Source organism: Chiloscyllium plagiosum, unplaced genomic scaffold, assembly GCF_037043375.1.
Source record: "Chiloscyllium plagiosum isolate Xiang-an unplaced genomic scaffold, Cpla_swu_hap1 HiC_scaffold_3, whole genome shotgun sequence".
Taxonomy (NCBI): Eukaryota; Metazoa; Chordata; class Chondrichthyes; order Orectolobiformes; family Hemiscylliidae; genus Chiloscyllium; species Chiloscyllium plagiosum.
Window position 1 is genome coordinate 125,332,959 of NW_028270141.1, and position 72,089 is coordinate 125,405,047.

Here is a 72,089-nt window from a genome sequence, read left to right on the forward strand (position 1 = left end):
GGGGCTGAGAGATAAATGGGAGGGGGATGAGATGGGGGGGAAGATAGCTGGGATTGTGATAGGTAGGTGAAGGTGGGGGTGAAGGGGATAGGGCAGGGAAGAGGGTGGAGCAGATAGGTAGGAAGGAAGATGGACAGGGAGGACAGTTCAAGAGGGTGGTGCTGAGTTGGAAGGTTGGATCTGGGGTAAGGTGTCGAGAGGGTTGGAGGGTTCCAAGGTGAAAGATGAGGCGTTCTTTCTCCAGGAGTCGGGTGACCAGGGTTTGGCGGTGGAGCATTGTAAATGCCTGCGACTGCTCAGGTGAAATAAAAACCATTCAGAAGGGAGGGCAGAAATACATCAACAGCAACTGAAATAAACAGGGCACAAAAATTGGCCAAAAAGCAAAGTATGCTGGGAGTCCTGAGCCAAGACAGACACACAAGAGACAATTCTGCCCAGGGACATGTCCTTGCTAGATTTACGCCCGGATAATTGAAAACTGAAGAGGCACCAGAGCACATTACAAAGTGTGTCAAACAAACATCACAAGATGCATGGGACATGCCTCAGTCAGGCAGAAGACCAGGTGTGTATTCGAGGATGAAACCAGACTTCCAGGCCCAAGGCAGACACATCGAACGGGTCACTGTTAGCTAGCCATCGAGAACCATTAGCAGCATTTCAATGTGATAAGACCAATTAGTTTGATTCCCCTGATTAGCCAAGTCCTTGGAAGGTTCCAGAATGTCGCCAGGAGGGTATAAGAACCCAGGCCTGGCAGGACTTGACTGGACCCCACTCTCCAGCTGACCTCCAGGCAGGTCAGGATACAGCAGTGAGCAGAGCAGCTCACCCTCTGACCAGAGAGAGAATCAACTCATGAAGAGAGGTACAGATGGAACAATTCAACAGAGTAGCAAAAGGTCTGGGAAGTGTTTTAATATTCAAAAGAATCGGATCGTTAGAAATAGAGTTGGTAAAATTGTCGAGTGTAGTTTTTCCCTTTGTTGTCTCCAATAAAGTTGGGACTTGGCTGACTGACTGCAGTCTCATGCTGTGTTGTCCTTTCCTGATACACGCTAAGGATCCTGGGTAAATAAATATTGTGTACACTGGTCGAAGAGTCTGCAGGCTCTTAGAAACACACATTACTAGGTAAAAGACATGGACTGTCGCAACTCAAAAACAGGGCTCAGCACCATCTTCGGGCAAGAAGGAATGTGCAATAAAAACCCACCTTGTCAGAATCTCCTGCACACCGGGAGGCAACAGGAAATACTGTGTGTCTGCAAAGTGAAATGACTGAACTGGAGTACTGTTGCGGGTTCAGGTTTTATTTTACATTTTTCATTTCTTCAATGTGAATGAAGAGCACTTGAACCACTCATATAAAGATAAATGTCAGCTCCACCCATTGCTCTGAAATACAGACCCTGTAAATGTACAGATGGACAATTGAAACTTAGCCTCAGGTCTGCCGTCTGGGTCTGTCTTTCTTTCAGTGAATATTGTGTGGTCCAGATTTGACCAACATTTACACCATTGCTGATCATGAGTGAGATACTGAGTTAATGTGACTACTTTGCATAAAGAGACACGCAAGTCACCATTTGGCCCATTTCACAATAATGTCTCCATGGCGATACAAAATTTTAATGTTGAACCATGAGACATGCAAAGAAACATTGTTACGAGGCATAAAGTGACTTCACCCACACCAGGACCATCCAAATCCCTGAATTTGACTAACTGCAAATTTTACAACATGAGACACAAAATGTACCTGTAATTCTCGCAGGCTCTTTACTCCCTGGAACAGTGACACATCTTGTGGTAAAACCTGAACCAAGCAGGAACGAGGAGGTGGGTGGTGGGTGGGAGAGTGATACCACACGGCATGGAGACACCACCTGAGATCCCTGGCATTGGGAAAGTGGTCCAGGAAAAGGTCTAGGAGAGATTACAACTGGGGAAGGGGAAGAGAAGCCTGGAGCAGGGAGTGGGGAAGAGATGGGAGTGGGAGCAGGAGTGACACTTGGACAGTCCAGAGGGTGGGAATGGAGGGACAGTCTCGATGGGTTGAATATCCTATTCTGTCATCTTTACTCAGGAAATAAATTTCAAAACATTAAATCCTAACCTTTAGCTAGGCTTCCCCAACTAAAACGTGAAAATACATCAGGTTTGAGCTGACAGATCTCACAGTCTCACTGCCTGTGTCAGTGGCTATAATCACATCTGTCGGGAGGAAAAACATTTCGTTGGAGGAGATTGAAAAATGCAGTCAGGGAGGGGAATGGGGAAAAGGCTGTAAACTTTGATTGAATGTCAGAGGGCTCCGTCACCGGGTTTACAGCAGAAAAACAGTCAAAATTGATGAAGGGAATGCTGAGAGATGGGTTCAACCCATCGGGCCACCCCCACCCCAGGGGAAAATGTTCATGGATGGTTCTGAAGAATGATAAAGATCAGAAAGGGGGAGTGATCATCACCACTTTATATTTACAGTTGTGTCGATGAGTTAATACTAAAACAAGAAGAAACGGTGAGTCAGTGGCTGCAGCAGGTGTCGATGAGGATAAGGTAGAAACAGCTGAAAAATGGGCAGTAGACAGGGACACCCCGTATACTGAATCACAGCTGTGTACCTCACTACACTGCACGGAGGTGGGAACTCACCCCATAGTTAAAGAGTGCTCACTGAAAATTAGGCTGTTGTTCATGCACAACATCAAAGAGTCAATATTGGATTAATAATGAATTTCAAATCTTTGGGAATAGAGTGAACTGTGTGTTTTTGATTCTAATTAAAAACAAGATTTTGTGCTTTACACCCTCAGGTTATTCTCACAATCTCGATAAACTATCGTTTGGCAAATATCAAACTGAACTCAGCTTTTGAAAAAGTTAATGAACAGCAGATTGCAGCAGTTTTCCTGAACAAAGTATAATTACAACAACATCACTCAGTGAGTTGGCCCCACCCCACTGTCTCAGACCCACAGTGAGTTAACTCTTTCTGCTGGCAGCTTCCTTTCAATTCCCCCAGACACCTTCCATATCTCTAAATGTGTATTAATGGAAATGTACAGACATCCCATTGGGATTTGCCTGTTAGAGACTTGGCCTTGACCAGCCAAGACATGTGTTATCTTCTGAGACCAAGTGTTTGTGAATGGGAGAACCTGAAACTGACTCCAATCTCTTGGGTGTCTGATCTTGAAGAAAACTGTTTCACACCACCAAACCTGGAGAGTTGTTTCTGAAACTGGGATGAGAGTCACCAAGTCATGCAGCACGGAAACAGACCCTTTGGTCAAACCAGTTCATGCTGACCATCATCCCAAACTAAACTCGTCCCACCTGACTGCGCTTGGCCCATATTCCTCCAAACAATTCTTATTCATGTGGTTATCGCAACGTCTTTTAAATGTTGTAACTGTAGCTGCATCCACCACTTCCGTTGGAAGTTCATTCCACACATGAACCACTCTGTGTAAAAAACTTGCATCTCATGTCGTTATTAAATCTTTCTCCTCTCATCCTAAACATATCCCCTCTTGTCTTGAAATCACCCACCCGAAGGAACAGGCACCTGCCATTCATCTTGTCTGTACCCCTCATGATTTTATAAACTTCTATAAGGTCGTCTCTCACCCTCCGACACCCCAGTGAAAACATTCTCAGCCTGTCTAGCATTTCATTATAACCCGAATCCTCCATTCCTGGGAACATCCTGGTAAATCTCTTCTGAAATAAATTGATAAATGCATTGATAATCAGTGCTACTTTATGCACTCAATGGTGAAATTACATGATGTTTAAGAAGCAGTTCAGTGATCTAGTCTGTGAGCAGCGTTCTGATCCCCTCGGGAGCTGTTCAGGAATACAGAGGGCTTTACTGCATATCCTCAAGTTGCTGAAAGCAGCTGGTTTTATTGATATTTGAAAAGTGAAATATTGGAAGAAATTGAGCAAATTCTGTGTCTCCATCACTGAATTTTACAGCTGCATTCACGTGGCTATGACTTCCACCTCATTTGCTTTTCCAACTATCTTTCGGGCCAACAGCCAGTACAGATACAACACATTCTACCTCTCCTTCCAAGGAATTAAATTGTAAGTCCATAATGCATTGGAGGAGAATTTGTCCATTCAGCCCATTGAGTCCACTCTGCTATTCCATCATGGCTGGTAGGTTTCTCAACACCATCCTCCTGCCTTTTCCCTGTAGCCCTTGATTACTTGTAAACAATGATTTACAAACATATGAATCAAGATCATAATTAGGCCATTTGCCAGAATCAGGAAACATTGGAAAGTAAATGCCAAGGCAGTGGTGACCAAGTGACGGTCAGTGCCTGGGAAGTATTGATCCAATCACAGTCAGTGCCAGGACAACAGTGATCCAGTGAGATTCCATGCCAGGGAAATGGCAATCCAGTGCGAGTTAGTGTCAGGGAAATGGTGATCCAGTGTGAGTCAGTGTCAGGGAAATGGTGATCCCATGAGAGCCAGTGCCAGGAAAATGCTGATTCAGTGAGAGACAATGTCAGTGAAAAAGTGACCCCGCCAGAGTCAATGCCATGTGAACACTAATGCAGTGATAAACAGTGTCAGGGGAAGTGTACCCCAGTGACAGGCTGTGTCAGGAGCTGGATATCAATGGGAGTAGTTTTGAAGTTGGGGGGGAAATCATTCAGCCAGTCTCAGTATATCTCAGGGAAGGAGGGAAAGAGACAAACAGGATCTTTATGAGATGCTGCAATCATAGGGCAGTGAACAGCCCACCGGCCTTACCCTGCTACTGTGAGTAAACAGTGGTCTGTCCATGGTCAGGGAGCAGAATAGCCCCCGTGTTCAAACTGACTGCAGGGAAAGCTGCAGGAAACCCAGGAAATGAAGATGTACAAAATTGAACCCCAAAGGTGAAATTGTTTTCTCCTCATCACCAGTGACTGGGAGATCAATCTTCCAATCCAGTGTATTCCCAAACCGGGAAGAGTGACAACCCTGAGTATGTGAGCTGGTATCAATTACAAACACAGCTTTCCCAAGTGTTCAGTGTTCCCAGGAGCCAGCACACAGAGAGTTAATTATTTGTGAATCCATTGTAATGTCAGAGCTAAGAGAAATTTCCATAACTAATCAGCTGGAATGTTTCTCCATCATGACGTTCCTACCTAAGGATAAGCTGTATTCAAAATCATCTTCATCAAAGAGTATATAACGAGTGTAACTCTGTGCTCAAACTGCAGATCCACCTGAAGGTGCTGAGAGTCAGTCAGTGCGTTCACCAGTGATCTGAGAGAACACCAAGATGCTGAGAATCTTCTTCACTGTGTCTGTCCTCTTTGGGCATCAAATTGCTGCACAGGACCCAGAGCAGGAGGTGATCGACCTCTGTAAGGGTGTTGACTGTGTCGGGCCAGATCAAGTCATCCAGGACACGGTCAGTACAGCTGAGAGTTTCCTCTGTTCTGTTGTGTTTGTACCAGTGGAAATTATTCCATGTTGTTTTTAGCCCATAACCTGCAGTGCACCGACAGTGTACATCCCAACCCTGAACCATGGGACTGGACTGAAATTACTCCTCGGGCCTCATTAACACTTTCTACATGAGCTGCCATCGCCTGCCTGGCTCCCACTGCCAGCTTGTGCAGTAAGAAGAATATCAGGGCTTCCATCTCCAGCAGCAGGTGAAGGGAGGGGTCAGTGTGCTCACAGAGAGGGGGATGGTGGGGGACAACACAAGGACTGTAGAGTCAGGGAGCTCTCCTACTGCTCCTGTCTTCACTCAATCTAACCCTGTTTCTGAAAGGCAGCTGATCACAGGCTGAAGGTCTCTGTGTTCAATGTGGAAGAGGCCAAGTCTGGTTGTGAGTGGAATCTCCTCAACCCCAACCCTGGATTGCCCCTTAATTCCACATATTTGTTTCAATGAATTCAAATTCTATCATCTGCCCTGCTGAGGTTCAGTACAGGTCCCCAGAACATGATCTGGGTCTCTGGATTAATACCCTTGTGATAAATCCCATTTGGTGATCATTCCTCATACCTCAAAGAATTTCTCTGTTTAAATAATGTGTTAAAACAGACAGAGAGATGCACAACACCGGGACATGTGGGCATTAACATTGGCTCAATGTAGAAGTATTTCAATAACATTATCTCAATGTTGTTATTGATAACCCAAAGGGACAGAACAGGACAACATGAAAGATGAGAGAGTGAGAGAGAAAGGGAATGAATCAGGAGGTGCTGCTGTCAGGAATCCCATTAAAAACTCCAAACTCTGTTTCAGACTCAGTCCCTCCAGAACATGAAGGCTCTTCCACACCTGGACACTTGGGACAGTTCTCTCAGCATTGATGTACTTTGGTGGGAGTACAGTTTATACCATACAGTGACATTTTTTACTCTCATTTCAGACTTATGATGAGGTGGCATACATAAATGTAAAATATGTTGCGACAGAGGTTCATGGAACGGATTTGGAGCAAGTAGTGGAGCTCGGTCTGGACAATCTGTTCAAGTATTCACGTTTTGGCAATACTGAAGGTATATCAGATATCCCATCAAAGTAACAACAGAATATAGTGACTGTTCACTCTTTCACATTTCTTGCTTAATACTTTCTACATTGACAAACACATTGACAAAACATTCCACAACTGTCAATCCCTGGGGATCCCTTGGTCACATGCTGCTATTTAGTCAAAGTGTCACCCTCTTTTGATACATGGCTTTATGGTCCCAGAATCTGGGAAGGTTTCCCTCTTATGGTGGGAGTGGGATTTCAATCTCACTGTCTGACTTCAGCCATGATCGCTGAATTGTCCTCACACAAATAAAGGCTCCCTGCCAGGCATGAAGCCCACTGTTGGAGTCCTTGTGGAAGGTGACACACTGCACATTCACCATCTGCGATTCCCTCCATCTCTCCCAAAGACCCACAAACAGCGTCACTCACTGACGTCTCTTTAACATTGAATGTTGTAATACAATTAAAATAGCTCTGATGGCTTGGACACTGTCCAAAACTATACTGCTGTCCTGTTGGTACAGTATTTGTCTTGTGAACAGTCTCCTTGTGGTCTCTGGGCTCTCCTTCTAAAGATGACAAAAGTAATCTCAGCATTGTAAACACTGCAAATCGATTATTTCGCCATTTAGGGAAGGTCTAATTCTTTCTTGAAACAGCTGTTGTGAACCAAAGTGTAAAACATAATTTCTTTGTTCTGCCTCTCACAATGTGATCTATTTCACGCTGGGGAAATCGAACAGAGAGATAACCTGTTTACTGTATTGTAAGAGGCCATTCAGCCCATCACGCCTGTGCCAGCTCTCTGAAGGACCACTCACAAAATGCCACTTCTCCACCTTCTCCTCATAGCTCAGCACATTCTCCCCTTTCAGCATCGAATTCAATTTCTGCACAAATGGGATTTTGGTCACATTGGGAAACTTTTATGTGTGAACAGGGGAAACAGATGTGTATTGTGCTCTCGTTTATGAGGTCAAGGATGGATTTTGTTGGTGGGCCAAAACCCCTGTCTTTGGGAAAAAATGGGATTGATTTATGGTCTTATGATTTAGCTTCTATTTGGGGATTTTCTGCAGTGTTCTTCACTGATGGCAGATGTGTCAAACAGTTGCTCAAGACAGAAAGAGAAACTAAAGTTTGCTGAAGCTCTGTAGGGGATGATAGAGAATGTCAAAGGTGTTTTTGGAATTCAAATACTTTTGGGGTATGTTTTGAAATCTGTAAATGTACGCTCTATGAAAATAATCCACTTCAATCTGTTTTATTTTCACTCCTTATAAATATTGCCTGCTTTACGGTTCAAAGCAATCTGCACGTTTGAGTGCTTGTGGTTTTTGTGACTGGTCTCTCTCTGAACTAAGAACAATTCACAATCTGATCGATCCAGCCACAGGCCCATCCGGGATCTGATTTGGGCTGTAATACCATCAGCTGGGATCATAATGTTTGGATTTCTGGACATGATTTTTTTAAATTACTGCATTTAAGAAAGATCTATGTCTTTCTTTTTAAAGTCACAACTTGGCGGTGCCTCGGGACCTAAAACAGCAGCATTGAGGTGATGTTTGTTGCACATTTTAATGTTGCTGACAGCTTTGTGGGAGTTAAAGTAATAACAGTGGGTTATTTGATCAAAATTAAAACTAGGGAATTATCAGATAAATGGAAGGTACAATGCAAAGTAGGATCTCATGCAGATGAGATTGTTCAAGTAATGATCCAACAATGAGAATGTGTTTCATTCATTCCTGGGGTGTTGGCATTGCTGGCTACACCAGCCTTTATTACCCATCCCTCCCTGTCTAGATGGCTGTTAAAAGTCAACCACTTTTCCGCACGTTTGGTGTCACATATAGACCAGTCCAGGCAAGGCCAGCAGTTTCTGTCTCCAAAGGGGTGTTACTGAACCAGAATGGTGTTTTATCCCCAACAATGGTTACATGGCTATCAGCTCCAGATTTTTGTTCACCTTTGAACTCAAATTCTACCCTGACTGGATCCGAACCGGAGTCCCCAGGACATTACCAAGCTCTCTGGATTAATACATGAGCAATAATACCATGAGACCATGACGTCCCCCCAGTTGAAGAAAGGAAAATGAAAGTATGATGTCACAGGTGAAAGTAACACAGTTAGAGATAGAAATGACAGGCCTTCAGTTTGGAGAAGAACAGAAATAAGGGAAAGAGAGTTCAGAGAAAGTTGAAATAGAATGGGAGGAAAAGGTAAGAAAAATTAAAATGGAGGCAAGGTGAAACCAAGGAATCTGAAAGAAAGGTAACTTGAATTCTAAAGAGCCAGGAACTCTGAGAACTGGAGGAGCGAAAGAAAAGCTTCAGTGAGAAAATGAAGAAAGAAGGAGGGAGGAGCTTGGAGGATGATTCTGGTTCCAATCAGGGATTTCCTTAAACCAATAATCTACACAGAATCCTTATATTTACTGACAATGGAGTCAAAAGGTCTTGTGCCTCATCTGAAAAGGTTGTTGAACAGAGGATGTGGCTTCGAGAGGTCTGGACCTGAACAGGACAGTGTGTTTTGGCAGGTACAGCTCTGACTGAGTGTGTCAGATTGTCAGAGGGACAAGCGGAGTAGAACTGCAGAGTACAACACAGTCAAAGACACAGTGCTCAATATTTAGGAGATTGTGCCTGAAGCTTCTCAATTAACAATTAGGATCGCAAGGAAGAAACCTAATTAAAAATTGTCAAATTTGCAAAAGAGAAGGAAATGCTGTGGGATCAGTGGTTCAGGTGTGAGGGGTTGAATGACCTTCTCCTGCTCTCCGTTTGTATGTTTGTGTCCACGTGTGTTCCTGTATGATGTGGAATTCACTGCCTGGAATAGTGCAGGAAGTAACTTCAATCACAGCATTCACAGATGAACATCTAAATAATGAGAGAAAAGATGTGGATGTTTGGAAAGAGAGCAGGTCAGTGTAATGAGCTGGTTACATCAACCAAACAGCCAGCACAGGAGTCCCCTCCCACAGCGCTGTGTCACTCTGTGAGGCTATTATTCAATGTCACATCAGTGTCTGCCCCACTTCAGCAATGTCACCCTGACCCCTCACCTGTAACCTCTGACTCACTGTCAGTGACACCACAAATGATCACCGAATAAAATGTTATAACAGGGTTTTTCTCTATCTGCAGAAACAATAGTTCCTATCACTGCACCTTGGGTCCTCACTGGATACTTGGTAAATGGAACATTTCCACAGAAATTCAATGTATGTGTGACCATCGTTCCTGAAGTTAACAGTCCGCCCACACCTACAGATCAAACAATTAAACAAAGATCGTTCTTTTTGGGTCAGTTCTTTGTGAGGTGAGTTTTGATGTTGCAATATTGTGATTAATGTTTCTTTATGTATATTCCTGTTCGGGTGAAAGGAAAGACTGGTAGGTATAGGGAATGCTGGATGACTGAAGAAATTGAGTGTTGATTAAGAAAAAGAAGGAAGCATATGTCAGGTATAGACAGGATAGATCAAGTGAATCCTTAGAAGAGTATAAAGGAAGTAGGAGTGTACTTAAGAGGGAAATCAGGAGGGCAAAAAGGAGACATGAGAAAGCTTTGGCAAATAGAATTAAGGAGAATCCAAAGAGTTTTTGCAAAAACACACAGGACAAAAGGGCAACTAGGGAGAGAATAAGGCCCCGCAAAGATCAGCAAGGCAGCCTTTGTGTGGAGCTGCTGAAAAAGGGGGAGATACTAAATGAGTATTTCCCATCAGTATTTACTGTGGAAAAGGATATGAACGGTATAGATTGTAGGGAAATAGATGGTGACATCATGCAAATGTCCATGTTGCAGAGGAGGAAGTGCTGGATGTCTTGAAATGGGTAAAGGTGGATAAATCCCCAGGACCTGATCAGGTGTACCTCGAACTCTGTGGGAAGCTAGAGAAGTGATTGCTGGGCCTCTTGCTGAGATATTTGTATCATCGATAGTCACAGGTGAGGTGTCGCAAGGCTGGAGGTTGGCAAACGTGGTGCCACTGTTTAAGAAGGGTGGTAAGAACAAGCCAGGGAACTATAGACCCGTGAGCCTGACGTCGGTGGTGGGCACGTTATTGGAGGGAATCCTGAGGGACAGGATGTACATTTATTTGGAAAGGCAAACACTTATTCGGGATAGTCAACATGGCTTTTTGCATGGGCAATCACGTCTCACAAACCTGATTGAGTTTTTTGAGGAAGTAACAAAGAGGATTGATAAGGGCAGAGCAGTAGGTGTGATCTATATGGACTTCAGTAAGGCGGTCGACAAGGTTCCCCATGGGAGACTGATTAGTAAGGTTAGATCTCACGGAATACAGGGAGAACTAGCCATTTGGATACGGAACTAGCTCAAAGGTAGAAGACAGAGGGTAGTGGCGGAGGGCTGTTTTTCAGGCCTGTGACTAGTGGAGTGCTACAAGGATCGGTGCTGGGTCCTCTACTTTTTGTCATTTACATAAATAATTTGGATGCGAGCATAAGAGGTACAGTTAGTAAGTTTGCAGATGACACCAAAATTGGAGGTGTAGTGGACAGAGAAGAGGGCTACCTCAGATTACAACAGGATCTGGACCAGATGAGCCAACGGGCTGAGAAGTGGCAGATGGAGTTTAATTCAGATAAATGCGAGGTGCTGCATTTTGGGAAAGCAGGACTTATACACTTAATGGTAAGGTCCTGGGGAGTGTTGCTGAACAAAGAAACCTTGGAGTACAGGTTCATAGCTCCTTGAAAGTGCAGTCACAGGTAGATAGGAGAGTGAAGAAGGCATTTGGTATGCTTTCCTTTATTGGTCAGCGTATTGAGTACAGGTGTTGGGAGGTCATATTATGGCTGTACAGGACATTGGTTAGGCCACTGTTGGAATATTGCGTACAATTTGGTCTCCTTCCTATCAGAAAGATGTTGTGAAACTTGAAAGGGTTCAAAAAAGGTTTACATGGATGTTGCCAGGGTTGGAGGATTTAAGACCATAAGACCATAAGACATAGGAGTGGAAGTAAGGCCATTCGGCCCATCGAGTCCACTCCGCCATTCAATCATGGCTGATGCGCATTTCAGCTCCACTTACCAGCGTTCTCCCCGTAGCCCTTAATTCCTCGAGACAACAAGAATCTATCAATCTCGGCCTTGAAGACATTTAGCGACCCGGCTTCCACTGCACTCCGTGGCAATGAATTCCACAGACCCACCACTCTCTGGCTGAAGAAATGTCTCCGCATTTCTGTTCTGAAATGACCCCCTCTAATTCTAAGGCTGTGTCCACGGGTCCTAGTCTCCTCGTTTAACTGAAACAATTTCCTAGCATCCACCTTTTCCAAGCCATGTATTATTTTGTACGTCTCTATTAAGTCTCCCCTTAATCTTCTAAACTCCAACGAATACAATCCCAGTATCCTCAGCCGTTCCTCATATGTTAGACCTGTCATTCCAGGGATCATCCGTGTGAATCTCCGCTGGACACGTTCCAGTGCCAGTATGTCCTTCCTGAGGTGTGGGGACCAAAACTGGACACAGTACTCCAAATGGGGCCTAACCAGAGCTTTATAAAGTCTTAGTAGTACATCTCTGCTTTTATATTCCAACCCTATTGAGATAAGAGACAACATTGCATTCGCTTTCTTAATCATGGACTCAACCTGCATGTTTACCTTTAGAGAATCCTCGACTAGCACTCCCAGATCCCTTTGTGCTTTGGCTTTATTAATTTTCTCACCATTTAGAAAGTAGTCTATGCTTTTATTCTTTTTGCCAAAGTGCAAGACCTCGCACTTGCTCACGTTAAATTCCATCAGCCATTTCCTGGACCACTCTCCCAACCTGTCTAGATCCTTCTGTAGCCTCCCCACTTCCTCAGTACTACCTGCCTCTCCACCTAACTTCGTATCACCGGCAAACTTCGCTAGAATGCCCCCGGTTCCCTCATCCAAATCATTAATATATAATGCGAACAGCTGTGGCCCCAGCACCGAACCCTGCGGGACACCGCTCGTCACCGGCTGCCATTCTGAAAAAGAACCTTTTATCCCAACTCTCTGCCTTCTGTTAGACAGCCAATCCTCAATCCATCCCAGCAGCTCACCTCGAACACCATGGGCCCTCACCTTGCTCAGCAGCCTCCCGTGTGGCACCTTATCAAAGGTCTTTTGAAAGTCTAGATAGACCACATCCACTGGGTTTCCCTGGTCTAACCTACTTGTTACCTCTTCAAAAAATTCCAACAGGTTTGTCAGGCATGACCTCCCTTTACTAAATCCATGTTGACTTGTTCTAATCAGACTCTGCTCTTCCAAGAATTTAGAAACCTCATCCTTAATGATGGATTCTAGAATTTTACCAACAACCGAGGTTAAGCTGATTGGCCTATAATTTTCCATCTTTTGCCTTGATCCTTTCTTGAACAAGGGGGTTACAACAGCCATCTTCCAATCATCCGGGACCTTTCCTGACTCCAGTGACTCTTGAAAGATCTCAACCAATGCCTCTGCTATTTCCTCAGCCACCTCTCTCAGAACTCTAGGGTGTATCCCATCGGGGCCAGGAGATTTATCAATTTTAAGACTTTTTAACTTTTCTAGCACTATCTCTTTCGTAATGGCAACCATACTCAACTCAGCCCCGTGACACCCTTTAATTTTTGGGATATTACTTATGTCTTCCACTGTGAAGACTGACGCAAAGTACTTGTTAAGTTCTCCTGCTATTTCCTTATCTCCCATCACTAGGCTTCCTGCATCAGTTTGAAGTGGCCCAATGTCTACTTTTGCCTGTCGTTTGTTTCTTATGTACTGAAAGAAACTTTTACTATTATTTCTAATATTACTGGCTAGCCTACCTTCATATTTGATCCTCTCCTTTCTTATTACACTCTTTGTTATCCTCTGTTTGCTTTTGTATCCTTCCCAATCTTCTGATTTCCCACTGTTCTTAGCCACTTTATAGGATCTCTCTTTTTCTTTAATACATTTCCTGACTTCCTTTGTCAGCCAAGGTTGTCTAATCCCTCCCCGGTTAATCTTTCTTTTCTTGGGAAAGCTACAGAGAGCTACAGAGAGAGGTTGAACAGGCTGAGGCTGTTTTCCCTGGACCCTCGGAGGCTGAAAGGTGACCTTGTAGAGGTTTACAAAATTATGAGGGGCATGGATAGGGTAAATAGACAAAGTTTTTTCCCTGGGGTCAGGGAGTCCAGAACTAGAGGGCATAGGTTTAGGGTGAGAGGGGAATGATGTAAAAGAGACCTGAGGGGCAACGTTTTGACACAGAGGGTGGTACGTGTATGGAATGAGCTGCCAGAGGATGTGGTGGAGGCTGGTACAATTGCAACATTTATGAGGCATTTGGATGGGTATATGAATAGGAAGGGTTTGGAGGAATATGGGCCGGGTGGTGGCAGGTGGGATTCGATTGGGTTGGGATATCTGGTCGGAATGGACGGGTTGGACTGAAGGGTCTGTTTGCATGCTGTATATCTCTATGACTCTATGACTTTATGTCACCATCATTTCAGTGTGGGGTGTACAATGTTACAAATCACACAACACCAGGTAATAGTCCAACAGGTTTAATTGTAAGCACTAGCTTTCGGAGCGCCGCTCCTTCACCAGGTGAAGACACACAGACACACACACACTCTCACTCTCACACATGCACTCTCTCACAGACTTAACCCACATGCACACATACACATATATGTATGTGGGGTGAATTTGTACTTGCAGAGTTACATTGTACTTTGCTCAAAAACTGCATGAATCCATGTAGATTAGATTACATTACAGTGTGGAAACAGGCCCTTCGGCCCAACAAGTCCACACCGACCCGCCGAAGCGCAACCCACCCATACCCCTACATTTACCCCTTACCTAATACTACGGGCAATTTAGCGAGGCCAATTCACCCTACCTGCACATCTTTGGACTGTGGGAGGAAACCGGAGCACCCGGAGGAAACCCACGCAGACACGGGGAGAACGTGCAAACATGTAAGACTCTGTTAGCTCACATTTTAAGATAGAATCACATGACGACACTGACAGGGACCACAGGGGGCTAACACCTTCAATATCTCAACATCTTATCTGGGCTGACACCAATTGTTACAGTTAACCTGAGAATGTAACTTTTTAAAAAGATTTTGTGATTAACATATGAAAGAAGTGAAACTATCATGGTCATTCTAACAGATGAGAGACTTAACAAAGAATCAAGGTATTTTTCCATATATAATTTCAGTTACATCACACTGTAAACTTTTGCTGTAAATTCTGTGTCTGACAATTGTGTACTCCACAACCACCTGATGAAGGAGCGGTGCTCCGAAAGCTAGTGCTTCCAATTAAACCAGTTGGACTATACCCTGGTGTTGTGTGATTTGTAACTTTGCACACCCCAGTCCAACACCGGCATCTCCAAATCATTCTTGTCAGGGTAAGGCTGAGATTAACAGGTCCATCCAGTTACACTGGGACATTGGTCAATATGAATGGTGTTGTAGAGTGGTTCATATCTCACAATCTGCAGCTCCACCTCCTGAGAACACAGCCAGTCCTCCACATTCACATTACTCCAGTTCACACAGAGCTGGCTCCTGGGTTCTGAAATTCTCATCTGCAGCATGGTTCACATTTTTCACAGAACACTTTCACTTCATTTGAACAAAGGGTCTTTGAAGCAGACCCTTTAGTCAGCTTCACCCTTCTAGGTAATGGCAGATCATCCACTTTAATGAAATATTCCCACAATATTCCCATTCCTATTGATGCTGTTATTGTTGAGTCATAGAGTGACACAGCACGGGAACAGACTGTTCGGTCCAACCAGTCCATGCTGACCATAATCCCACACTAAACTAGTTCCACCTGCTTGGGCTTGGCCCATGTCCCTCCAAACATTTCTTATTCATGTCCTTATCCAAATGTCCCTTAAACATTGTAACTGTACCCATATTCACCACTTTCTTTGGATGTTCATTCCACACACAAATCAGTCTGTGTCGAAAAGTCGCCCCTCATGTCTTTTTTAAATCTGTCTCCTTTCACTTCAATATATTCCCCCTTGTCTTAATTCCCCAATTGAGGGAAGAGACACCTGCCATTCACCATATTTATATCCCTCACGATTTTATAAACCCCTGTAAGGTCACCTTTCAAGCTCCTATGCTCCAATGAAAGATGTCCCAGCCTATCCAGCCTCTCCTTTCGCTCAAATCCTTCATTCCCGGAAACATCCTCGGTAATCTCTTCTGAAACTTCTCTCCAGCTTTAAAAATGCCCATCCTATAACAGAGTGACCAGAACTGGACACATTACTCCAGAAGAGACTTCACCAATCTCCTGTGCAACCTCAACACAGTGTCCCAACTCTGATACTCAAACATCTGAGCAATGAAGGCAAGTGTGCTCAACGCCTTCTTAACCACTCTGTCTACATTTGATGCAAACTTCAAGGAATTATGGATATGAACCATTGTGTCACCCTGTTGTACAACATCACAAAAGACCCTACTTTTAATTGATTAGATTCCCTACAGAGTGAAAACAGGTCCTTCGGCCCAACGAGTCCACACTGCCCCTCCGAAGAGTAACCCACCCAGACCCATTTCCCTCTGACTAAAGCACCTAACACTATGGTGTAATTTAGCATGGTCAATTCACCTGACCTGCATATCTTTGGATTGTGGGGGGAAACCCATGCAGAGAGGGGGAGAATGTGCAAACTCATACAGACAGTCACCCGAGGCTGGAATCGAACCCGGATCCCTGGTGCTGTTAGGCTGCAGTGCTAACCACTGAGCCACCATGCCGCATGTACATTGCATAACTCATATGAGGTCTATCTGGCTGACCTCATTACAATCACTGCATCCTGCCCTCTCTGAATCCGAGACCAGAGACTTGGCCTTTTTCTTTTGTAGCTGCTCCTGGGGTGTTTGAGCATTGGGTCAGGTTCCTTTAACACTGCCCCTGAGAGGGGCAGCTTGTGATTGGCAGTAACTTGCCTCTTACCCCTGGAGCATCTCTGAAGACGTTCATTCAGATCTTCAGGTGACAATGGCATCAAGGTGGTGACACCCGCCATGTCCATCTCAGATTCCGAGGTCTCTTCATCGCTTGATGGACAGGGAGAACCCACGGCTTCTGTCAGCCCTTCTGATGTGTCTGGTTTCTCGGGTCAGTTTGGATTCCGCACTGTTTGCGCGTTTGCAGCTTTCATGTGGACCATGTGCTTGTTCAGGACTGTCGGACCAACATGAACATTATACATCACTGGCCCTGACCTTGCACTGACCATGCCTCTTACCCATTCAGGGCTCATCCTGTGGTTCCTACACTAAACATTGTCCCCTGAAGTAAAGTGTCTTTCGTTGAGCAGTGTCTTGTGTCTGGCATGGACATTCCCAATGCCACTGACACCCCCCCATCCCCACCAACCCCCCAATCTCATCCCACCCCACGCAGGTCTGGGAAGATCAGGTTTAACCTGGTGTGGCATCTTCTCCCCATTAGTAACTCTATTGGATATATCCCTAGAGTTGTAAGCAGGGTGGTCCTGTAGTCAAATAGGAGCCAATACAGTTTGGTAACTAATGAAGCCATTGGCTGTTCGTTAAGCATGTCTTCAAAGCTTGTACTGTTCTTTCTGCCACACTATTGGATGGTGGATGGTGTGGAGCTGTCATTATGTAAAATGCCATTTGACTTGAAGTAATTCTCCAATTCTCTGCTGGTAACTGATGGCCCTTTATCTGTGACCAACAGTACTGGGAGGGCGTGTAGTGCAAAAGATGCAGCTTTTCTATTGTCGTCCCCATGTTTGATGAATGTACTCTATGCACATCCATCCACTTTTTGTAGGCGCCTACAATGAGTAAGAACATTGAGCCTGTGAAAGGAGCCTGCAGAATCAATGTGTAACCGAGTCCAGGATTTACCGGCCATTCCCAAGAATGTGGGGGAGCTGCTGGTTGTAATTGTTGCCCTTTTTGGCACTCTGGGCACTGCCCCACAAGTGTGGTTATGTCTGCATCTAATCCCGGCCATCCGATGTAAGTTCTTGCCAAAATCTTCATTTTGAAAACCCCTGGATGACCCTGATGGAGTTCAGCCAGTATCTGGTGGCGACCTTTGCTCCCCATAACAAATCGCCATTGTCTACTGTGATCTGGTCTGGCCAGGTCCAAAAAGGTTTCAGGTCTGGTTGTGATGGTCCTTTGGTTTCACCCATCACCACCAGCTGTTTTAGATTTTTCTGTGTCTAAAGTCTGATATGTGAAGTGTGTCCATAACATTTCAAACCACGACGGACTCTTCCTGTGGTACTACCACCAGTGGTGTATCTGCCATTAGGAGGCGGCTCAATCCATCTGCATTTGTTACTTGGCCTTCCTGATGGTGTTCCAACTTGTAATTATACACACTTAGTATCATAGCCCACCATCGGAGTGAGTCTGCCTTGTCCTCTTTAAGGAGACCAGAAGGGGTTTGGGGGTCTATTCTTATTACACATTTACATCCAGAAAGGTATTGGTGGAACTTCCTGACTCCAAAATATGACCATCAAACCTCCCTTGTCAATCTGGGCATGTTTACGCCTTACATTAGCCAGTGTCCTGGATGCGTACGCTATTGGGCGTTGCTCTCCATTGTGCCACCTACCAGCCAATGGGAGCCTGATTGCTATATAGGGAGGCATCACATGTTAATAGCAGATCACACTTGGGATGATAGTTGTTTCTTCACTTCCCTGAAAGCTGTGCCTTGGCTACATGCTCATTTCCAAGCTAACCCTTTTCTAAGAATTGATGCAAAGTGCTGAGAAGGAGGCTTGGTTATACACGAGCATTCCGTAATAATTCACCAGCCCAAGCAAGGACCTAAGCTCCCATACAGACATGGGAACCGGGGCACCTTTGATCGCCCTCATTTTATCTTCCAACGGGTTTCACCTTGTCTTGTCAACGCTGTGTCCCAAGTAGGTCACTTGGGGGTGCCTGAACACACTTTTGTTTCCACTCTAAGGTGTATACCCACCTGGGAGAAATGTCTAAAGAAAATGTTAAAGTTCTCGAGGAGTTCTGTATTGGTCTTCCCTGCTATTAGCGTGCCATGGTGGAAAATGTTCTCCATCATCCGCTGAAAAGTTACACAGGCTGACAATACCCAAATGGCAGTCCCATATACTGGTACAATCCCAAATGGGTAATGACTGTAGTATACTTCTGGGAATGGTCATCTAACTCCAATTGCAAGTATAGGTGGCTCATGTCCAGCTTTGTGAAGGACTGGCTCCTGCCAGCTTTGTATATAAACCACCTGCATGAGGGATTGGGTATTTATCCAGCCGCCAGAAGCGATTTACCATTTGTTTAAAATCCCCACAAAGGTGAACCAACCCATCTAGTTTCACAATCTAGTTTCACAATTAGTCCGATTGGTGCTGCCAATTTCCCAAACTGGACCGCTCTGATGATTCCATCACATTCCAGCCTCCTGATTTCTGCCTCGACCTTTGTCCGTAAGGCAGTTGGCTGTGGGCGAGCTTTCCAAGATCGTGGAATTGCTTCCTGGCCAACTATCCCTTGATAGTCCCTAGACCTTCCTGAAAAACGTCTAGGTATTTAATTAGAACTTCACTCAGGTAGCCATTTTCTAATCAAAAAGGTTTGCCCCATCAAGCTTGGGCCCAAGCCTTTTAGCACAATCAGCGGTACCTGAACCAGCTTATAAGAGACACAACCAAAGTTGGATCGGTAATCTGTAAATGTTCTGTGCTGTGGGTCCTCAATCTAGCCGAGGTCTTGAGTAAACAAGTGTTGGAATTCCAAGTCAATTTTGCGATCTGTGATCACTGAAATGGCCAGGCTGGTTTCAACCTCCATTAGAACCAGGTGCCCATTTAACTACATGTTTATTTTAATTCCTTCAAATTTGGAAGTTGTTAAAAAATGTAACTGTTCCAAACCAGATGTGAGTGGACTTCCCAGGGTGTGCACTCGCCTGGATACTGACCTATAATTTTCCGTATTCAATTTAGGTCGAGTGGGATACTTTTGCTGTCACAAGTCCTAATACCGGAAGCAACTACAATTGCTTGCTGGCCCGGATCCTGAAGAAAATTTTAACCCTTTGGTCAAGGCTTGTCTATGTGTTGGGGTTTTGATGTGATCTGACCTGGTGGCTCTCTGTTCAGTATATGTCCTGAGTGAGGCTTTGCAATTGCCTTCACTCAAGTGGTGTTCCCCAAAGTCACTTAGACTGGTGAGGATGTCCACTTCCATCGGAATATCCCGCAACTTATATGCTCCACTCACCACATTTGCCAACGATAAAGCCAGTTGTAGTCCCTGTTTGAAGTCCAATTGGGCTTTAAATAGTAGGTGTTTTTGCATAGTTACATCATCATTAATGAGTGTCTCAGCATCTCATTACGGGTTAAACCAATGTTACCTGCCTCTGCCAGTTGTCTTAACCTAATCAAAAATCCTGATATGGATTCCCCAGTTCTCAAATTGCTGAGTAAAAACGAGAGCAATTCAGAATTAGATGAGGCTTGGCATTGTAATATTCCTTAACTAAATCCATCAACTCGTGAAAGGTTTTAGTATCTGGTCCCTCAGGCCGGGTTAGGCTCCTAATATCTGAAAAAGCGGCAGGTCCAAAAGCTGTCAGGAGAATTAATCATAGCTTTACATCTGTCCCAATGTCATTTGCCCATTTAAAAATAAAACAAGGACACATTCTGTCCACATACTGGGTCCAGTCATTGGCAAGATCGAACAAATCAAACTTTCCAAATAACAGCATGATGCCAGAAATGCTCACCCCAGCTCAAAGGCACCTGTTGCAAGCAAACTTCTTCAGGAGCACACTTTGCTCTCGTCACCACTCAACTCCATACAGGCCAGTATCCCGTCACCAAGTCACCCTTTATTTAATCATGGAAAGTCCTTTGACACTGATCCAGCTTCCTCAGAACCATCCCAGAGGGTGAGAATGTCTGATACTCTTGTCCTTGTCTGTCAGCCAGGGCTCCCTAATTGGAGGATGTTAATCTGGTCCAATCAAGGAACTCCTATTCTCTGAACTCTATCTGGCTGACCTTGTTACAATCCTGATAGATATCCTCCCCTCTGCACTCCTTCCCCAGCACAGCAGCCAGTAAATGGGCTTCCTTGCTAAAGGTAGTTGCCTGATAAAGATTCTGAGAGGTAGTAAATTCTAAAATGTGCAGCTTGTTACGAGTACACAAATATAGCATGTGGTCATTCATTAAGGTGTGTTTTGAGCAGAACAAGTCAGGATTCCACTGAATTCACTGGTAAAGAAAAACAATCAGTGTAAGCAATTTGTTTCAGGAGCTCTGAACTTGGGTTGATTCCCTCACTTTACCAATTTCTTTTACTGTACATTCATAGGTATCTTGTGCCTTTCTCTTTAATATGAAAACTCCTGATTCAGTTTGTAGGAGGTTCAGAAATGCTTGGGGCCAATGCAGAGGTCAGGTACTCTTTAATGATCAGTTCACCATTTTGGTAAATCCTCCAAACCTCACCGTTATTTACATGGCCAGTCAGAAATGTGGTCTACTACCCAGCTGGACAGGTGCAACAAGATTCATGAAGCTCAGTGCTAGCCAGGACTCAGCACTGCATTGGAACAGTGTAGCTGTTACCACCAGTGAAGTCCATCCTCTCGGTCACTGGCACATCAAGACTGCATTAATGTACAACTTATAAGGATATTGTTCGCCAAATTGATTTTGTGCCCGATACCAACACTCCCAATGACCTTTACTACTGAAAGTCACACGAGCAGTGATATCATAAGAGAATTGTACAGCATGGAGACAGGCCTTTCAGTCCAACTCGTCCATGCCAGCCAGGTGTCCTAAACTGAATTAGTCCAATCTGCCTGCGTGTCCCGCTAAACCTTTCCTATCCATGTACCCATGGAAATGTTTTTAAATATTATAATGGTAGTCAGTTCTCCCACTTCCTCTGGCAGGTCATTCCATGCACACACCACCATCTAAGAAAATGTTGCCCCTCAGGTCCCTTTTAAATCTTTCCCCTCTCACCTTTCAACCTATGCCCTCTAGTTTTGGACTCCCCCACTGTGGGGAGAAAACCTTGGCTATTTTCCATATCTATGCCTCTCATGATTTTATAAACAGAACCCACTCACTTCACTTTCACCTCCAAATTCCTCTCCTACTCATGCATCATTCTGACTTGGCCATTTGTCACTGATCACCGAACCATCTCAGAATTCCCTACCTGAACACATTCTGGAGGGGTGTTGATGACATGATCTCTCCAGTCTTGTGAGGACTGAATCCACAGCGCAGCATATGGTCCACACCTCAGATTGAAGAGATACAGAACCTCTGATCCTGACCACCCTGTGTGAAGGATCAGTGAGAAGAGGGTGGCATTTAACCTGGTGGAGCAGCAAAGGTCATTGACCTTTCTCTACACTAACCCAGTGTCTGCCACTGACCAGGCTGGCAAGGTCAGGTGTTGTGCCTTCCTCTGGCAGTGCCATGAGAATATAGAACATAGAAAAATACAGCGTAGTACAGGCTCTTTGGCCCTCGATGTTGCGTCGATCAAAGCCCACCTAACCTACACTCGCCCACTATCCTCCATATGCCTATCCAATGCCCGCTTAAATGCCCATAAAGAGGGAGAGTCCACCACTGCTATTGGCAGGGCATTCCATGAACTCACGACTCGCTGAGTAAAGAATCTGAACCTAACATCTGTCCTATACCTACCACCCCTTAATTTAAAGCTATGCCCCCTCGTAATAGCTGACTCCATACATGGAAAAAGGTTCTCATGGTCAACCTTATCTAAACCTCTATCAAGTCACCCCTAAACCTTCTTTTCTCCAATGAAAACAGCCCCAAGTGCCTCAGCCTTTCCTCATACGATCTTCCTACCATACCAGGCAACATCCTGGTAAACCTCCTCTGCACCCATTCCAGTGCCTCCACATCCTTCCTATAGTATGGCGACCAGAACTGCACACAATACTCCAGATGCGGCCACACCAGAGTCTTATGCAACTGCAACATGACCTCAGGACTCCGGAACTCAATTCCTCTACCAATAAAAGCCAGTACGCCATACGCCTTCTTCACAGCACTATTTACCTGGGTGGCAACTTTCGGAGATCTATGTACATGGACACCAAGATCCCTCTGCTCATCCACACTGCCAAGTATCTGACCATTAGCACAGTACCCCATCTTCTTGTTACTCTTACCAAAGTGAATCACTTCACACTTACCTACATTGAACTCCATTTGCCACCTTTCTGCCCAGCTCTGCAGCTTACTTATATCCCGCTGTAACCTGCCACATCCCTCCGCACTGTCAACAACTCCACCGACTTTCGTATCATCCGCAAACTTGCTCACCCAACCTTCTAGCCCCTCCTCCAGGTCATTTATAAAAATGACAAACAGCAATGGTCCCAAAACAGATCCTTGCGGAACACCGCTAGTAACTGCACTCCAAGATGAACCTTTACCATCAACTACTACCCTCTGTCTTCTTCCAGCCAGCCAATTCTTAATCCAAACCTCCAACTCACCCTCAATGCCATACCTCCGTATTTTATGCAGTAGCCTACCATGGGGAACCTTATCAAACACCTTACTAAAATCCATATACACCACATCTACTGCTTTACCCTCGTCCACCTCCTTAGTCACCTTCTCAAAGAATTCAATAAGGTTTATGAGGCACGACCTGCACTTCACAAAACCATGCTGACTATCCTTGATCACATTATTCCTATCCAGATGTTCATAAATCCTATCCCTTACAATTCTCTCTAAGACTTTGCCCACAACAGAAGTGAGACTCACCGGCCTATAGTTACTAGGGTTATCCCTACTCCCCTTCTTGAACAAGGGAACCACATTTGCTATCCTTCAGTCTTCTGGCACTATTCCTGTAGACAACGAGGACATAAAAATCAAGGCCAGTGGCTCTGCAATCTCCTCCCTTGCTTCCCAGAGAATCCTAGGATAAATGCCATCAGGCCCAGGGGACTTAACTATTTTCACCCTTTCCAGAATTTCCAACACCTCTTCCCTACATACCTCAAAGCCATCCATTCTACTTAATTGTGACTCAGTACTCACATTGATAACAATGTCCTGTTCCTGAGTGAATACTGACGAAAAGTATTCATTCAGTGTCTCCCCAATCTCTTCAGCCTCCACACGAATCTTCCCACTACTATCCTTGACTGGACCTATTCCTACCCTAGTCATTCTTTTATTCCTGACAAACCTATAGAAAGCCTTAGGGTTTTCCCTAATCCTACCAACTAAGGACTTTTCATGCCCCCTCCTTGCTGCTCTTAGCTCTCTCTTCAGATCCTTCCTGGCTACCTTATAACTCTCAATCGCCCCAATTGAACCTTCACGCCTCATCTTTACATAGGCCGCCCTCTTCCGTTTAACAAGGGATTCCAATTCCTTATTAAACCATGGCTCCCTCACACGACCCTTTCCTCCCTGCCTGAAAGGTACGTACTTATCAAGGACACTCAATAGTTGCTCCTTGAACAAGCTCCACATATCAATAGCGCCCTTCCCTTGAAGCCTACTTTTCCAAGCCACGCATCCTAAGTCGTGCCTCACCGCATCATAATTTCCCTGCCCCCAGCTATAACTCTTGCCCTGCAGTGCACACTTATCCGTCTCCATCACTAGAGTAAAAGTCACCGAATTGTGGTCACTGTCCCCAAAGTGCTCACCTACCTCCAATTCTAACACCTGACCTGGTTCGTTACCCAGAACCAAATCCAGTATGGCCTCACCTCTTGTTGGCCTATCTACATATTGTGTCAGGAAACCCTCCTGCACACATTGGACAAACACCAACCCATCTAACGAACTTGAGCTATAGCTTTCCCAGTCAATATCTGGAAAGTTAAAGCCCCCACAACAACCACCCTATTACTTTCACTCTTCTCCTGAATCATCCTCGCAATCCTTTCTTCTACATCTCTAGGACTATTAAGAGGCCTGTAGAAAACTCCTAACAGGGTGACCTCACCTTTCCTATTCCTAACCTCAGCCCAAACTACCTCTGATGGCGAGTCTTCATCCATCGTCCTTTCCACCGCTGTAATACTATCTTTGACAAGCAATTACACCTCCCCCTCTTTCACCCCCACCTCTGACCCTACTAAAACATTTAAACCCTGGAACCTGCAACAGCCAATCCTGTCCCTGTTCTACCCATGTCTCCGTAATAGCCACAACATCGAAGTCCCAGGTACCAACCCACGCTGCAAGTTCACCGACCTTATTTCGTATACTTCTTGCATTGAAGTATACACATTTCAAGCCACTTTCCTGTTTACAGGCACCCTCCTTTGAGATTGATGCCATGTTCCTAACCTCCCTACACTCCAGGTCCTGCATCCTAAAGCTACAGTCTAAGTTCCCATTCCCCTGCAGAGTTAGTTTAAACCCCCCCCCCCCAAGAGCACTAGCAAACCTCCCGCCAAGGATACTGGTGCCCCTCAGGTTCAGGTGTAGACCATCCTGTTTATAGAGGTCCCACCTTCCCCAGAAAGAACCCCAGTTATCCAAATACTGGAATCCCTCCCTCCTGCACCATCCCTGTAGCCTCGCATTTAATTGTTCTCTCACCCTATTCCTCGACTCTCTATCCCGTGGCACGGGTAACAAACTAGAGACAACAACTCTGTTTGTTCTAACTCTGAGCTTCCAACCTAGCTCCCTGAAAGCCTGCCTAACATCCTCAGCCCTCTTCCTACCTATGTCGTTGGTGCCAATGTGGACCACGACTTCGGGCTGCTCCCCTTCCCCCTTAAGGACCCGGAAAACACGATCAGAGACGTCACGTACCCTTGCACCTGGAACGCAACATACCAAACGTGAGTCTTTCTCGCCCCCACAAAACCGCCTATCTGTGCCCCGGACTATCGAGTCCCCAATAACTATTGCTCTGCTCTTCTCCACCCTTCCCTTCTGAACAGGATGTCCCTCCTCTGCTCTGCCCGATCCACAAGGATCTCAAGGTCGCTGTCCATGAAGTGAGGTGCTGATTTCTCCTTGTCTGAGTCCATGCCAAATATATGGAAGTGGGCAGTCAGGGACTGACTGCGCTTGTCCAGATGCATAATGGCCTTTAAATATGGTGACTGTGCTCGGGATCCCAGGATATCTCCACAGTGGAGGGTACTTCTGTCTACAGAGAGAATTGGGCTAGCATCAGACGAGAGGGGAATATTACCCAGTTAATGAGGCAAGTTTGGAGTGAACCAAAAGAAGTACAGCCCTTTAGCCCACCAGACTGTGCTACCACGAGATGCCTTTCTAAACTAAAACCATTTTGCTTCTCCACTGTCAGTATTCCTTTGTTCTCTGCCTATTCATCTGTTCATCAATTTGAATTTCTGAACCATGAGATCATACTGCAGCTGTACAAAGCTGTTATGGCCCCATTTGGAGTATTGCATACAGCACTGGTCACCGCGTTATAGGAAGGATGTGGAAGCTTTGGAAAGGGTTCAGAGGGGATTTACTAGGATGCTGCCTGGTATGGAGGGGAGGTCCTACAAGGAAAGGCTGAGGGACTTGAGGCTGTTTTCAATGAGAGAAGAAGATTGAGAGGTGACTTAATTGAGACGGACAAGATAATCAGATGTTTAGGTAGAGAGATACTGAGAGCCTTTTTCCTCAGATGGTGATGACTAGCATGAGGGTGCGTAGTTTAAATTGAGGGGTGACAGATATAGGACAGATGTCAGAGATTGTTTCTTGACTCAGAGGGAGTAGGGGCATTGAACGCACTGACTGCAACAGTAGTAGACTCGCCAACTTTAAGGGTATTTAATGGTAATTGGATAGGCATATGGACGAGAATGGAATAGTGTGGGTTAGATGGGCTTCAGATTGGTTTCACAGGCTGATGCAACATCGAGGGCTGAAGGGCCTGTACTGCGCTGCAATGTCCTATGTTCTATGTTCTATGATCTAAGTCCTGCTTTTGCTTGTTTTACCAAAATGCAACAGCATAATTTATCCAAATTAAACTTGATACGCCTCTCCTCAGCCTATTGACCCAATCGATCAATAACTCTTTGCAATCTTACGTAAACCTCTTCACTGTCCACTACACCACCAATTTTACTGCCATCCACAATCTTACTAACCATGCCCTCTATATTATTTCAAACTGTATCAATATCTGTCTGATCAGACTCAGTGACTGAGCTTCCACAGTTCAGCAGGCAGTCTTCCAGAATTAATAAAACTGTGAAGATTTCAGAGTAAAACCCAATACATCCACATCTCTCTAGTCAACTCTATCAATATGATGGGATATGGATAGTCAGGTCCAGAGTTGTGTCAGATTTCATCCGATCAATTTGTGCAATACTATTTGTTCACTAAGACTAATCTTCTCCAACTCCCTATTCTCACCAGTCCCTTGGGTTTCTGTTATTTTTGAGAGATTATTTTATCTCCCTTTCTGAATGCAGACACAGCATAATTGTTATTTAACTTCAGTGGAGAACCCCAAACATCTTACTTCTTTGAGATGTCTGATATCTGAGGAAGTGAAAATGTACCGTTATAAGGACAGAGGGTGATGTCAGAGTTTGAGATGTCAGTCCCATGAGGAACACCCTCTCAGTTCCCAGAAAACTCTCTATAACCCGGGAAGAAAACAGTGAGGTCTGTGGGAATTTTGTTTGATTTCAAATAAATGTCTGACAATATCCCTTTGTAAATCAGATTTTGTAGCAGAAAGGATATAGCTGAGGGATTCTTTATCCCAAAGGGTGTAGTTCTAATAGATGCGATTGTGAGTCAGTAGCTCACAGGCGGTAATTGAATGGAGGTGATCAGTGTCTCGCCCACTGACTGGAGAGCTGATAAGGGCCCCACATCAGCCCTCTCAGGGAAAGCTTGCTGCATTCAGTGACCGTCAAGCACTGCTGGCTCCTGGCTGCTGATGGCACTGTACCTGAGAGACCTAGCATCAGCACTGACTCCCAGGCTGATAGGTGTGTGATACCAGGGAGAGGATCACAGGACACTGTCATGGGGGTGTGGTGTGGGTGAGGTGGGTCAGAAGAAAGGGCAGGAGTGTGGGTCCCTCTAATGGCCAGATCCTGATGTTGATTTATTTTCTTCTTCGTTCATGAGATTTGGGTTTGACCCATCCCTGATTGCCCTGGAGATGGCGACGGTGAGCTGAGTTCACGAACTGCTGCCATCCTTTGGGTACTTGGGCATCCCAAGTGGGCGGCACGGTGGCACAGTGGTTAGCAATGCTGCCTCACAGCGCCAGAGACCCGGGTTCAATTCCCGACTCAGGCGACTGACTGTGTGGAGTTTGCACGTTCTCCCCGTATTTGCGTGGGTTTCCTCCAGGTGCTCCGGTTTCCTCCCACAATCCAAAAATGTGCGGGTCAGGTGAATTGGCCATGCTAAATTGCCCGTAGTGTTAGGTTAAAGGGGTAAATGTAGGGGTATGGGTGGGTTGCGCTTCGGCGGGTCGGTGTGCACTTGTTGGGCCGAAGGGCCTGTTTCCACACTGTAAGTAATCTAATCTAAAAAAAAACAATGCTGTCAGAAAGGGAGTTCCAGGTATTTGATCCAGTGACACTGAAGGAACGGTGATATATTTTCAAGTCAGGGTTGTGTGTGGTTTGGAGGGGATCTTGCAGGAGGTGGTGTTCTCATGTAATTACTGCCCTCAGTCCTTCTAGAGAGTAGAGAGCACAGATTTGGATGTTGATGCCAAAAAAGCAAGCTGATTGGTTGCAATACAATCTGAGGGATTTTCCAGCCTTCCCTGTACAGGCAAGTGGTGTGTAGTCTATCCCACTCCTGACCTGTGCCTTGTTAATGGTGGACAGGGTTCAGTGAGATACTGCAGTGTATCTTGTAGATGGTACACGTTGTTAACTTTGTGTGTTGATGGTGGGAGGAGACATTTCCAAAGGAGCTGATTTCCGGGGCCGAGGTGAGAGAGACCGCCCTTGTCATCGAGGCTGTGTCTGAACAAATGTGATATTAAGGAGTTCCAGCAAAACTGGAATCAGTGGGAACTGGGAAAACACCACATGCCATTTCATTGCCCATCTTTCCAAGTGATCTCTATTTGTTGCTGTATCCGTTGACAACCTTCCTCACTGTCCATAACTGCACCAATTTGGTTTGCACCACATAACTGTCAGGCACTGACCATCTCCAACAAGAGAGAAGGTAAACATCACCCACTGACATTCAATGGCATCACAGTCACTGGATCCACTTCAGTGAAAACAGACACAACTTATTAATTCAGCTCCTCGACCACTTCTCTATTCCTGAAAATAAATCCATCCAACTCTGTCTGGAATGGACCCACATCCATTTTAGCCAAATCATCACCAATGGAAGCTTTCACAGTCCATTTTTGATTTTTATGGATTACAATCATATTCAATTCTCCTGTTCCTTACAAGTTTCTTCGTCCTCCTTTGCGGAACCATTCTAGTGAGGACTCTCTGCAACCTCTTAAGGAGACTCATGTATTCCCTAAAATGTGATCATCAATGGCCACAATGGTCATAACAGAATTTCATAGGGGTTCAGCAAAACTTCCTCGATTGGGGAATCAATCATCTCGTTATAAACTCAAGGCCCTGTTTGCTTTGCTATTCACTCTCTCAATAAAGATCAGTGCACCAAGATTTCCCTGTCCCTCTGCCATGCAATGTTTTGAACAGTGCTGTTAAGTTTATGTCGACTCTCAGAATTCCTCACCAAAACTGTATCCCCTTATTGGCCACGGGACTGTCCATTCTGATTGCTTTTCGATTCTGTTCCTGTAATCATGATGGAACGGAATGATGGAGGGTTCCCAATGGGCTGAAAGCCTGACCCCTGTTGCTGTTACCCTGTAACCTACTCTGATTCAGACAGGTTTTGTCGCGAGGAATGAGAATTAAATGTTTATATTCTTAATTCTGTTGCAGGACTATTCCCAACATAACTGATGGGAAACAATATGAAGAACTGGTCCTTGATTTCCTGAAAGACTTGGAAAAAGACAAGAGAATGTTTCATGGGATGTTTCTTATCTTTTGGTATAAGAAACATGGACTAACACAAATAGCTTTAGAAAAGGAATTGGAATGAAACCTTTCTAGAAGGTTCTGTTACCTTTATTCATTTTGAACAGTGAGATGTGCTTAATTCTAAAACTGTTTTGTCTTCCCCAAACTACACATTGCATTAACCTAGACTACTGTGCCTAACTCTGGTCTCCGTACCTCGAGAAAGATATACCCTTCTCCCTCACTTCCAGTGAATGTAGTGACTGTTCCTTAGACATATTAGGGACATGTGCCCACTTTGGGCTTATGCCCGAAACGTTGATTCTCCTGCTCCTTTGATGCTGCCTGACCTGCTGCGCTTTTCCAGCAACACATTTTTAAGCAATTCCACCAATGTCCTATCTCAGAAATCCCGGTGTCCTGTTTATAAACACTGCCCTCTACTGGCAGTCAGTTATTGTATTTCCAATCAAGAATACAAGCATTTATTCTTCATTCAAAATTATTCAGTTGCATTAACATCAAAAGAGAGTATTTTGTTCTCCGTTTACAGTCACTGTTCCCACTGGTTTTTTAGTCTAATGATTCCAATCAATGGAATTATCCAAGTTATACTGCATTGGCCCCAGAATTCTGATCAGGTTCAGTCGTTGTCACCGACACACTTCCCCCATTCCCCCGACCCGACAACACCCCCGACATGACCATGTCAGACCAGACAAACCCCCTCCACCTGACACCCATGACCCAGCTGGTCCCGAAACTCCATCACCTTCTCACCAACCCCAGGAGTCTACAGATCCCTCATCACTGACCCACAACTCCCCTTCACCCCAACCACAGCTCCATTGGAAGAGGACACCTCCCCCCACCCACCCCATTACGAGCAAAACAACAGCTCCTCCACTTCACCATCCTTCACACCCTACTCAGCCCAACCCCACTAGACCGGAAAGCTGCCCCTGAACAGACACCCCCTGCCCCTGCCAATGGGATTGGGACTGACAGCTAACTGCATTCCCCCATCACCACCCAATACCCACCCAGCCCCTACCTCACTAACCTGAAACCCCACCCACAGTGACGCAGGTAGAAGTGACCCTCCGTCCTGACCAGGCAGCCCCGCACCCCATCCCTAAACCATCAGGACCTGGCATATCCCAACCCTCCATACAATCCCAGCAGATCCATTAATCCCATTCCACTCCATTCTGATCCCAGAAAAACCAACATGCCCCCTCTACACCAACCTGATCTCTTGTCAGACTCCAAAGGTTCTCTCACTTACCTGACAATATACCCCTCCGCCCTGGCACCAATTTCTCCCACTATCCTGGTCGTCTACCTTCCTCACACACATTCCATTAAAACCCCTCACCCACCTGCCAGTCTGTCCATCCTCCTTCCCAGCCTCTCACCAACTGCAGCCCCTCCCGCTCCTGCCCATCATTCACCCTCCACACTTCCGCCCACTCTCACCTCCGCACGATGGTTTTCAGCTGTCCTGGGGGCTGTACCATCTTGTCTTTCCCCTGGGTCATAAAAAAGAAGGTCCACCATTCAATGAGATCATTGCTGATCTTCTCCTTCAAATCCACTTTCCCACACTGTCCCTCGATTGGGTAATCTGTCCAATGATGTCATTGCACTCACTGTAATTCACTCTTGGGGACGGAGAGTAAAACTACTGATATCATCCACTGCTACAACTGAAGTGAGATTTTTGGACTCTTCACTCCCTTTGTAATAAAGGATAAGATACTGTTTGTTTCTCCAGTAGCTTGCTGAACCTGTCCATTAACGCTCTGTGCTTGTCGTAGAAGGACATCCAGGTCATTCTGAATGCTACCATTTTCCAGTCACTCACCAATTCTAAACATTCCACTGGGATATTTTTTCCATATTTGGCTACCATCACATTTCCCCAAATTCTATCCCATCTGCCCAGTTCCTGCCCCCTCCCTCAAACCCATATGGAGGAACCATGTGGTCTTCCAGCCACACATTAACCAGACATCAGGTTCCAGCTCTGGTCGCTCTGACTGTCCCTGACAGAGTTGTCCTGGATGCTCGTGTTCCTTTTAATATCCTTTATAGTGAGGATTTCTCTTCAAAACTAAATTATTGCTCCATGTTTCAGATTCATTTGGTCATTGGTGACATCAGTTTAAAGACTTCTTCCAGCACGTACAGAGGGTTAAATTCAATTGTAGATGGGGAGCTGGGTCCTTCACTGGGAAGCAGGGATTAAATGTTCTATTCTCTAATCTTGTTTGAAATGAATGAATCGTGTACAGCCTGATACAGGATGGTCCTGGTGATGGATTATACTTCTGTTTAATCTCAGCCATGCTGGGTCAGAATGTTTCACGTTGATGTGGTCAGAGCTCATTGACAGTGGGAGGGATTACAGAGCCTGGTTGTTTGAGGTTGGTTGGTGCTGGAACTGCCCTGTGGAGTATTCCTACATGGAATGGATTTGTATTCCATCAATACTCATTGTTGTGACCCTTTTGGAATGATGTCCCACCTTCATCTGAAAGTTAGTTACACATGAGAATCAGTCAGCTTTGTGCTGTTGTGTCTGAGGTCAGAGGTTTCACTTGTTGAACTCTGCAGCACAAGGGAAGGGGGCAGGAGAGTGGGAGCTTTCATTGAGGCTCAGGACCAGGAGGGGTCAGTGAGAGGAGGAAGAGGGATGTGGAGTGGAGCCTAGAAGAAGGAATGAAGCAGCTTCAAACTGATCTCTAAAATGGCGATAGAATCCCAACGTGAAATCAGAATCCAGAGTCTGATGATGGAATAAAATTCAGCTTCAGATCTCCTCGCCCCACACTGGTAGCTCCCACTCACATACAGACTGACTGAATGTGTGATTGAAGAAATGATCTATTCCAATATGATTCCTGTTAACAGGCCGTTCATTCACAGGCTTCTCGTGTGGAGTGAAGAAGCCATTGTCTTCGAGTCAGTGTTTGTCTGTGTATTTCTAACTGCTGGGAAAGTATTCTCACTGTGAAATAAAGAGGGTGATGCATCACAACACTCAGTCTCCTGTTCAATTCTCACTCTGAGGGAAATCCGGGTCACTGATCACATCACAATTTTAACATTATATACAGCCTTCCACATTTCAGTGAAATGAATGTGTCAAAGTATTGAAGATTAAAAGTAATAATTCTATTTCAGAAAATTATCCCACATTAATGGAGGGCATTTGGCCCACTGTGCGCATGAGCCATGGGCAAGGTGAGATTGGGGATATAAAATCATGGAGTTACATGTGTGGTTCAATGACTGACATGTGTGGAATGGCTTTCAGTTTCACAACACTCCAGGTGCAGTCTCCCTGATGCCTCGTACAGTTTCATCACCTCCTTTCATCCTGCCGTTCTCCTGGAATTAATGCCAAAATTCCTTTTCCTGTATCTACACACTAGTTCCTGTAATTCATGCATTAGGACACCCAGATCCCTCTGCAATGAAGCTCACTGATCTTTCTTCCCATTTAGTCAATAACCTGCTCTTCTATTCATCCAATCACGGTGAGTAACCTCTCACTAATCCAAGGTAAATTCCAATCTGTGAAATTTTAGCCATTCATTTGTAAATTTCTAATTTTTTTTCATTACAGCCTACTTTCCCATCAATTGTCATGTCATCGACAAATCCCTGATCCTTTGGAATGGGAGAGAAGACTCGAGGGGCTGAATGACCCACTCCTGTTCCTATTTCCCACGGTATTGCAGTTACAGTGAAAGTCACTGTCGTACCAGAGGCTGTTCTCTCCCATTAGACAGAGGTGGCTGCTGGTGCAGAGTTATACCTGAGGGTCAGCAGGCCTCAGGCAAGGGGTGAGGGGGAATATGATGGGGTAGCATTGTTGGTGTGTGATAGAATAGCAAGGATAGTACGAAATGATCTGGAATCAGAAGATGTAGAATCCATAAAGGTGGAGGTAATAAATGAAACAGGTGAGAGGATACTGTGACAAGTTGTCTATCAGAAGTACCACAGAATCCCTACAGTGTGGAAGCAGGCCTTTTAGCCCATTGAGGCCATAACAACCCCCTGAACAATATCCCACCCAGTCACACCCCCTACCTATCCCTGTAACCCTCCATTTAACATAGAACATAGAACATAGAACAATACAGCACAGAACAGGCCCTTCGGCCCACGATGTTGTGCCGAACATTTGTCCTAGCTTAAGCACCCATCCATGTACCTATCCAATTGCCGCTTAAAGTTCGCCAATGATTCTGACTCTGCCACTCCCACAGGCAGCGCATTCCATGCCCCCACCACTCTCTGGCTAAAGAACCTCCCCCTGACATCTCCCCTATACCTTCCACCCTTCACCTTAAATTTATGTCCTGAAGAAGGGCTTATGCCCGAAACGTCGATTCTCCTGTTCCCTGGATGCTGCCTGACCTGCTGCGCTTTTCCAGCAACACATTTTCAGCTCTGATCTCCAGCATCTGCAGACCTCACTTTCTCCTTAAATTTATGTCCCCTTGTAACACTCTGTTGTACCCGGGGAAAAAGTTTCTGACTGTCTACTCTATCTATTCCTCGGATCATCTTATAAACCTCTATCAAGTCACCCCTCATCCTTCTCCGTTCCAATGAGAAAAGGCCTAGCACTCTCAACCTATTCTCCATTCCAGGCAACATCCTGGTAAATCTTCTCTGCACCCTCTCCAAAGCTTCCACATCTTTCCTAAAGTGAGGTGACCAGAACTGCACACAGTACTCCAAATGTGGCCTTACCAAAGTTCTGTACAGCTGTAACATCACTTCACGACTCTTGAATTCAATCCCTCTGCTAATGAACGCTAATACACCATAGGCCTTCTTACAAGCTTTATCCACCTGAGTGGCAACTTTCAAAGATCTATGAACATAGACCCCAAGATCCCTCTGCTCCTCCACCTTACTAAGAACCCTACCGTTAACCCTGTATTCCGCATTCTTATTTGTCCTTCCAAAATGGACAACCTCACACTTGGCAGGGTTGAACTCCATCTGCCACTCCTCAGCCCAGCTCTGCATCATATCTAAGTCCCTTTGCAGCCGACAACAGCCCTCCTCACTATCCACAACTTGTCTATCCTCAAGTTATTCAAAATGCCCAACACATCTTCCTTCCTAACAAGTATCTCCTCTAGCTTACCAGTCCGTTTCACTCTCTCCTCTTCAACAATACGGTCCCTCTTGTTTGTAAATACTAAAGAAAAGTACTCATTCAAGACCTCTCCTATCTCTTCCGACTCAATACACAGTCTCCCACTACTGTCCTTGATCGGACCTACCCTCGTTCTCGTCATTCTCATGTTTCTCACATACGCATAAAATGCCTTTGGGTTATTCTTGATCCTATCCGCCAAAGATTTTTCATGCCCTCTCTTAGCTCTCCTAATCCCTTTCTCCAGCTCCCTTCTGGCAATCCTGTATCCCTCCAATGCTCTGTCTGAACCTTGTTTCCTCAACCTTATGTAAGCCTCCTTCTTCCTCTTTACAAGACATTCAACCTCCCTCGTCAGCCAAGATTCCCTCACACAACCATCTCTTTCCTGCCTGACCGTACATACATATCAAGGACACGTCGTATCTGTTCCTTGAAAAAGTTCCACATTTCCACAACATCCTTCCCTGACAGCCTATGCTCCCAACTTATGCTCCTCAGATCCTGTCTTACAGCATCGTATTTACCCTTCCCCCAATTGTAAAACCTACCCTGTTGCATGCACCTATCTCTCTCCATAACCAAGGTGAAAGTCACAGAATTGTGGTCACCATCACTAAAATGTTCACTCACTAACAAGCCCATCACTTGTCCCGGTTCGTTACCAAGTACCAAATCCAATATGGCCTCCCCTCTGGTCGGGCAATCTACATACTGAGTTAGAAAAGCTTCCTGTACAAACTGCACAAACACCGCCCCATCCGATCTACTTGATCTAAAGAGTTTCCAATCAATGTTTGGGAAGTTGAAATCACCCATGACTACTACCCTGTGGCTTCTGCACCTTTCCAAAATCTGTTTCCCAATCTGTTTCTCCACATCTCTGCTGCTATTGTTAGTAAACACCCAACAAGGTGACTGCACCTTTCCTATTTCTGACTTCAGCCCATACTACCTCCAAAGGCAGATCCCCCTTGAACTGCCTTTCTGCAGCCATTATACCATTTCTAATTAGCAACGCCACCCCCCTCCTTTTTTTATCACCCTCCCTAATCTTACTGAAACATCTGTAACCAGGAACCTCCAACAACCATTCCTGTCCCTCTTCCATCCGCATGGCTCACCTACCTCACCTGCACATCCCTGGGCACTCTGGGCAATTTAAACTATTCACCTTTGGACTGTGGGAGGAAACTGGGTTACCCGGAGGAAATTCACACAAATACGGGGAGAATGCATAAACTCCACACAGACAGTTGCCCCCATGGGTGGAGCTAAAGGAGACAGGCAGGAGGCTGGAGGAACACAGCAAACCAGGCAGCATCAGGAAATGGAGATGTCGATGTTTAGGGTGTAGCCCTTCTTCAGGACAGGGGGTGGGTGTAAGGGGAGCTGCAGCTAAAGGGGGTGGCAGGGGCAGGGTGGTGAAGTGGGGAGAGGTGAAGGCAGGCAGAGGGTATGACCTGGTTGGTCAATGGGAGGAATGAATCTGGTTGGTGGCTGGGGAGCAGTGGACGGGATGGGGAGGGGCTGGGAAGGGAGTTGGGGAATGGGAAGTGAGGTTATTTGAAATTGGAGAACTCAACATTGAGTCCTCTGGGCTGTAGGCTGACCAGGCAGAAGATGAGGTGTTGTTCTTCCAATTTGCAGTGTGGTTCATTGTGAGAATGGAGGAGGCCAAGGATGGTCATGTCAGAAAGGAAGTGGTTAGGACGAAGTGAAATAGGAGGTTACTGGGATGTCCAGTCAGCCCCTGCAGGGCCAGCTGCGATGCTCGGTGAATGTACCCTCAGTTTACGCTCGGTCTTCCCGATGTAGAGAAGACCACACTGTGAGCACCTGATGTAGTAAACACGGCTGGAGGAGAGGCAGGTGACCCTCTGTCTCACCTGGAAGGATTATTTTGGGCCCTGGATGGATGTGAGGGAAGTGGTGTGCCGACAGTTTTTGCATCTTTTCCGGTTGGATGGGAAGTATCTGGGGGTGCGGGGGTTGTTGGTGGGGAAAGTGGTGTAAACGAAGAACTGTCGAAGGGAACAGTCCTTGCAGAAGGCAGAGAGGGATGGGGGAGGGGAAGGTGTTCTTGGTGGTGGGGTCTAGTTGAAGTTGGCAGAAATATTTAAGGATGATGTGTCGGATGCGGAGACTGGTGGTGTGGTAGGTGAGGACAAGGGGGCCTCTGTCTTTATTATGTTGAGGGGGTGGTTTTGAGCAGTGTAGTGGGGAATGGGGGTGGTGTGGTGGAGGGCTGTCTGGATGACAGAAGGAGGAAAGGCACCGGGTTTGGAATAGGTGGACATCTGGGATGCTCGCGAGCGGAATGTTTCCTCGTCCGAGCAGATGCAGTGGAGGTGGAGGAGTTGGGAGAATGGGATGGAGTTCTTGCAGGATACTGGGTGGGAGGAGGTGTCGTCCAGGTAGTTATGGGAGTCTGTGGGTTTGTAGTAAACATCTGTCTGGAGACTGTCACCGGAGATGGAAATGGTTGGGTCAAGAAAGGAGAGGGAGGTGTCCGAGATGGACCAAGTGAATTTGAGAGCGGGGTGGAAGTTGTGGGTGAAGTTGATGAACTGCTCCAGTTCATCCTGGGAGCAGGACACTGCTCCTGTTCAGTCATCGATGTAACGGCAGAAGAGTTGGTGCACAGTGTCTGAGTACATACTGAAGAGGGACTGTTTGACATTGCCAACAAAGAGGCAGGCATAGCTGGGGCCCATCTGGGTGCCCATGGCCAACCCCTGGGATTTAGAGGAAATGGGAGAGTTAACGGAAAGGTTGTTGAGGGTGAGGACTGGCTCAGTGAGGCGGAGGAGGGTGTTGGTGGAGGGAGACTGGATTGGTCTGTGGGAGAGGAAGAAGCAGAGGGCCTCAGGCCATTCTTGTGGGGAATGGATGTGTATAAGGACTGCACGCTGACAAGGTGCAAGGCAGAAAATACAGTTGTGAACCTGTATGAATATTGAAGGTTCAGACGTGAGGGGAATAAGTAAATAACTGAAGTGAAGAGGAATTATGAGAAAAGACCAGCAACAGGCAGCACGGTGGCAAAGTGGTTAGCACTGCTGCTTCACAGTGCCAGAGACCTGGGTTCAATTCCCGCCTCAGGCAATTGTCTGTGTGGAGTTTGCACATTCTCCCTGTTTCTGTGTGAGTTTCCTCCGGGTGCTCCGGTTTCCTCCCATAGTCCCAAAATGTGCAGGTTAGGTGAATTGGCCATGCTAAATTGCCCATAGTATTAGGTGTAGGGGAATGGGTCTGGATGGGTTGCTCTTCGGAGGGTCGGTGTGGACTTGTTGGGCCGAAGGGCCTGTTTCCAAACTGTAGGTAATCTAATCTAATCTAACATGAAAGGGAATCCCAAAGTCTTCTGTAGACATATAAATAACAACTGAGTGATTAATGGAGGAGAAGGACTGATTAGGGACTGACAAGGGGATTTACACAGAGGCAGGAGGTATGGCTGAGGTGTGAAATGAACACTTTGCATCTGTCTTTACAAATGAGGAGGATGCTGCCCAGGCCCTGGTGACAGAGGAGGGAACACGGTCACAAAAGGGTTCAATGTTAATAAGGCCATGGTCTTGAGATACAAGCTGTGGTTAATGTCTGGTTCTTGTGATTGGATTTTTTATCTGAAGCAGTACAAACACCAGGGGGTGCCGTTGTACTGGAAAGACTGGGAGAGCAGATTAAAACATCGAGAAGTGCTGCATGAAAGTGAGATTGACAGGGACAGAGTTTGCTTTACACAAGCAGTGAGAATCCTGTGGTTACATCAGGAGTTATTTTTAGTTCACTCCCAGGATGTGGGTGTGGCTGGCTGGGAGACTGTTCATTGCCCATTCCTTGTTGCCGTTGAGAAGGTGAACTTCCTTCTTGAACTGTTCATAGCCTAAAATGGCTGGTCAGGGAAGTTTCTGATGCATGCTGGGAAGGAGAATGGCCAAGTGAAGCTAACTCAAAATCACTGAAAGAAATCTGAACAGTTCACAACAACAGAACTCTGTAAAGAGATCAGCCATTCAAGGCAGTTGACAGGTTCGGAGGCAATGGACGTGATAAACAGTTTATCCTGCTTCACACAGGACACACATCTTGTGAAAACACAGCATTAAATTGCTCAAAGACAGTCAAATCAGTGACAAAATTATTAGTGAGCCCCATGGATGACTTCACAGCTGGAGGGGACACTATTACAGTCACAGAGCTGTACAGTGTGGAAATAGACCCTTCCGTCCAACTCTTCCATGCCAACCAGAGAGCCTAAATTAATCTCGTCCCATTTGCCAACATTTGGCCCATATCCCTTGTCACAAAGCTGGTTCCTTTTTTCTAAAGGCTGTACCTTTTCTCAAGGATACTATGTCCTTGGTTTTTTAAAGAGGGGCCGTAAATGCTCCCGGTGCTGATTAGACTGGTTTAGTACAGAGATTAAACGGTATTGAGAGGCCTTTTTGTTCATATGCAAACAGGTGAGACTTCAGGCCAAAGTGGTCATGTTTCAGAAGAGACCCGTATAATGGAAGGGGAGTGGTCAGCTCTCTAACTGAGCAGAGTCGAGAGTTTGGTGCTGGAAATGTTCAGCAGGTCCTCAGACAACATCTGAGCAGCAGGAAAATCAACATTTCAGGCAAAAGGCCTTCATCAGGAACGGGCTTCCTCTAGCCGAGTAGTTGAGTTCAGTCCAGAACTAGTTGGGAGTTCAGCAGGGGACTGTGTGAACAGGCTTTCTCTCTCTTTCTGCCCTTCTAACTTCAACATGTAAGCATCTGTTCCATTTTTTGCACTGTGTTTTAAGGTGGTTTGCTTATTGGGACTGTTGTGTATATTCGGAGCCGCATAATTAAGTCTAGTTTGGATAGATTGCGTTCTGTAGGGGTTTTTAAATTCTGTTCTTTGTGTTTCATTGTATAATCTTGTGAATAAATTTTTGTCTGTTTTAAAACCTGGTAGTCAACCTAGCTACCTCACTCTGGGTAACTTTCACTGTACACCTACCAAAACAAATTGTAAAGTTGTGGTCTGGGCTGCCTGTTTAAGAATGTTTTGAGTGGTCTGGTCTAGTCCATAACAGATTAGGGGCTCTTTGTGGGATTTTAAACAGCGCGTGGTCGGCGCTAGTGCCTTTATTCCTGGTGGTGGTTTGGTTGGGGAGACACAGCTTGGGATAGTAATGACTCGTTCAGTCGCCAAAGGTTTTCTGGATGTGGATGTGGTGACTTTGGAAGTTTTTGCAAAAGGTGAATAAGACCAAGCTGCAGGAATTTGCAGTCAAGCTGGAATTGGAACTGCCTGCTTCTGTGAGGAAAGGAGAGAGAATTACAGCAGTAGCTCAGTGTTTAAACTTGCTGGAGAAATTATCAGAATCTACAGAGATGGCAAGAATTCAATTGCAAATGAAACAGATTGAGCAAGAGGCAAGAGATAAGGAAAGGGCAGCAGAAATGGGACAGTTTGAGTTACGATTAAAAGCAGAAGAGAGGGAAGAAGAGAGAGCAGCAGAACAGAGAGAAAAAGAGAAAATGTTTGAACTTCAAAACCTGACACTTAAAAAGGGTGGAGACAAAGGCTGAGGCTACGCTCAGTGAGGAAGAGAGTGAGGAGGAGCAAGCCCTTGGTGGTCAGAAGCCAAGTGAGAAAACGTTTAAGTATGTTCAAGCATTGCTTAAATTTCATGAGAAGAATGTGGAAGCCTTTTTCATCTCAATTGAAAAAGTGGCTAAACAAATGCAGTGGCCAGTGGCAATGTGGGTTTTGTTGATCCAAATGAAACATGTAAGTAGAGCATGTGAGGTATTCACATCACGATCAGAGGAGGGATCTGGGGAGTATGAGGAGGTGAAAAAAGCCATTTTAAGGGTATCTGAGCTTGTACCAGAAGCCTATAGACAACGTTTCTGGAATCTAAGGAGGGACCCTGGTCAAACCTATATTGAGTTTGAAAGGATCAAACAGAGTAATTTTAATAGATGGATAAGAGCTTTAAATATCAAGCAAATCTATGGTGCCCTGAGAGAGGTAATTATTTTGAAGTTGTGCGAACTCATGTGGAAGAGCAGAGAGTTAAAATGGTAAGGTTAGCAGCTGAAGTGGCTGATGATAATGAGCTGCTTCATAAAACTCAGTTTGGCTTCCAGAATCAATTTCAGTCCATGACGGGGACAAAAAGAAATCCACACGTGGAAAGGGAAAGGTAGATCTCCGTGAAGGTTATAAGGATAACTTACCACAGGGTAAAAAAAAAACCTTGAGGGGGACAAAGAAGTATAAAAGCTCTGGTGTTTTCATTGTAATAAAGTGGGCCACACAAAATCAGAGTTGGTGGGCGAGGAGAAAGCCAGATGTAGGGAAACAAGACAAGCCTGGGAGTTTTGTTGGACTAGTAACAAAAAGCACAAGGGAAGTTGGACAACTGCCTCAGAGTGGACAAGATGATCAGAGATTGATAAAGGAGGAAGTGCCAGATCTGCTTAAAAAATATACATGCAAGGGTAAAGTTTATTCACATTGGACAGGAATATTCGGTCAGGAGGTTACAATATTAAGGGACACAGGATGCTTTCAGTCTGTAATGCTGAAGGATGAGGAGATATGTACTCCTGAGAGACTATTGCCAGAAAAGGTACTGGTTGCAGGAATTCATGCTGAGAGAAAAAGTGCTCAGTTATGTAAAGTGAGGCTAGAGAGTCTAGAGAAGAGTGGAGAATTTGTGGTAGGAGTACTGGGCAAACTCTCAGCTCCAGGAATACAATTTGTCCTTGCAACTGACATAACTGATTCACCGGTAGGTGTGCTGCATACTCTCATTGAAAAACCAGTGGAGACTCAAGCAACTGAAGCCCTGCAGGAGTCTTATTTGGAAATTTTCCCAGATTGTGTCTTAACGAGGTCACGGAGGCACATGTTTGGAAACAGGAGAGATCAAAAGGCACAGCTAAGGAAGCTGACATAGCTTTATCTGAGACCTTTTTTGATTAGATAAGTGGGACAGAGCAGGACAAATAGGTAAACATGCAAGTATCTTTAGCCCTGCTAGGCTGATCAAGTTACAGCAGAAAGATGAGAACTTAAAACAGTTATGTCAAAAGACGTTTACATAGGAGAATGAATGAATCACTGTGTGTTATTACTTAACAAATGATGTCTTAATGAAGGAAATGCAGACCATCACACATTCAAGCAGATGAGAAGTGGGCAGACATTCATCAAATTGTTTTGCCAGCAGGGTATAGGAAGGAAATGCTGCAAGTGGCGCATGAGTTACCACTTGGAGGCCCATTTCGGGGTGAGGGAAACACAGGCTAAGATATTTTTACTGGCCTGGACTACACAAGGATGTAGTTGAATTTTGCAAGATGCCTCGTCCAGAACACCCGCTAAACTCTTCCTATTTATACACCCCCCCCATCCAGATGCCTTTTAATTGCTGTAATTGTACCAGCCTGCACCACATCCTTTGGCAGCTCATTCCACACATGCACCACTCTGTGTGAAAAAGTTGCCCCTTGGGTCCCTTTTAAATCTTCCTCCTCTCACCTTAAACCTATGCCCTCTGTTTTTGACTCCAGTAAAAGACCATGGCTATTCACCCAACCATGCCCCTCATGATTTTATAAACCTCTCTAAGGTCACCCCTCAGCCGCTGACGCTCCAGGGAAAACAGCCCCAGCCTAGTCAGCCTCTCCTTATAGCTCAAAGCCTCCAACCCTGGCAACATCCTTGTTAATCTTTTCTGACCCCGTTTAAGTTTCACACAATCGTTCCTATCGCAGGGAGACCAGAATTGCATGCAACATTCCAATAATGGCCTAACCAATTCCTGTGCAGCCACAACATGACTTCCCAACTCCTGTTCTCAACGCACTGACCAAGAAAAGCAAGCATAGCAAACACCTTCTTCACTATCCTATCTACCTGCGACTTTACTTTCAAGGAATTATGAACCTACACTCCAAGGTCTCTTTGTTCAGCAACACTCCCCAGTACCTTACCATTAACTGTGTTTGTAGAATCCCTTTGGATTCTCCTTTACCCTAGTTGCTATCTCAAACCCTCTTTTTACCCTCCTGATTGACCCCTTGTGTATATTTCTACTGTCTTTATATTCCCTTAGGGATTCACTCAATCCCTGCTGCCTTTACCTGATATATGCTTCCTTCTTTTCTTGACCTGAGCCTCAATTTCTCTAGTTATCCAGCATTCCCTGCACATACCAGCCTTGCCCTTCACCCGAACAGGAACATACTGTCTCTGGACCCTTGTTTTCTCAGTTTTGAAGGATTTCTATTTTCCAGCCACTTTACCTGCAAACATCCGCTTCCAATCAACTTTTAAAAGTACTTGCTCAATGTCATCAACATTGGCCTTCCTCCAATTCTTTTACATCCACTTTATTCTTTTCCATCAGTGGTTTAAAACTGATAGGATTATGGTCACTGGCCCGAAAACAGAAACCAATCTTCCATCCATTTACACGGCTTGTTGCCACGGAAAGGCTTCCAACATCATCAAACACCCATCACACCCCAGCAATGCTCTCCTCCAACCTCTTCCATCAGGCAGAAGATACAGAAGCTTAAACACAGGCACCAACCGGATCAGGAACAGCATCTGCACTGCTGTGATTAGACTGATGAATGGACTCACTACCTTCAAATCATGCTGAGCTTGCTAATGTTAATCTTGCCTGGCGCACACTCTGTGTCATTTAACCTGTATGCTTCTATTCAAGTATTTTTTTATCGCTATGATCTGTATGTCCTTGCTTACTATGATCGGTCTGTATTACTTGTACTCAAAGCGTTTCACTGCACTCAGGTACATGTGAAAATAAATAAGTCAAATCAAATCAAAATGCCACCCCACTGGCCCCTCAGTGACCTGCCCTGCCTTATCCCAAGAGTAGGTCATGTTTTGCAAGTCACCCCGCCAATATATTAGTCCCCTTCTAATTCAGGTGCAATCTGTCCTTCGACACAGTAACCTCTATCCCAGAAAAAATTACAATGATCCAAAAATGTGAACCCTTCTCCCCTGCACCAGCTCCTCAGCCATTCTATTCCTTCTATCACTAGGGTGTGGCACCAGGAGTATCCAGATATTACTACCCTCAAGGGCGTATGTTTTAAATTCCTGCCCAACTTCCTGTATTCTCTTCTCAGAATCTCGTCTATTTGTCTTCCTATGTCGTTAGTCCCAATGTGTACAATGACCTCCTACTGGTCTCTCTCTCTCTCTCTCTCCTTTGAGAATATTCTGCCCCTTCTCTGAGATATCCTTGATCCTGGCACCAGAAATGTCTGGCTATGCCTCTGACTGAAGTGTCCCCGATCACAATCGATCACTTGGAACCTGACGTACCCCTCATTACATGCGAGCCAGTCTCGGTACCAGAAACCTGGCTGTTCATGCTACATTCTACTGAGAGTCTGTCACCCCCGACCTTTTCAACAACAGCATACATGTTTGAGATAGGACTAGCTACAGGAGACTCCTGCATCATCTGCCTCCTTCTCCTACCTTTCTTGGAACTAACCCATCTACCTGACTGTATCTGCGGTTTTTTCTCCCTGCCTATAACTGCCATCCATCACACCCCTAACTCCTGTAAATTCCTCATTGCCTCTAACTGCTGCCACAACTGATCCATGCGATCTGATAGGATTCACAACCAAACCCACTTCCTGCAGACATAACCATCAATAACATGGAACTGGGGAAGATATTTCTGAAAAATCATCAAGCGAAAATATATGGATAGAAATTGAAAATAAAAATGGAAAGATCACTTTGATGGGATTGTATTGTAGGCCCCCCAATATTAAGAGAGAAAATGAAAAACAAATATATGGGAGATCTCATGTATATATGCACAATAAGTTTGTATTCATGGGGAATTTTAATTTTCCAAACATTGATGGGGGCTACCACAGTGCTAAAGGTCTGGAGGTAGTTGGAGAGGTCACGAGATCACTAGGGAGCAGCAGAGCCTGTTGGGATATGTGAGTGTACAGTTTAAATTAGTTTTTAGTTCTGGTTTTCTTCAGTTCCTAGAGGCAGTCAGAGAGGTCACGAGGTTACATATTTGGGCTGTTGCCTAACCCAAAACACTACCTGGGTAGTGTCTCCCACCCATCCTTCTCCTCTAACCAAAACAAAAGTTCTGTGCGTCACTGTGTATGGTGATAAGTGTTCTCGGTCATGTTACATGTTTTTTCCAGCGGCTTATTTGGGAATTTTGAATAGTGGGAATGGAGGTTAGGACAGTTGAAGGTTCTTCCTGCAGAATGTGGGAGGTAAGGGTCACCTCTAGTGTCTCCGCTGACTTCAATTGTGGGAAGTGCCCCCAACACCAGCTCCTCGCGAACCATGTTAGGGAACTGGAGCTGGAGAAACTTCAGATCATTCACAAAGAGGGTTATTGAGACTTGTTACAGAGAGATAGTTACTCCACAGCTGTGAGAAGAAGGTAAAGGGGTTACTGTCAGGAGCAGGAAAGGGAGCCGGTAGGCAGTGCAGGGATCTCCTGTGGTGGTTCCCCTCAACAACAATATACCATTTTGGATACTGTTGAAGAGCGACTCCTTACCATGGGTGAGCAATGGGGCACAGGTCTCTGGCACAAAGTCTGTCCCTGTTGCTCAGAGGAGAGGCGGGTAGAAGAGCAGAGCTTTAGTCATTAGTGACTCCATAGCTAGGGGGATAGAGAGGAGGTTTGGTGGGAACAAGAGCAATTCACGATTGGTGTGTTGCCTCCCAGGTACCAGGGTTTGTGATGTCTCAGTTTTCGGGATCCTTGAGGGGGAGGGGGCACAGCCCCAAGTTGTGGTTCACATAGGCACCAGCGACATAGGTAGGAGGAAAGGTGGGGATCTAAGGCAGAAATTCAGGGAGCGTGGGTGGAAGCTCAGAGCTAGAACAAACAGAGTTGTTAGCTCTGGTTTGTTGCCTGTGCCACGTGCTAATGAAGGGAGAGAGTGGAGCTGAACACTTGGCTGCAGGAATGGTGCAGGAGGGAGGGTTTTGGATTCTTGGATAATTGGAGCTCTTTCTGGGGAAGGTGGGACCTGTACACACACGATGGTCTTCACCTGAACCAGAGGGGTACCAATATCCCGCGGGAGAAAATTTGCTAATTCTCTCTGGGAGGAGGGGGGGTTTAAACTAATACAGCAGAGAGATGGGAAGCTGAATTGTAGTTACAAAATACAGGAGGTTAAGGGTAGTGAGGTCAGGGATGGGTTTACAATGTCGTGGGAGGGCACCGGCAAGCAGGGTGTTGGTTTGAAATGTATGAACTTCAATGCCAGGAGCATCCGGAATAAGGTGGATGACCTTGCAGCATGGGTTGGTACCTGGGATTTCAATGTTGTGGCCATTTCAGAGACATGGCTAGAGGAGGAACAGGAATGGTTGGTGCAGATTCCGGGATTTAGATGTTTCAGCAAGATCAGAGAAGATGGTAAAAGAGGCGGGGGTGTGGCATTGTTAATCAAGAGTAGTATTACAGCAGCTGAGATAACGTTCGAGGACTCATCCACTGCGGTAGTTTGGGCTGAGGTTAGAAACAGGAAAGGAGAGGTCACCCCTTTGGGAGTTTTCTATAGGCCTCTGAATTGTTCCAGGGATGGAGAGAAAAGGATAACAAAGATGATTCTCAATAGGAGCGAGAGTAAATGGGTAGTCGGTTTGGGGGACTTTAACTTCCCAATATTGACTGGGAATGCTATAATTCGAGTCGTTTAGATGGGCCAGATTTTGTTCAATGTGTGCAGGAGGGTTTTCTGACACAGTGTGTAGACAGGCCAACAAGGGGCGATGCCATATTGGATTTGGTACTGGGGAATGAACCTGGCCAGGTGTTAGATTTGGAGGCAGTTGAGCAGTTTGGTGATAGTGACCATAATTTGGTTATGTTTACAATAACGATGGGCAGAGATGGGTACATACCGCAGTGAAAGAGGTATAACTGGAGTAAAAGGCAATTAGGATGCGATTAGGCAAGATTTAGGATGCATAGTTTGGAGAAGGAAACTGCAGGGGATAGACAGTCTTGAAATGTGGAGCTTATTCAAGGAACAGCAACTGCGGGTCCCTGATAAGTATATCCCTGTCAGGCAGGGAGGTAATTGTTGAGAGAGGGAGCCATGATTTATCAAAGAAGTTGAATCTCTTATCAAGAGGAAGAAGGCAGCTTATGTGAGGATGAGGTGAGAGGGCTCAGTTAGGGGGCTTGAGAGTTATAAGTTAGCCAGAACAGATCTAAAGAGAGGGCTAAGAAGAGCCAGGAGGGAACATGAAAAGTCATTGGCTGATAGGATCAAGGAAAACCCTAAGGTCTTCTACAGGTATATCAAGAATAAAAGAATGACTAGAGTAAGACTATGGCCAATCAAAGAGAGTAGTGGAAAGTTGTGTGTGGAATCTGAGGACATAGTGGAAGCACTTAATGAATACATCTTAACAGTATCCACATTGGAAAAGGGCAATGTTAATGAGAACATGGGGATTAGATGGGATTGCGGTTGACAAAGAGGAAGTTTTAACAATTTTGGAAAATCTGATAATAGTTAAGACCCCTGGGCCGGATGGGATTTATCCTCACATTCTCTGGGATGCCAGGGAGGAGATTGCTGAGCCTTTGGCTTTGATCTTTATGTCATTATTGTCATCAGGAGTAGTGCCAGAGATTGGAGGATAGCAAATGCTGTTCCCTTGTTTTAGAAGGGGAGTCGGGACAACCCTGGTAATTATAGGCCATGAGCATTACTTCGGTGGTGGGTAAGATGTTGGAAAAGATTAAAAGAGATAGGATTTATAATCATCTGGAAAGGATTCATTTGATTAGGTTTTGTGAAGGGTAGGTCGTGCCTCACTAACCTTATTGAATTCTTCAAGAAAGTGGCACAGGTGGATGAAGGTAAGGTGGTTGATGTGGTGTATATGGACTTCAGTAAGGCTTTGATAAGGTTCTATGCCGTAGGCTATTGCACAAAATACGAAGTGTTAGGATTGAAGGTGATTTAGCGGTTTGGATCAGAAATTGGCTCACTGAAAGAAGACAGAGGGTGGTGGTTGATGGGAAATGTTCATTCTGGAGATCAGCTATCAGTGGTATGCCACAAGGATCTGTTTTGGGGCAACTGCTGTTTGTCATTTTTATAAATGATCTGGAGGAGGGTGTAGAAGGATGGCTTAGTAAATTTGCAGACAACATGAGGGTAGACAGAGATGTGGATCATACCGAAGGATGTTAAGGGTTACTGAGGGACACAGATAACATGCAGAGTTGGGCTGAGAAGTGGCAAATGGAGTTAAATGCAGAAAAGTGTGAAGTACTTCACTTTGGAAGAAGTAACAGGAATACAGCGCTGGGATTATGGTAAAAATTTTGGCAGTGTAGATAAACAGAGAGATCTCGGTGTCCAGGTGCATAAATCCCTTAAAGTTGTCATCTAGGTTGATAGGGTTGTTAAGAAGGCATATGGTGTATTGGTATTTATTGGCAGGGGGATTGAGTTTCAGAGCCATGGGGTCATGCTTCAGCTGTACAAGACACTGGTAAGGCTGCACCTGGAGTATTGCGTGTATTTCTGGTCACCACATTATAGGAAGGATGTGGAAGCTTTGGAAAGGGTTCAGAGGAGATTTACTAGGATGTTGTCTGGTATGGAGGGAAGGTTTTATGAGGAAGGTTCGAGGGAACTGAGGCTGCTTTCGTTGGAGAGAAGAAGGTTGAGAGGTGACTTAATCGAGACATAGAAAATAATCAGAGGGTTAGATAGGGTGGACAGGGAGAGCCTGTTTCTTTAGATGATGAAGACTAACACGAGGGGTCATAGCTTTAAATTGAGGAGTGATAGATTTAAGACAGATATTGGGGTAGTCTCCTCACTCAGAGAGTAGTAAGCGCATGGAATAGCCTGCCTGCAACTGTAGTAGACTCACCGACATTAAGGGCATTTAGATGGGCATTGGACATACATATGGATAATAATGGAATGGTGTAGTTTAGATAGACATCAGATTAATTTCACAGGTTGGTGCAACATTGAGGGCCGAAGGGCCTGTACTGCACTGTAACGTTCTATGTTCTATGTTCGAGGAGATAGTTCGGGAGGTCTTAGAGAACATAAAGGTGGATAAATCTCTGGGGACTGATCTAATGAATCTCAGACTGTTGTGAGAAGTAAGAGAGGAAATTACAAGACCCCTTGCAGAAATATTTGCAACATCTGTAACTATGGGCGAGGTGCCTGATGACTGGAGAGTGGCTGATGTTGTACCTTGGATTAACAAAGGGTGTAAAGAGAAACTGGGGAATGATAGACCTGTGAGTCTGACTGTGGTTGTGGGTAAATTGTTGGAAGTGATTATCAAAGATAGGATTTATGGACATTTAGAGAGGGACAAATTGATTAAAGATAGTTGGCATGGTGTGTGAGGAAAATCGTGTCTCCCAAACCTGGTCGAGTAGTTTCATGATTGATGATGGCAGAGCATTAAATGTTGTTTATTTGGGTTTTAGTAAAGCCTATGACAAGCTTCTCCATGGTAGATTAATGAGTAAAGTTAGGTCACATGGGATTGCCAATTGGCTTGCCAATTGGATACAGAATTGGCTTAATGGCAGGACACAGAGAGTAATGGTGGAGAGTAATGCTTTTCAGACTGGAGGCCTGTGACCAGCGGTGTTGCCACAGGATTGGTTGTGGGTCCTCTTTTGTTTGTCATTATTAGAAATGATTTGGATGAGAATATAGAAGGTGTGATTAGTAGTTTTGTGGATGACACCAAAATTGGTGACATAGCAGACAGTGAAGAAGGCTTTCTAAGATCACAAAGAGATCTTGATCAGATGGGCCAATGTGCTGAAAAATGGCAGATGGAGTTCAATTTGGATAAATGTGAGGCATTGTATTTTGGTGCAACAAACAAGGGTAGGGCTTATTCAATTCAATTGGTAGGGCTTTGGGTAGTGCTGAAAATGTGTTGCTGGAAAAGCGCAGCAGGTCAGGCAGAATCCAAGGAGCAGGAGAATTGACGTTTTGGGCATAAGCCCTTCTTCAGAAATGATTCAGGAATGCTGCCTGACCTGCTGCGCTTTTCCAGCAACACATTTTCAGCTCTGATCTCCAGCATCTACAGTCCTCACTTTTTCACTTGGGTAATGTTGTAGAGTAGAGGGACTACAGCTCCAGGTACATAATTCTTTGAAGTTTGTGTCACATATAGACAGGGTGGTTAAATAGGCATTTGGCACGCTTGCCTTCATTGCTCAGTGCTTTGAGTATAGGAGTTGGGAACCTCATGTTGAGGTTGTGCAGGACATTGGTGAGACCTCTTCTGGGAAACTGTGAGCAGTTCTGGTTGCCCTGTTATAGGAAGGGTATTATCAAGCTGGAGAGGGCTCAGAAGAGATTGACCAGGATGGTGCTGGGTATGGACGGTTTGAGTTATAAAGAAAGGTGAGATAAACTGGGATGTTTTTCACTGAAGCGTAGAAGGTTGAGCAGTGATCTGATAGACGTTTAGAAAATAATGAGAAGAATAGATAGTTGTCTTTTCCCTATGATGGAGGATTTCAAGACAAGGAGGTACATTTTTAAAGTTAGAGAAGAGGGTTTTAAAAACTTTTTCACATAGAGGGTGGTTTGTATGTGTGGACTGAACTTCCAGAGGAAGTGGTGGATGTGGGAACAATTACAGTGTTTAAAAGACATTTGGATAAGTACACGAACAGGAAAGGTTGGGAGGGATATGGGTCAGGAGCCGGCAGGTAGGACGGGTTACTTTGGGATTATAATTGGAACGAAGGGTGTGTTTCTATGCTGTATGACTCTGTGATTCTCTGTGTTGAAGGGGCAGTGTCAGGTCCAGAGGCTTTAGGGATGGGGTGTGATGCTACCGGGTCTGGAAGGAGGGGTCAGTACCACCTGGGTCACTTAGGGTGGGGTTTAAGGTCAGTGAGAGAGGGGCTGGGTGGGTGTTGGGTGGCAATGGGTGATGCAGGTGGTTGTAGTTCCAATCCTGTTGGCAGGAGCAGGGGCCACAATTGGGTCAAATGGGGTATTAAGTCTAATGAAAGGGCGGGGTTGTTGTTTTGCTGGTTATGGGGTGGGGGGAGGTGACCATTCCAATGGGGTTGTGTTTGGGGAGAAGGGGAGTAGTGGGTCAGTGATGAGGGATCTGTAGGCTCCTGGGGTTGGTGAGAAAGTGAGGGAGTTTTGGGTCAATCCAGGTCATGGTTGTCAGGTTGAGGGGGTCTATCCGGTCTGACATGGTCATTACAGGGACGGTGTCAGGTCAGGGGAAACGGGAGAAGTGTGTCGGTGACAATGACTGACTCCTGATCAGAATTCTAGGGCCAAAGAAGTAAGAAACTTGGATAAAGCCATTGATTAGAATCATTGAACTAATGAACCAGTGGGAACAGTGAGTGTAAATGGGGAATGAAATGCTTCCTGCTGATGTTAATGCAGCTGAATAATTTTCAACTGAGAATAAATGCTGTACAGTATTCTTGGTTGGAGCTAAAATTATTGGCTGCTAGTAGAGAGCAGTGTTAATAAACAGGATCCCAGAATTCCTAAAATGGGACTTTGATGGAATTGGTCAAATTTCCAATATGGGCACGTATACATAACCAAACTCATGAACAGTCGTATTACTGGAAGGTAGGTATAAGGATATATCTTTCTTTTAAAGAGATCAGAAATATGCACAGTACTCTAGATTAATACAGTGTGTACCTCAGCAGCCTCCTGCTGCTAAAACGCAGATAGATTGCTAACTTGTCCAAACAGCAAGGGATGCTGGGTACATTGGCCAAGTAAAGATCTAAAATCACAAAGTCACACACCAAACACAGTGCAAACACAGCAGTCAGGTGCTAATGACATTTGCTAATGTAAAAGGCAACATTTATGCAGAACAGACATACTCCCAACAACTTATTTACTGAACAAAGGAGGACCTTGACAGCAAGGTACAGTGCCGGGCCCTTCTACACAAAAATAAACTAACATCAGCAATCCATCCAAATGATTGACTCTGTTTCAAACTACTAAGTGTATCTCCCTGACTGGCCAGAACAATAGAAAGTTCCAGAAAACCATCTAAAAGATATAAAAACAGGCTTCACCTGCAGACGTTGCTCTTGGAATCTTCTGGAGGCCTCCTGAGGAGACCAGCATGGTAAGAGGCAAAGACCAACTGACCATCCAGAGAGAGAGAGAAAGAGAGAGAGAGAGAGAGGAAGAAAGCAGCTGCACACACCCAGAGAGAGAGACAGCAATTGTGTAAATCTCCAAGAAACTCGGGAATTATTGGAACCTTAGGAGCCAAATAGGATTTGACGTTGTGTGTTTAGTATTAAAGGTTATTGTAACTTTGTTTCTAATAAAGTTGGCAATATTTTTCATTGGTACTGGCTTATTTTCATGTTGATGCTCGAGGGTAGTACTATCGGGAATACTCTCGGTACTATGAGCTAATGAGGGTAGGAATAGGAGGATAGAGCAGGTGAATGCATGGCTCAGGTGCTGGTGTATGAGAAAAGAATTCACAGTTTTGGATCATTGGAATCTCTTCTGGGGTAGAAGTGACCTGTACAAGAAGGCTGGATTGTGCCTGAATTGGAAGGGGACTAATATACTGGCAGGGAGATTTGCGAGAGCTCCTCAGGAGGATTTAAACCAGTAGAGGGAAGAAGTGGGGTGGGACTCAAGGAGATAGCGAGGGAAGAGATCAATCTGAAACTGGTACAGTGGAGAAAAGAAGCAAGTCAAACAGTCAGGGCAAGCAGGAACAAAGCAGAGAACAAGGTAAGACTGATAAATTAAACTGCATTTATTTCAATGCAAGAGGTCTAACAGGGCAGGCAGATGAACTCAGGGCATGGTTAGGAACATGGGACTAGGATATCATAGCAATTACAGAAACATGGCTCAGGGATGGACAGGACTGGCAGCTTAATGTTCCAGAATACAAATACTATAGGGAGGATAGAAAGGGAGGCAAGAGAGGAGGGGGAGGTGGAGGTTTTGATAAAGGATAGCATGACAGCTGTGCTTAAGGAAGATATTCCTGGAAATACATCCAGGAAATTATTTCAGTGGAACTGAGAAATAAGAAAGGCATGGCTACCTTATTGGGATTGTATTATAGACCCCCTAATAGTCAGTGGGAAATTGAAAAACAAATTTGTAAGGAGATTTCAATTATCTGTAAGAATAATAGGGTGGTTATGGAAGGGGATTTTAACTTTCCAAACAAAGTCTGGGACTGCCATAGTGTTAAGGGTTTAGATGGAGAGGACTTTGTTAAGAGTGTCCAAGTAAATGTTCTGAGTCAGTGTGTGGATGTACCAACTAGAGAAGGTGCAAAGCTTGACCTACTCTTGGGAAATAAGGCATGAAGGGGGCTGAGGTGTCAGTGTGTGGACACTTTGGGGTCAGCGACCATAATTCTATTAGCTTTAAAATAGTGATGGAAAAGGATAGACCAGGTCTAACAGTCGAAGTTCTAAATTGGAGGAAGGCTAATTTTGACCTCAATAGGAAATAACTTTCAAAAGCTAATTGGGGGCAGATGTTCATGGGTAAAGGGACCACTGGAAAATAGGAAGGCTTCAGAAATGAGATAACGAGAGTCCGGAGACAGTGTATTCCTTTAAGGGTGAGAGGAAAGGCTGGTAGGTGTAGGGAATGCTGGATGACTGGAGAAATTGAGGTTTTGGTTAAGAAAGAGAAGGAAATCAGGAGGGCAAAAAGGTACAAGAAATAGCTTTGGCAAATAGGGTTAAAGAGATTCCAAAGGGTCTTTACAAATACATTAAGGACAAAAGGGTAACTAGAGAGTGAATGCAGCCCCTCAAAGATCAGCAAGGTGGCCATTGTGTGAAGCTGCATGAGATGGGGGAGATACTAAACGAGTATTTTGCAGCAGTGGTTACTGTGGAGAAGGACATGGAAGATATAGAATGTGGGGACAGAGATGGTCACATCTTGAAAAATGTCCATATTACAGAGGAGGAAATGCTGGATGTCTTGAAATGCATAAAGGTCGATAAATCCCCAGGACCTGATAAGGTGTACCCTAGAACTCTGTGGGAAGATGGGAAGTGATTGCTGGGCGCCTAGCTGACATATCTGTAACATCGATAGTCACAGGTGAGGTGCCAGAATACTGGAGGCTGGCTAATGTGGTGCCATTATTTAAGACAGGTAGTAAAGACAAGCAAAGAATCTATAGATCCGTGAGCCTGACAGCATTGGTGGGCAAGTTGTTCGAGTGAATCCAGAGGGACAGGATTTACATATATTTGGAAAGGCAAGGACTGATTAGGGATAGTCAACATGGCTTTGTGCATTGGAAATCATGTCTCACGAGCTTGATTTAGTTTTTTGAAAAAGTAACAAAGAGGATTGATGAGGGCAGAGTGGTAGACCTGGTCTATATGGACTTCAGGAAGGCATTCAACAAGGTTTCTTATGGGAGACTGGTTAGCAAGGTTAGATCCCATGGAATAGAGAGAGAACTAGTCATTTTTTTTCATTCCAAACTGGCTCAAAGGTAGAAGACAGAGGGTGGTGGTGGAAGGTTGTTTTTCAGACTGGAGGCCTGTGACTAGAGGAGTACCACAAGGATTCGTGCTGAGTTCACCACGTTTCATCATTTGAATATGAACATAGGAGGTATAGTTAGTAAGTTTGCAATTAACACCAAAATTGGAGTGTAGTGCACAGCGAAGAAGGTTACCTCAGATTACAACAGGATCTTGATCAGATGGGCCAATGGGCTGAGGAGTGGCAGATGGAGTTTATTTCAGATAAATGTGAGGCTCTGCATTTTGGGAAAGCAAATCTTAGCAGGTCTTACACACTGAGTGGTACTAGGGAGTGTTGCTGAACAAAGAGACCTTGAAGTGCAGGTTCATAGCTCCTTGAAAATAGAGTCACAGGTAGATAGGATAGTGAAGAAGGCATTTGGTATGCTTTCCTTTGTTGATCAGAGCACTGAGTATCAGAGCTGGGATGTCATATTGCGGCTGTACAGGATGTTAGTTAGGCCACTTTTGGAACATGTGCAATTCTGTTCTTCTTCTTCTCAGAAGGATGTTGTGAATCTGAAAGGGTTCAGAACAGATTTACAAGAATGTTGTCAGAGTTGGAGGATTTGAGGTGCAGGACGAGTCTGAATAGGCTGGGGTTGTTTTCCCTGGAACTTCGAAGGCTGAGGGGTGACCTTATAGAGCTTTATAAAATCATGAGGGGCTTGGATAGGATAAATAGACAAAGTCTTTTCCCGAGGTGGGGAAGTCCAGAATTAGAGTGGATAGGTTTAGGATGAGAGGGGAAAGATATAATAAAGACCTACGGGGCAATTTTTTCATGCCAAGGGTGTTCCGTGTGTGGAATGAGCTGCCAGAGAAAGTGGTGGAGGCTGGTACAATTGCAACATTTAAAAGGCATCTGAATGGGTCTATGTTCAAGAACACTGCTGAAATTTGCTGTCCATTTCAAACTGACCTTATGAATTTGATAATCCTTCCTTTAGTTTTACACTTTGCCTTCAATTGTCTCCGATCCCTTTCCTATTTTTAAGATCACCTTCACAGCAGAAGCATTTATCTCTCACCTTTACATTTTCCATATTTCTCTTCAACATTTCTCAAAGGCTGAGTTAAGTCTGAAATTTGCCAAATTATAGTTTATCTAGATGGTGTGACAACCCGGAGGGTGTACAGCACAAAATGTGTTTTTAATTAGAATCAAAAAAGTTCACTTCACTCTATTCCCAAAGATTTGAAATTCATTATTAATCCAATATTGAATCTTTGATGTTGTGCATGAACAACACCCTAATTTTCAGTGAGCCCTCTTTAACTATGGGGTGAGTTCCCACCTTCGTGCAGTGTAGTGAGGTACACAGCTGTGATTCAGTATACGGGGTGTCCCTGTCTACTGCCCATTTTTCAGCTGTTTCTACCTTATCCTCATCGACACCTGCTGCAGCCACTGACTCACCGTTTCTTCTTGTTTTAGTATTAACTCATCGACACAACTGTAAATATAAAGTGGTGATGATCACTCCCCTTTTATGACCCTTATCATTCTTCAAACCATCCATGAGCATTTTCCCCTGGGAATGTGGTGCCCTGTGGGTTGAACCCATCTCTCAACATTCCCTTTGTCAATTTTGACTGTTGTTCTGCTGTAAACCCGATGATGGAGCCCTCTGACATTCAATCAAAGTTTACAGCCCTTCCCTCATTCCCCTCCCTGACTGCATTGTTACACATTCTATGATGATACTTTTCTCCTTTAGATGTGATTTTAACCATTGGAAGAGACATTGAGACTGTGACTCCTCTTGTGAGATCTATCGGCACAAACCTGACGTGGTTTTGCATTTTGTTTAGAAGAAGCCCAGTTAAATGTAAGGCTTTAATGTTTTAAAATATTTTTCCTGGGTAGAAATGGTAGAAGAGAGTATTTAACCCCTCGAGACTGTCCCTCTATTCTCACCCACTGGTCTGTCCAAGTGTCACTCCAGCTCCCACTCCCATCTCTTCCCCACTCCCTGCTCCAGGTTTCCCTTCCCCTTCCCCAGTTGTAATCTCTCCTAGACCTTTTCCTGGATCACTTTCCCGATGCCAGGGATCATTCCCTCCAGTCTCAGGTGGTGTCCCCATGTCGTGTGGTATCACTCTCCCACCCACCACCCACCTCCTCGTTCCTGCTTGGTTCAGGTTTTACCACAAGATTTGTCACTGTTCCAGGGAGTAAAGAGCCTGGGAGAATGACAGGTACATTTTGTGTCTCATGTTGTAAAATTTGCAGTTAGTCAAATTCAGGGATTTGGATGGTCTGGGTGTGGATGAAATCAGTTTAGGGCTCGGAATGATGTTTTTCTGCATCGATCATGATTCAACATTAAAATGTTCTGTCACCATGGAGACATTAACGAGAAACGTGGCCAATTGGTGGCTTGTGTGTCTGTTGGTGCAAAGTAATAAAGTTAGCTCAGTATCTCACTCATGAACAGCAATGGTGTAAATGTTTGTCAAATCTGGACCACCCAATATTCACTGAAGTAAAGTCAAACTCAAAAGGCAGACCTGAAGCTAAATTCCACACGTCCATCAGACATTTACAGGGTCTGCATTTCAGAGCAATGGCTGGAGCTGATGTTCATCTTTAGAGGTAGGTCAGGTGCTCCTCATTTACATCAAAAAAATGAAGCTGGAAAACACATGAACAAAAACATGATTGGTTTAGGAATTTCACATTGCAGACACTCAGTGTTGTTTATTCCTTCTTGGGGTGTGAGAGATTCTGACAAGATTGTTTTTTTATTGACCATTCCTTGATGCCCAAAGATGGTGGTCAGTCCTCTGTTTGAATTGCTGTCGTCCAACTGGGACTGCCATAGTGTTAAGGGTTTAGATGGAGAGGAATTTGTTAAGTGTGTACAAGAAAATTTTCTGATTCATCTACAAGAGAAACTGCGAAACCTTGACCTAATCTTGGGAAATAAGGCAGGGCAAGCACCTGAGCTGTCTGTGGGGAAGCATTTGTGGCAGCGACCATAATTCTATTAGTTTTAAAATAGTGATAGAAAAGGATAGACTAGATCTAAAAGTTGAAGTTCTAAATTAGAAGAGGGCTAATTTTGATGGTATGAGGCAAGTACTTTCAAAAGCTGATTGGGGGCAGATGATCGCAGGTAAAGAGACCGCCGGAAAATGGGAAGCCTTCAGAAATGAGATAACGAGAATCCAGAGACAGTATATTCCTGTTAGGGTGAAAGGAAGGCTGGTAGGCATCGGGAATGTTGGATAACTACAGAATTTGAGGGTTTGGTTAAGAAAAAGAAGGAAGCATATGTCAGGTACAGACAGGATAGATGGAGTGAATCCTTAGAAGAGAATAAAGGCAGTAGGAGTATACCTAAGAGGGAAGTCAGGAGTGCAAAAAGGGGACATGAGGTAGCTTTGGCAAATAGGGTTCAGGAGAATCCAAAGGGTTTTTACAAATACATTAAGGATAAAAGGATAACTCAGGAGAGAATAGGGCCCCTCAAAGATCAACAAGGTGGCCTTGGTGTGGAGCCACAGGAGATGTGGAGAGATACTAAAGGAGTATTTTGCAGAAGTGTTTACTATGGAAAAGGACATGGAAGATATAGAATGTGTGGAAATAGATGGTGACATCTTGATAAATGTTAATACATTACAGGGCAGGAAGTGCTGGATGTCTTGAAACACATAAACGTGGATAAATCCCCAGGACCTGATCAGGTGTACTCTCGAACTCTGTGGGAAGCTACGGAAGTGATTGCTGGGACACTCGTTGAGATATTTGTACCAACAATAATCACAGGTGAGGTGCTGGAAGACTGAGGTTGGTTAATGTGGTACCACTATTTAAGAAAGGTGGTAAGGACAAGCCAGGGAACTATAGACTGGTGAGCGTGACGTCGGTGGTGGGAAAGTGGTTGGAGGGAATTCTGAGTGACAAGATGTACATGTACTTGGAAACATAAGGACTGATTAGGGATAGTCAACATGGCTTGGTGTGAGGGAAATCATGTCTCACAAACTTTATTGAGTGTTTTGAAGAAGTAACAAAGAAGATTGATGAGGGCAGAGCAGAAGATGTAATCGATATGGACTTCAGTAAAGCATTCGACAAGGTTTCTCATGGGAGACTGATTAGCAAGGTTAGATCTCATGGAATACAGGGAGAACTAGCCATTTGGATACAGAACTGGCTCGAAGGTAGAAGATAGAGGGTGGTAGTGGAGCTTTTCAGACTGGAGGCCTGTGACCAGGGAATGCCACATGGATCAATGCTGGGTCCACTACTTTCTGTCATTTATATAAATGATTTGGATGTGAGCATAAGAGGTATAGTTAGTAAGTTTGCAGATGACACCTAAATTGGAGGTGTAGTGGACAGCGAAGAAGGTTACCTCAGATTCCAACAGGATCTTGATCAGATGGGCCAAAGGGCTGAGGAGTGGCAGATGGAATTTAATTTAGATAATTGTGAGGTGCTGCATTTTGGGAAAGCAAATCGAAGCAGGACTTATATACTTCATGGTAATGTCCTAGAGAGTGTTGCTGAACAAAGAGACCTTAGAGTGCAGGTTCATAGCTCCTTGAAAGTAGAGTCGCAGGTAGGATATTGAGTACCGTAGTTGGGAGGTCCTGTTACAGCTGTACGGCTGCTTTGGCACTTTTGGAATATCGCACGCAATTCTGGTTTCCTTCCTATCGGAAGGATGTTGTGAAACTTGAAAGGAGTTAGAAAAGATTTACAAGGTTGTTGCCAAGATTGGAGGATTTGAGCTAAAAGGAGAGGTTGAACAGGCTGGGGCTTTTTTCCCTGGAGAGTCAGAAGCTGAGGGGCGACCTTATAAAGGTTTATAAAATCATGAGGGGCATGGATAGAATAAATCGACACAGTCCTTTCCGTGTGTTGGGGGAGTCCAGAACTAGAGGACATAGTTTGAGGGTGAGAGGGGAAAGGTATAAAAGAGACCTAAGGGGGAACTTTTTCATGTAGAGGGTGGACGTGTATGGAATGAGCAGCGAGAGGAAGTAGTGGAGGCGAGTACAGTCGCAACATTTAAAAGGCACCTGGATGGGTACATGAATTGGAAGGATTTGGAGCGATCTGGGCAGGTTGCTGGCAGGTGGGACTAGACCGGAATGGGATATCTGGTGGGCATGGACAAGATGGACCAAAGGGACCGAAGGGACAGTTTCCATGCTGTACATCTCCATGATTCTATCTGGGGTCTGTACACCAGCATTGTTAAGGTGGCAGTTCCAGGATATGAAGCCAGTGATGGTGACACAATGGAGAGTAATGTCTCAGAGAGGAACTTGGAGGTGGTGGTTTTCCCATCTACCTGCTGCATTTGTCCTTTGAGTGTGAACGTTATGGAATGAGAATGAGCAGCTGAAGAAGCTGCAGTACCTCACTGCAGTCCATCCTGTAGCAAGAACAGACTGATGTGCAATATACCAACAGAGGAGAAAATGGAGTACTGAAGATAATGGATGGGATTCTGGTCAAGGGGATTGATTTATTGAGATCTGTTGTGTCAACTTTCTGGAGTGGGAACACACACCCAGGAGATTGGGAATATTCCATTACACACCAAAATTGTGATGTTTATTGAGGTTTGTTTGTGCAGAGGGTGAGTCAGTGCAGTCTTGAATCTGGCCTGTATAACCTCCTTCCACCTATCGCATTCCCAATGCCCCTCCCCCAAGTCCCTCCTCCCTACCTTTTATCTTAGCCTGCTTGGCACACCCTCCTTATTCCTGAAGAAGGGCTTATGCCCGAAACATCGATTCTCCTGCTCCTTGGATACTGCCTGACATTCTGCGCTTTTCCAGCAACACATTTTTCAGCTCTGATCTCCAGCATCTGCAGTCCTCACATTCTCCTCCTTGATGTGGGTGGTCCAGTTCACTTTCTGGCCAATGAGCATGACCAGGAGTTTGAAACTTGGACCCAATAATGTTAATATGATCAGACATGGCCACTGCCTGGCACTTTCACTGCATGGATTTCACTTGCCATCTGGGTATCAATGTTGTCCCGCCCTGAATTGCTGTGTGTGTGCATGAACTGCTTCAGAATCTGAGGAATAAAGAAAGAATCTGAAGACCCCAGTCAGCAGAGAACAGCCCCACTGAGGGGATTATTTAACCCTGTGTTCGCCATTGAGGAAGCAGAATTCAGAAAGACATTGACAGAGTAAGTGCTCCTGCCATACCAGACTGTAACACTCGTCACAGCAGGAAGGAGCTGGCCCTGTATTTCACCGAGACATCAGGGTGTCTCTCCCAGTAACTCGTGTGGTTTCTCACCTTCCTGACACCAGGAGGTTAAACTTCCTGTTCTGACCTTCCTGCAACCTGGGTGAGATTGTCTAACCCAGCACAGACTGTAGATTACCAGCCATTTAAATACCCTGGAGTGTGACTTCCTTAATGGGAGCATTGAGAGCAAGGGAAGGTTGTTGAGTGAAATTGATTTATCTCATCTACTCTGACAAACTACTCTGACAACGCTGTACTTTCTGTATTACCAGGGAAACTCTCAGCCTGACACTGTGGGAGCTGAAAGCAAATGCTGCTGGGGACCTTCAGACTTCCCTGGAGCCAGCACTCAGTGAGTTAATCATTTCAAAATCCGCCTCAAAGTTGGAATGAAGGAAACTGTTCCAGAAGCAAATTGCTGCTATTTGCCTCCTGTGTTTCATGTTTGAGTAATTTATTCCAAAAACAGGTCCAAAAACAGTATGTAAATGTCTGAGCTCACTGCTGAAACTGCAGATCCACCTGAAGATGCTGAGAATCGAACCGTGAATTCACCGATCTGAGGGAACATCGATATTTTGAGTTTTTGCTTCATTCTGTCCTTCGTCCTCAGGATGATAATTGTAGGAACAGGAGCTGATCAAGAGGCAGCTGATTTCTGTCATGAAGTTTCCTGCCTTCAGTCCTTGGGGCACATTTCATTCAAATTCAGTCTCGTCAGGAGCTCACTGTTTGCTGCCCTGTTTTGGGCCAGTTCATTATCACTCGTGTCAGAGAGAGGCAGCTTGTCAGGGTGTGTTTGATGATGATTCTTTCCAGAATCAATTGTTCAACTCTGAGATCACACTAATTTACATACCCCTCATTTTGCTATCATCCAAGTGCCGATCCAATACTCACTAAATGTCCGTAATGTATCTGACTCTCCTCCCACTGCTGGCAGTGTATTCCACACACCCAGCACTCTCTGTGTAAAGAACCTACCTCTGACATCTCCCCTAAACCTTCCTCCAATCACCTTAAAATTATGCCCCCTTGTGATAGCCATTTCCACCCTGGGAAAAAGTCTCTGGCTATCCACTCTACCTCTGACTTGCATCATCTTGTATCAAGTCATCTCACATTTTTCTTCATTCCAATGAGAAATGACCAAGTACCCTCAACCGTTATTCATAAGACATGCCCTTGACTCCAGGCAGCATCCTAATAAATCTCCTCTGCACCCTCTCCAAAGCTTCCACATCCTTCCTATGATGAGGAAACCAGACCTGAAATAATATTCCAAGTGTGGTCTAACCAGGGCATTACAGAGCTACAATATAACCCTATGGCTCTTCAACTCAATCTCCCGGCTAATGAAAGTCAACATACCATACGCCTTCTTAACAATCCTATCAACTTGCTTGGCAACTTTGACCCCAAAAATCCCTCTGTTCCTCCACACTGCCAAGATTCCTGCCTTTATCCCTGTAATCTGCATTCAAATTCTACCTTCCAAAATGAATTTCACACTTCTCCAGGTTAAACTCCATCTGCCACTTTCAGCCCAACTCTGCATCCTGTCAATGTTCTGTTGCAATCTACAACAGCCCTCCACACTATCCACAACTCTACCAACGTTTGTGACATCAGCAAATGTACTAACCGACCCTTTCACTTCCTCATCCAAGACATTTGTAAGAATCACAAAGAGCAGAGGTCCAAGAACAGAACTCTGCGTAACACACTGGTCACCGAGTGCCAGACTGAATACTTTCCACCTGTTACCACCCTCTGCCTTCGATGGGCCAGCTAATTCTGTATCCAAACAGCCAAACTTCCCTGGATCCCATGAATCCTTACTTTCTAAATGAACCTACCGTGCGGAACCTTATCAAAAGCCTTGCTAAAATCCATTTCTACACATCCATGGGGTGGCATGGTGGCTCAAGTGGTGAGCACTGCTGCTTCACAGTGCCAGGGACCTGGGTTTGATTCCAGCCTCAGGCAACTGTCTGTGTGGAGTTTGAACAATCTCTCCTTGTTTGCGTGGGTTTCCTCTGGGTTTTCTGGTTTCCTCGCACAATACAACGATGTGCAGGTTAGGTGATTTGGCCATGGGAAATTACCCATAATCCATTCAGGGATGTGTAGGTTCAATGCATTAGTCAGGGGAAAATATAGCATAATTGGTATGGGGATGATGTGGGTGGGTTAGCCTTCAGAGGGTCAGTGTGGACTTGTTGGGCTGAAGGGCCTGTTTGCACACTGTAGAGATTCTATGATTCACTGCTCTATCTTCATCACTGTGCTTAGTCACACAGAGTTTTAGAGATGTACAGCATGGAAACAGACCCTTCGGTCCAACTCGTTCATGCCAACCAGATATACGAACCTAATCTAGTCCCAGTTGACAGCACCTGGCCCATATCCCTCTGAACCCTTCCCATTCATATACCCATCCAGATGCCTTTTAAATGTTGCAATTGTACTCACCTCCACCACTTCCTCTGGCAGCTCATTCCACACATGCACCACCCATTGTGTGAAAAGGTTGCCCCTCAGGTCTCTTTTATATCTTTACCCTCTCAACCTAAACCGATGCTCTCCAGTTCTGGACTCCCCCACCCCAGGGAAAAGACTTTGTCTATTTATCCAATCCACAACCCTTATGACTTTATAAACCTCATTATTGTCACCCCTCAGCCCTTGACACTCCAGAGAAAATAGCCCCACCCTATTTAACCTCTCCCTATATCTCAAAACCTCCAACCCTGACAACATCCTTGTAAATCTTTTCTGAACCCTTTCAACTTTCACAACATCTTTCCGATAGGACGGAGACCAGATTTGCGCGCAATATTTCAAACATGGCCGAACCAACATCTTGTACAGCCACAACATGACCTTCCAACTACTGTACTCAATACTCTGACCAATAAAGGAAAGCATACCAAACACCTTCTTCAAAATGCTATCTACCTGCGAGTCTTCTTTCAAGGAGCTGCACTCCAAGGTCTCTTTGTTCAGCCATACTCCCTGAGACCTTACCATTAAGTGTATAAGTCCTGCTAAGATTTGCTTCCCCAAAATGCAGCACCTCACATTTATCTGAATTAAACTCCATCTGCCACTTCTCAACCCATTGACCCATCTGATCAAAATCCCGTTGTAATCTGAGGTAACCTTCTTCGCTGTCCGCTACACCTCCAATTTTGGTGTCATCTGCAAACTTACTAACTCTACCTCTTATGCTCACATCCAAATCATTTATATAAATGACAGAAAGTGTGGACCCAGCACCAATCCTTGTGGCATTCCACTGGTCACAGGACTCCAGTCTGAAAAACAATCCTGCACCACCACCTTCTGTTTTCTGCCTACGAGCCAGTTCTGTATCCAAATGGCTAGTTCTCACTGTATTCCATGAGATCTAACCTTGCTAATCAGTCTCCCATGAGAAACCTTGTTGAATGCCTTACTGGAGTCCATATAGATCACATCCACCACTCTGCCCTCATCAATCCTCTTTGTTGCTTCTTCAAAAAACTCAATCAAGTTTGTGAGGCATGATTTCCCACGCCCAGAGCCATGTTCACTATTCCTAACCAGTCTTTGCCTTTCCAAATACATGTACATCCTATCCCTCAGGATTCCCTCCAATAACTTGCCACAACCCACGTCAGGCTCACCAGTCCATAGTTCCCTGGATTGTCCTTATCACCTTTCTAATATAGTGGCACCACGTTAGCCAACTGCCAGTTTTCCAGCACCTCACCTGTGACTATCAATGATACAAATATCTCAGCAAGGGACCCAGCAATCACTTCTCAGCTTCACACAGTGTTCTCGGGTACACCTGATCAGGTCCTGAGGATTTATCCACCTTTTTGCGTTTCAAGATGTCCAACACTTCCTTCTCTGTAATAGTAATGTTTTTCAAGATATCACCATCTATTTCCCCACATTCTATATCTTCCATCTCCTTCTCCACAGTAAATACTGTTGCAAAATACATGTTTAGTATCTCCCCCCTCCATCTCCTGCGGCTCCACACAAAGGCCACCTTGCTGACCTTTGAGGGGCCCTATTCTCTCCCTAGTCACCCTTTTGTCCTTAAGGTGTTTGTAAAATCCCTTTGCATTCTCTTTAACCCTATTTGCCAGAGCTCTCTCATGTCCCCCTTTTGCCCTCCTGATTCCCCTCTTAAGTATACTCCTATTGCCTTTTATACTCTTCTAAGGATCCACTCCATCCATCCTGTGTGTACCTGACATGCTTCCTTCTTTTTCTTCACCAAACCCTCAATTTCTCGCATCATCCAGCTTTCCCTACATCCTCAAAGAATTCAATAAGGCTTATGTGGCATAACCTGCTGGTGGTTTGGTTGGGGAGACACAGCTTGGGATAGTAATGGCTCATTCAGTCGCCAAAGGTTTTCTGAATGTGGATGTGGGGATTTTGGATGTTTTGCAAAAGATGAATAAGACCAAGCTGCAGGAATTTGCAGACAAGCTGCCATGTTGATTATCTCTAGTCAAATTAAGCTTTTCCAAATAATCATAAATCCTGTCTCTCAGAATCCTCTCCAATAATTTTACCCACCACTGACACAAGACTGACTGCCCTATAATCCCCAGGGTTATCACTATTCCCTTTCTTGCACAAGGGAACAACTTTTGCCACCCTCCAATTATCTGGTAGTACTCCAGTGGACAGTGAAGACGCAAAGATCATCACCAAAGTCGCAGCAATCTCTTCCCTCGCTTCCCGTAGCAACCTGATGCATATATCCCGTCTGGGGCCCAGGGGACTTATCATTCCTCATGTTTTTCAAAACGTCCAGCACATCCTCCTTCTTAACATCAATCTGTTTGAGCATATCAGCCTGTTTCATGCTGTCTTCACAAACGACAAAGTCCCTCTCACAGGTGAATACTGAAGCAAAGTATTCCTTGAGGGCCTCCCTTACCTCTTCCACATCTCTTGACATCTAAGGTTCCCTCACCCTACCATCCCTTCCTTGCTTCACTGGGACAAACCTATCCAGCACTTGCAACAAGTGCTCCCTAAACAACCTCTACATTCTGTCCTGCATTTCCCTGAGAACATCTATTCCCAATGTATTCTCCATAGTTCCTGCCTAATAGCATTGTAATACCCCCTGCCCAGTTAAATACTTTCCCATTACCATCTGCTCCTATCCTGCTCGATGACTATAGTAAAGGTCAGGGAATTGTGATCACCAAGAGATTTGAACCCTGACCTGGTTCATTGCTAAGCACCAAATCCAATATAGGAGAATGTGAGGACTGCAGATGCTGGAGATCAGAGCTTAAAAATGTGTTGCTGGAAAAGCGCAGCAGGTCAGGCAGCATTCTAGGAGAAGGAGAATCGACATTTCGGGCATAAGGGCTTATGCCCGAAATGTTGATTCTCCTTCTCCTTGGATGCTGCCTGACCTGCTGCGTTTGTCTAGCAACACATTTTTAAGACCAAATCTAATATGGCCTCCTCACATTCAGCCTATCTACATATTAAGTTAGGAATCCTTCCTGGACACAGCTGACAAATCTGCTTGAGGAAGCTTCAATAAATATGAGGGAAGTTGAAGTCACCCATGATAACAACCCTGTTACTACTGCACCTTTCCAAAATCTGCCACCCAATCTGCTCCTCCGTGTTTCTGTTGCTATTGGGGGGAGGCTAGAGAAAACTCCCAATAAAGTGACTGCTCCTTTCCTGTTTCTGATTTCCATCCATACTAACTCAGTGGACAAACTTTCCTCAATGACCTCCCTTTCTGCAGCTGTGATATATCCCTGATTGGTGATCCACTCCCCCATCTCTTTTACCTCCCTCCCTCTTCCATTTGAAACATCTAAACCCTGGAACATCCAATAACCATTCCTATCCCTGTGTTATCCAAGTCTCTGTAATGGCCACAACATCGTAGCTCCAGGCACTGAACCATGCTCTAAGTTCATCACGATTATTCTTGACACTTCTTGACTTAAAATAGACACTGATGAGGGTAGAGCAGCGGATGTTGGCTACATGGATTTTTGTAAGTCTTTCAATAAGGTTCCTCATGGTAGGCTCATCTATTAGATTAAGATCTCAGTAGGATGGGATCCCCGGTGACTTGGCCACATGGATTCAGTATTGCCTTGCCCATAGAAGGCAGAGGGTAGTGGTAGAAGGGTGTTTTCAAGCTGGAGTTCCGTGACTTAATGGTGTTCCACAGGGATCTGTACTGGGATCTCTGCTGGTTGGGATATCTATAAAAATGACTTGGATGAAAATGTAGATGTGTGGTTTAGTAAGTCTGCAGATGATACAAGGATCTGTGGAGTTGTGGATAGTGTGGAATGTTGTCAAAAGATTCGGCAGGATATAGATCAGTGCAGGTATGGGTGGAGAAATGATAGATGGAGTTTAATCTGGGTAAGTGTGAGGTGCTGCATTTGGGAATTCAAATGTGAAGGAAATGTATACGGTTAATAGCAAGACCCTGAACAGCATTGCTGTATAAAGGGATTTTGGGGTTCAATTCGATAGCTTCCCTAAAGTGGCCACACCAGTAGATAGGATGGTAAGGAAGGTGTATGGCATGCTTGCCTTTATTGGTTGAGGAATTAAGTACAAGAGTCAGGATTTCATGTTGCAGCTTTATAAGCCTTTGGTCTGGCCACACTGAGGGTATTGCATTCAGCTCTGGTCACCACTTCACAGGAAGGATGTGGAGGCTTTGCAAGGTTGCAAGTGGTTTACCAGGATGTTACCTGGATTAGAGGGTATGAGCTATAAGAAGCGTTGACAAAAATTAGGGTTGTTTTCTCTGGGGTGGAGGAGGCTGAAGGGAGATTTGATAGAAGTTTATAAAATTGTGAGATTCATAGATAGGGTTTTACCCAGAGATGAAATATCTAAAGTTAGGGAGCATGCATTTAAGGTGAAAGGGACAAAGTTCAAAGGAGTTGTGAGGTGTAAGTATTTTACACCAAGAGTGATAGGGGTCTGGAAGGCACTGCCAAGGATGGTGGAGGGAGCAGATACAATCGGGGCGTGCAAGAGACTTTTAGATAAGCACATGGTTATGTAAGGGATGGAGGGATATGGACAAGGGGCAGGCAAAAGGGATTCATTTAAATTGGCGTCATTTTCACCACAACATCGTGGGCCTAAGTGCCCGTTCCTGTGCTGTACTCCTCTAGGCTCTATTTTCAACTAACGTCAGAGGCTGAGGGGCTACCTGACAGAAATTTTCAAATTTATGAGAGGCATGGAGAGAATGCACAGATGGAATCTTTATCTCAGGATAAAAATGTCACTCACTAGAGGAGATAGATTTCAGGTGAAAAGGTGAACTTTTAAAGCAGATGTGAGAGGGAAGATTTTTACCCAGAGGGTGGTAAATGCCCGGAATGTGCTGTCAGAGAATACAACAGCAACATTTAAGAAGCATATTGTCAGAAACATGAATAGACGGGAAAACAGGGGCATGGACTGCACAGAGACAAAAGGCTTTTAGTTTAGAAATGTATCATGTGTTGGCACAGGCTTGGTGGGCCATAGGGCTACTTCCTGTGATGAATTGTTCTTTGTTGTTTCCATCTTATTAACATTGTTATATCCAAACATCAACTTACTGGAAGGATAAGGGCCACTGGAAGGAGAAGGGCAGCACGTGGATGGGAACGCCATCACCTCAGAGCCCCCTCTCCATTGTGTGACCGTCACTGTCTTCAAATCCTGGAACTGCCCACTGAACAATGCTGGGGTACTGACACCACATTGTAGCAGGGAGGAGAAAGTGAGGACTGCAGATACTAGAGATCAGAGTCAAAGAGTGTGGTGCTGGAAAAGCTCAGCCGGTCAGGCAGCATCCCAGGAGTGGGAGAATCGACATTTCAGGCATAAGCCCTCCATCAGAATTGAGGCTTGTGGCCTAAGGGGGCTGAGAGATAAATGGGAGGGGGATGAGGTGTGGGTGAAGGTAGCTGGGATTGTGAAAGGTGGGGTTGAAGGTGGTAGGACAGAGAGGAATGTGGAGCAGATAGGTAGGTAGGAAGATGGACAGGCAGGACAGTTCAAGAGGGTGGTGCCTAGTTGGAAGGTTGGATCTGGGATAAGGTGGGGAGAGGGGAAATGAGGAAGCTGATGAAATTCACATTGATCCCGTGTGGTTGGAGGGTTCCAGGGTGAAAGATGAGGCGTTCTTTCTCCAGGAGTCGGGTGACCAGGGTTTGGCGGTGGAGCATTGTAAATGCCTGCGACTGCTCAGGTGAAATAAAAACCATTCAGAAGGGAGGGCAGAAATACAGGAACAGCAACTGGAATAAACAGGGCACAAAAATTGGCCAAAAAGCAAAGCATGCTGGGAATCCTGAGCCAAGACAGACATACAAGAGACAATTCTGCCCAGGGAAAGGTCCTTGCAAGATTTACGCTCGGATAATTGAAAACTGGAGAGGCACCAGAGCACATTACAAAGTGTGTTAAACAAACATCACAAGATGCAAGGGACATGCCTCAGTGAGGCACAAGACCAGGTGTGTATTCGGGGACGAAACCAGACTTCCAGGCCCAAGGCAGACACATCGAACGGTTCACTGTTAGCAAGCCATCGAGTACCATTAGCAGCATTTCAAGGTGATAAAACCAATGAGTTTGATTCCCCTGATTAGCAAGTCCTTGGAAGGTTCCAGAATGTAGCCAGGAGGGTATAAGAACCCGGGTCTGGCAGGACTTGACCGGACTCCACTCTCCAGCCGACCTACAGGCAGGTCAGGATACAGCAGTGAGCAGAGCAGCTCACCCTCCGACCAGAGAGAGAATCAACTCATGAAGAGAGGTACAGATGGAACAATTCAACAGAGCAGCAAAAGGTCTGGGAAGTGTTTTAATATTCAAAAGAATTGGATCGTTAGAAATAGAGTTGGTAAAATTGTCGAGTGTAGTTTTTCCCTTTGTTGTCTCAAATAAAGTTGAGACTTGGCTGACTGACTGCAGTCTCATGCTGTGTTGTCCTTACCTGATACACGCTAAGGATCCTGGGTAAATAAATATTGTGAACACTGGTCGAGGAGTCTGCAGGCTCTTAGAAACACTCATTACTAGATAAAAGACATGGACTGTAGCAACTCAAAAACAGGGCTCACCACCATCTTCGGGCAAGAAGGGATGAGCAATAAAAACCAACCTTTTCAGAATCTCCTGCACACCGATAGGCAACAGGAAATACTGTGTGTCTGCAAAGTGAAATGACTGAACTGAAGTACTGTTGCGGGTTCAGACTTTGTTTGACATTTTTTATTTCTTAATGTGAATGAAGAGCACTTGAACCTCTCATATAAAGATAAATGCCAGCTTCACCCATTGCTCTGAAATACAGACCCTGTAAATGTACAGATGGACAATTGAAACTTAGCCTCAGGTCTGCCGTTTGGGTCTGTCTTTCTTTCAGTGAATATTGTGTGGTCCAGATTTGACCAACATTTGCACCATTGCTGTTCATGAGTGAGATACTGAGCTAATTTTATTACTTTGCATAAACAGACACGCAAGTCACCATTTGGCCCATTTCACAATAATGTCTCCATGGCGATACAACATTTTAACGTTGAACCATGAGACATGCAAAGAAATATTGTTACGAGACATAAAGTGACTTCACCCACACCAGGACCATCCAAATCCCTGAATTTGACTAACTGCAGATTTTACAACATGAGACAGAAAATGTACCTGTCATTCTCCCAGGCTCTTTACTCCCTGGAACAGTGACAACTCTTGTGGTAAAACCTGAACCAAGCAGGAACGAGGAGGTGGGTGGTGGGTGGGAGAGTGATACCACACGGCATGGGGACACCACCTGAGACTGGAGGGAATGATCCCTGGCATTGGGAAAGTGGTCCAGGAAAAGGTCTGGGAGAGATTACAACTGGGGAAGGGGAAGAGAAGCCTGGAGCAGGGAATGGTGAAGAGATGGGAGTGGGAGCTGGAGTGACACTTGGACAGACCAGAGGGTGGGAATGGAGGGACAGTCTCGAGGGGTTGAATATCCTATTCTGCCATCTTTACTCAGGAAATAAATTTCAAACATTAAATCCTAACCTTTAGCTGGGCTTCACCAACCAAAATGTGAAAATACATCAGGTTTGAGCTGACAGATCTCACAAGAGGAGTCACAGTCTCACTGCCTGTGCCAGTGGTTATAATCACATCTGTAGGGAGGAAAAACATTTCGTTGGTGTAGATTGAAAAATGCAGTCAGGGAGGTGAATGAGGAAAAGGCTGTAAACTTTGATTGAATGTCAGAGGGCTCCGTCACCGGGTTTACAGCAGAACAACAGTCAAAATTGATGAAGGGAATGCTGAGAGATGGGTTCAACCCATCGGGCCACCCCCCACCCCAGAGGAAATTGTTCATGGATGGTTTGAAGAATGATAAAGATCAGAAAGGGGGAGTGATCATCACCACTTTATATTTACAGTTGTGTAGATGAGTTAATACTAAAACAAGAAGAAACGGTGAGTCAGTGGCTGCAGCAGGTGTCGATGAGGATAAGGTAGAAACAGCTGAAAAATGGGCAGTAGACAGGGACACCCCGTATACTGAATCACAGCTATATACCTCACTACACTGCACGGAGGTGGGAACTCACCCCATAGTTAAAGAGGGCTCACTGAAAATTAGGCTGTTGTTCATGCACAACATCAAAGATTCAATATTGGATTAATAATGAATTTCAAATCTTTGGGAATAGAGTGAAGTGTATGTTTTTGATTCTAATTAAAAACAAGATTTTGTGCTTTACACCCTCAGGTTGTTCTCACAATCTCGATAAACTATTGTTTGGCAAATATCAAACTGAACTCAGCTTTTGAAAAAGTTAATGAACAGCAGATTGCGGCAGTTTTCCTGAACAAAGTATAATTACAACAACATCACTCAGTGAGTTGGCCCCACCCCCCTGTCTCAGACCCACAGTGAGTTAACTCTTTCTGCTGGCAGCTTCCTTTCAATTCCCCCAGACACCTTCCATATCTCTAAATGTGTATTAATGGAAATTTACAGACATCCCATTGGGATTTGCCTTTTAGAGACTTGGCCTTGACCAGCCAAGACATGTGTTATCTTCTGAGACAAAGTGTTTGTGAATGGGAGAACCTGAAACTGACTCCAATCTCTTGGGTGTCTGATCTTGAAGAAAACTGTTTCACACCACCAAACCTGGAGAGTTGTTTCTGAAACTGGGATGAGAGTCACCAAGTCATGCAGCACGGAAACAGACCCTTTGGTCAAACCAGTTCATGCTGACCATCATCCCAAACTAAACTCATCCCACCTGACTGCGCTTGGACAATATCCCTCCAAACAATTCTTATTCATGTGGTTATCACAACGTCTTTTAAATGTTGTAACTGTA

The 72,089-nt window shown here is 45.0% G+C and overlaps 1 protein-coding gene across 1 annotated transcript; it reads left to right on the plus strand.

Annotated features, from left to right (window-relative positions):
- The first annotated feature begins 5,302 nt into the window (after window positions 1–5,302).
- Window positions 5,303–30,320, plus strand: LOC148151314 (uncharacterized). Its single transcript, XM_087976733.1, has 4 exons — window positions 5,303–5,434; window positions 6,414–6,543; window positions 9,685–9,859; window positions 29,561–30,320. The coding sequence occupies exons 1-4, from the start codon at window positions 5,303–5,305 to the stop codon at window positions 29,721–29,723; spliced, it is 600 nt and encodes a 199-aa protein (XP_087832859.1). The 3' UTR covers window positions 29,724–30,320.
- Window positions 30,321–72,089: the final 41,769 nt, after the last annotated feature.

What these genes read in the sequence shown, in the direction of transcription:
- LOC148151314 (XM_087976733.1), top strand. Translation starts at nt 5,303, where the DNA reads ATGCTGAGAATCTTCTTCACTGTGTCTGTCCTCTTTGGGCATCAAATT. An exon ending in ACGTTTTGGCAATACTGAAG is followed by an intron (nt 6,544 to 9,684) that starts GTATATCAGATA and finishes CTCTATCTGCAG; the next exon opens with AAACAATAGTTCCTATCACT. An exon ending in TTGGGTCAGTTCTTTGTGAG is followed by an intron (nt 9,860 to 29,560) that starts GTGAGTTTTGAT and finishes ATTCTGTTGCAG; the next exon opens with GACTATTCCCAACATAACTG.